The sequence below is a fragment of the Ammospiza caudacuta genome, chromosome 2 (assembly GCF_027887145.1).
Source record: "Ammospiza caudacuta isolate bAmmCau1 chromosome 2, bAmmCau1.pri, whole genome shotgun sequence".
Classification (NCBI taxonomy): domain Eukaryota; kingdom Metazoa; phylum Chordata; class Aves; order Passeriformes; family Passerellidae; genus Ammospiza; species Ammospiza caudacuta.
Genome location: NC_080594.1, coordinates 2258709 through 2330797, shown reverse-complemented (window position 1 = coordinate 2330797; position 72089 = coordinate 2258709). Strand labels below are relative to the sequence as shown.

Here is a 72089-nt window from a genome sequence, read left to right as displayed (position 1 = left end):
GCCTGTGATAATGCTGCCTTTCTTCACTGAACTGTTTTGGCATGTGGAGGATTTATTCAAACTCTGAGTTGATCTGTTTGGTTCTCATCAATTTAATCATTACATATTACAAGTTGTTATATCCTGGTGTCTTTTACAGAAAACAGTGAAGCCCCACAGAATTATTTTGTTAGTCCAGTGAGCTCACTTAGCTTTCTTCTCCTTGATCACTAATTCCTGTTAGTTTTGACAATGTTAATGCACTGATTTTTAAATTAAAGTGTTGAAAGATGAAACCCCTGGACCAACATGCTACTAAGAACACCAGTTATTTGGAAAAAGGGAGGACACATTTTGTATTTCCCAGCTCTTTAACCAGGGCCTCCATTATGCATGCAAATCTCCCACACAAGCAGTGAATGACCCAGAAGAATGAGGTCAAAACACAGCATTGCTTTAATCAAAACTGTTTTCTAAATAAGGATCAAAACATACCAAAAATACTTTCTATTTTAAGAGGAAAAAAGCACCAACAAGCAAACAACAAGCAAACCACTGGAAGTTTTGTAACAGAAAAAAAAATCTTTTCCTACTTTTCTTCTAGTTTATTTTCAAGTGATACCTTCACCTTCAGCACTTTCATGTTTTGGCAGCTACAGCTCAAAGGGAATCTCCTTCCAAAGCATTCCCATTTTAGGACTGAACATAAAACATGGATTTTTAGGAGGAAGACAATGGTGACCTAGTTAATGTAGATCCCTTGGAACAGATTAGAGTTAAACAACCCTGAATGGTTGGATGGTTGGTTTTTATAAATATCTATCTATCTATCTATCTATCTATCTATCTATCTATCTATCTATCTATCTATCTTTATATCTATCTCAATATTTCAGTCTCTGACAACTTCACCTCTCTCCTTTTTGGAGTCTCACAATATGTAGAGAAATTGAAACTAATTTATTTTATAAGGGAATTGGATTTTTTTGTTGTTGTTTGTTCCTTGTTTGTTTGTTTTTATCAGAAAATAATTCAGATCAGTAAAGGTGCTTCTATTGGTTTGTATCCAGGTTATCTAAACTTCAGATCATGTCCATGGGCATAAAACATAGGCATAGTGTTACTGTTTACATTGTGTTTTTTTATTCAGTTAAAAAAATACTTCTATGAAAAACTTAACATAAAAAGAACTGTTTTCCTGTACACCAGGAGAATAACTGGCAAGGAGAAAATTATTGCAGGCTGACATTTCAAGAATTTGTGTGAGTTCATAAAAAAAAAAAAACAAAACTGATTTTTATGAAGATGCCAAATTGTCAAAAAAAGAAGTAGTTACACTCAACTACTGTTATGTCAGCATTTCCATTTTGTCTTTCTGGTTTTGTAGGTCATATATAAAGGCTTACTCACCACTAAACTGAGTTTAGGCTCTTTATCACACATAATGAAAAGGAAGTGTCTTTGCTTCAGAGAGTTTTAAGGCATCCTACCCTAAATATTACTTCAAGTTCAAATGAATCCCAAGGGAAATCTGTTCTGTGGATTTGCAAAACAAGAGTTTACTGATTTTTAATGTTTTAGGAGAGATTAATCTCTTATCCTGTCAGTCCAGACCCAAATACATCCAGGACTGAACAGTTTCATTCACAGGCTTTTCCAAAGCATTTGACAGATTGAGTTTTGAATCTGCTTCTTCCCTTGGAATTAATTTTCTGATGTAGATTCTGAGGAGTTTTCCCTTGACCAGCGTTCCAACTGATTACTGGCAGCTAAGGGACTGACAGAGATGGGTCTTTTTTTTTGGACTTGTGAGCATTTCTGTTTTGAAAATCTGGCATGCTGCCAGAATGGATTTTACTCTCCCTTAGAACATTTGTTGAGTATAATCTGTCAAACAGGCAAATCTGGAAAATTCAAATCTTCCAGGAATGGAAACTTTTTTTTTGGTATGACACAAACCTAGAAGTTTGAACTTGGTGGCTTCCAGCTCTTCACCAGACTGTGACCTAAACATGAGAACCTAGAACTTCCAAAATTCCAGTAAAGGCAGGAGCCTTGCAGCTCCAGACTGGGATGCCCATCACCTGCAAACTTGGGAATGTTGGGAAATTACCAACCTCTGAGTAAGTTCCTCAGTGTTGGTCTTCAAACAACAAAGTCTTTTGAGCTCACAGGGAAATTCTCATTCTCCTCCCTGGGTGACTCAAATCCAAACTCTAGAGAAAGTGTGTTGTTCTTCTTTATTCTAAAAGTTCCCAAAATGTTTTCCAAGACTATCTCTCCTTTCTACAAAACAAGAGAAAAATTACCTATATTCAGTAGTACTGTATAAGGCTGCAAAATATGGAATTGAAGCTGATGGAAATATCTGTGTTGGCAATTCCAGTAAGTCTGAGCAGTATTATTAGGATAGTAGTATTACTTAATTTTTGGAAAAAGATAATTTTTAAAAGAAATACTTATGTTAAACAGTTTTTCCACCTTCAGCAAGGTTTAATATCCTAAGATAATGAAAGTTCATTTAAAATAATCTCTAAAGCAGATTGGTCACCTTATATATTAACCACATCATACAGCTCCTCTGACAGTGACACAGTAGCTTCAGTTTTGCACTCACGTAAACTGAAATCTGGATTAATATTATTATTATTATTTATTTTTTTTATATGCATTGAAAAAGTCTCTGATGGACAGCATTAGAGAAAAAGCACAAGGACTGAGCATTTTTGCTACTATACTTTTGGTATCTTTTGCAAGTTAAACAGGCACTTTTTCACAGTATATTTAGATATCACCTTTATCTCTAGTGTCTAAATTTTTATGGCCAGTAGATCTCAAATGTAAAAAAAAAAAAAATACTCTTTCCTTGTCTGTCAGGAAAAAGAAACCCCAGAAAAATAGCACATTCTTAGAATCACAGTTTTTGTCCCAAAGGCAGTAAATGCCTGCAACACCTCCTTCCAGTCCAGCTGCCAGCTGGGCCCTGGAGAGGCAGGGAAGATGGGATTGACAGAGCCCCAGCTATTTTCTGCACACAGCAGTTTGGTCCTTTAGAACTTTAGTTATGGACAGCAGTTCTTTCTCCTGGAAAATCTCTCAGGGAAAGGGAATGTGTTCCAAGAGCAACAGGGGTGTGAATTTATGTGGAGGATAACAGGACTGAGAAGGATTCCTTTAGGTTTTATTATCAGAAGTGTCCATGGAAAGGGAACCACCTCATCAGAATGCTCCTGAATCTTGGCATGGGAGTGAGGAAGTTCCATTCTTTACCCTCTTCTGGATGCCACGTTTCTGATGTGTCTCCCCTCTCCTGTCACTGCTCAGTTCACATTTAGCTCCTCCCAAACAGATCCAAAGCAATGGCTTAGTGTGAGTAATACCTTACTCTGTAGTAGTATCCTACTAAAATACTCCAGCTAGGGAGGAAAAAATACGTAGGGAGATTAATGCCAAGGTTTGTCCAAGAAAATGTCTAAACCACAGAGGAAGAATTAATGCAGCAGTATTTCCATTAATATGGAGGCCAATGTGTCAATTCCACTGTCTACTCAGCATTTGCTCTCATTCTCTCCTAGACTTTACTTGCCCCAACAAACTCTCCAAGAGTGCCAAACCAAGAAGGGTTGCTGGTAATTTTCTCATCTGCTCCTGTTCAGAGGCTGGAGGCCTTTCTGTGGAATTACCCCCTCGTTTTTTCTTCTTCCAGAGGTAGCTGAGTGTGATTTGCCTATGCAAATGTGAGATAAAGCCTGGGAGAGAAAAGCACAGTGCTCCAAATCCTGGTAGGACACATAAGGGAAAATTGGTTAAAAAGCAATTTGCTAGCTTCAGAATCATCAAAGAATTCTGATTGCAGTGGTGAGGAGAGCAACTAAGTCCATCTGGCTTTCAGAAGGGTGGAAAGTGTCCTTTCATGCCAAAGCTAGTCCATAAATGTCTGGCTCAGATCCCAACTTTGTTGGCTCATTATAAGCACTTTTATTTGACCTTTTTATTAATGTCAGTGTTGTTCCAAGCACACACATGTCTTAGATTCTCAAACAGCAAGAAAATTAAGAGAGATGGTTCCATAAAAATTAAATATACAGCAGGTATCACTGTCCTAAATTCCTTGTCAGAAACCAGTGAGAAGAGAGGTCACTTTGTCATCTGTGGACTTTTTGTACTTGGGTGCCAAACTGAAAATGAACAGATTAAAAAAGGGTTGTAGTCTGTTGAAAGTATTATAAGAAATCCCACCATATGATGTAAATATAAATTCATACTTTGGCATTATTTATGCTTGTATAATAGCTTGTTTAAACAGGAAGTTTTGTTGTTTCTGGTAGTGCTATATCTGTCTTATGGTCTGTTACTTGACACTAACAAACTTATTGTGTTTCTTGGAAATTATTGTACGTAAGGTTCTATGTCATAAAAATAGGAAAAAAAATTAGTTTTAAAAATGGGACCTTTTAGGAAGTTTTTTATGTTCATGAAGAGAAATTGAGCTATAAGTGTGAGTTTAGATGTATTTAGATGAGCAGATAAATCCAGTCTGAAATTTCTTGATACCTGTAGGAGCCAAAATGAAATCCATTATGTTGTCATGGCTTAATCCCGGCCAGCAGCCCAGCCCCCCACAGCCTGTCATTCATTCCCCCATCAGCAGGATCAAGGAGGGAATGGGAAGAATAAAAGCTGAAAACTCATGGGTCACTTCAATGAGGAAAGCAAAGGCTGCACACAAGCAGAGCAAAACAAGGAATTAATTCCCTTTTTCCCATGGGCAGGTGCTCAGCATCCCCAGGAGAGCAGGGATCCCCATCACACCTAACAGTGATTTGAGAACGCAAACCCCATCACTCCAAATGTCCCCTCTTCCTCCTTCTTCCCTACCCTTTATATCCTTAGCAGGATGTCACTGGGATGTCCCTTTGGTCAGCTGGGGTCACCTGTCCTGGCTGTGTCCCCTGCACCCCCAACCTCCTCCCAGGAGCACGAAAAGCAGGAAAGGCCTTGGCTCTGTGTGAGCCCTGCTCAGCAATAACAAATCCATTTCTGTGTGATCGGACCCAAAACACAGCCCCACTTCAGCCACTGGGGAAAAAACTAAGTCTACCCCAGCTGAAACCAGCACAAGTGTGCATGGCTTAAAAGAACATTGTGACACATAAAACATTCTATTTGTTTAATTTTTCATCTATATGTCCAAGTCTAAAATACATGGGTAAGCAAGAACTGGACCTCCAGCTTGGAAATTTTTTTTATTGCAGAACAGGGTGACTCAGGAATTTGGAGTGGATGGAGTTCAAGCCATGTATCCAAATCTGGATCAAGCTGGTCATGATTGCAGGGCAGTGGCGGCTGCTGTGTGTGTTTGAGGGGCTGGGGGGCACACAGGCCTATGTGACAGGCCTGGGCAGGGAGATGGGAACACCAAACCACATACACTTAATGTAAAGTAACCTCACACAACCCGGTCCTGGCAACCTCAGGCCAAAGGCCAAACATAGAATGGGCACTGAGACAGAGCTAAACTTTCCAGCCTGAGTAGTAGTGGCTTCAAACACTTTTCAGCAGGGCGGGTAGTGAGAACGCGCCTTTATTGCCGCCGGCCCTGCTGTACCGAGCCTGTGGAAAAACTGAAGAGTGGAGCTTCCAGCAGCGCCAGCCTGGTACTCCTTAGAAACCCTTTCCCATTCCACCATTGTGCTTGGCTTCTGCTGGAAATTTTGAGTCAGCCCTTTGGGCTTGCACCTCCACCATGGCTGACAGGGGTTCTCAGCTGAGCACAGCTTTGCAATCCATTTCCCAGAGTTAGAGCTAAATGCTGCTCAAGATGAGGTGGCACTGTTCAGAGGAGGGATTAAATTAACACTGTTTTATTCAGTGTCTTTTAAATTATCTGCTCAATGCCCAGATAAAGGGGGTTGTCATCGACTGAGGGCTGAAGAGAGGTCAGGCTGGAACAGGCCCAGGACAGCAACAAGAGCCGGTCACAGACCCCAGGTCTGGCCAGAAACAAGGACAGGGTCAGGTACAGAGACACTGCCGCATTAAGAGTACAGAAATTTGGTAGAAATAAGCCCCCTTGCTTTCCACCTCAGATATCAAAGGGCTGCGTGCATCTGGGCTGAATTTCTGATAACAACTCACTTGGTTATGGGTCACATGCAGTAAGGTCCCAGAAGCACCAACAGTGTGGGTTACACCCTAATTTAGTTCTCATCCCCAATCACAGTGTCGCCAACACTGTGTTTTACCAACCCAACCCTGTAAATCTGGTTTAATTCAGTAATTTTACCAGCAGATACACCAAGAGTGCAACAGGTTTCTATTTTTTTAGATTTATTTTACATTTCTTGAAGTTAAACTTTCCAATTAAACTTTTCCATTTCTTGAATCTAAACTTTGGGTTTAGATTCTGTCAGATTTCCACTTATAACTGGACTAGCTCTACAAAATCCTTGTGTAGCGCTGTGTACAAGTGTTCCTGGGTACTCCAGCAGGGTTGGAGGCACAAATCCTCACAAAGAGTTGTTCTGATTTGTGGATGAGAGAGGACCAAGCTTGTCAAGTTGTTTGCAAGATGGTCAGATTATCATTCTCTAACACTGAGGATTTCAAATGCCCGTTTGTGCTTTGGAGGGAAGTAGAAGAGAGACTGGAGTCAAATACTCTGCTGTTGATGTCATGGTGGTGGCAGCCATTTTGTATATAGTGAGGGATGCCAGAGGTACAAAGCGAGAGTTTGCAGAGCATCTAGTGATGTAACACAAACATGAGGCTTTAAAATGTCTCCCACTTCTACCTGGCTGAGGCAGCAATTAGAGTCATCCAGCTTCCCCTTTCTGACCTCTCACACTCAGATGTCACCATGCACGTGCATGTCATGGCACATCCCACAGAAATCCCTTTACCACATCCCACATTGTATCTCATGGCTTTAGGTCTCATTCCTACAGATGGTCGTCAACATCACCCAGACTCACAGGGAAAGGCTGCTTCCAAAGTGATTCTCAGCTCAGGAAACCAAAACCTGGAGGCAGTCAGGGTCCTGTCAGAGCTGTAAGACTCTCGGTGAAACAAACAACTTGGAGCACTCAAACAAGTTTTCTTCTGGCCTTTTGTGTTTTTCAGATGTTCCCAGAAGGGACCTCTGCTCCACAAACAACACTGCTATACATTTCAGTTGAGGATGCAGAATGCACAAAAGCAGTTGTAATTCCTCATTTTGGTTTGGTCCTGGCCAGCATAACCCATAGCATTTTGTGGTAAACAGCAACCTATGATTTACACCTTCGGTAACACAATTCTTGGGACATTTTAATGACGCAAATTTCCTTGGCCCAGAAGTACTGGGATATAGAATGCTCTGGTCAAAATCAGGATCCAAATGGGAAGAGCTTTGTTATGTAGTTCAGAACTCAGTGATCCAAATGGAGATAGTTAGGAAACAGCATTACTGGGAGTTTGGTCTGCATAATATATGCAGTTCAATGGCAACTTTTCAGGCAGATTGGCATAGATTTCCTTTTTTTTTTTTTTCCCCCTGTAATTTTAAGGGTCTCTGGCCCAACACAGAGGACACAGATTGGTCAATTATGCCTCCAGCAAAATTTCTGGTTTTCTATTGACCATGACTTGTAAATTCAAAATGCAGGTTTTTTGGGTTTTTTTTAACAGAAGTGTCTCCAAGGATGCCAAAGACCACTCCAAATTAAGGCTGAAGGCCAGCTGACCTTATCTTCAGACACCAGCACCATGCTCTTTCTTCTTGGCCCCCTTGAACTCCCCATCTGAAGATTTCCTTTCCTTCCATAGATGTCAGACAGAAGACTCTCATTTCCTGAACAAACCCTATGAGAATAAGAAACTTTTTCATTTAAAAGTGTTACTGTGTTAGTTATGTCTAACATACAGAGCTGCTTATTTGTTCTATCATTTTGCATTGGTTTTCATTAAAAAAATATGAAGGAGACATTACACGACAAACACGAAGTAATGAAAGAGTTACACAATATGGTAATGATAGTTAAGCCTCAAAGTACACAAAGTTTAATTTGGCTTGGATTAGCACCCCAAAGCTCTGGTCCCTATTAAAATCTCCATTTTAGACAAGAAATTGGACCTATCTTTCAATAACAGAGTGTCTGGTTAGAATTACAGCCTGTCCTGGTTCTTGTCACACTGAAAATGTCGCAGGATTAGTTTTCCACGTTTCCACACGGAGAATTCCTCCTTCCAGCCCCCGTGTGATCTGTGTAGGATAATAGGATGCTGACTGAGGTTACATAGCAGTGGCTGTGTGTGTACGAGTCAGGCAAGTGTACAGCCCGTGAGTAAATGGGTCTGGACAACTGAAAAGTAAATAAAATGCCATAAATTTGTATCATTGCACACCCTGAGACCAGAGTTCATCTCATCATTTCAGGGCAAAGGTGAAGCAGTTGTCCAAGAGAGGGATAACTGATGAAATCTCAAGTTTAGGGTTCCATAAAAATGTCTTGAGAGACAGTGTAAGATTTAAACATCATATGTGTCACACACATCACCCTGTAATCAGAACAGCTTTTTGAGACCTAACGTAGCAAGTTTGAAACCTACTCCTCATGAGGCACCACAGAGAACACCAAGCTGCTCAGATTTAGAGTCACAGAATATCTGAAGTGGAAGGAGTCCATAAGGAGTCCAATTCCTGCCTCTGCACAGGACAGCACCAAAAGTACATTCTCTTTGCCCTCTGATGAAAATACCTGTCTCTGAGCACCCCAGACCTCATGGCCATACCATTTCATGCCTCTTTCCACATTTTCCTATATTCTTGTCCTGTCTGGGATAAACATTGGAAAGAAAGGTATCTTTCTCCTTTCACTCATCCCTGGAAAGGATTCATAGGGAAGATGTGGTGTTGGTAATGAAGACTGACAGATTTATGACTTGGCTGAACAAACTTTAGGGGCTAGAAAAGGACTTGCCTCCTTCTCCTGCACCATTGTCCTGCCCATTCCCTACTGCCTCAGTGGCTACTGGAGAGGAAAAGAGGCAGGTGATTCCTGCCAAAAACTCCCAATGTCTCTCCCTTGCCACTGTCCTGGCTGCTGAAACAGGATATGCCAAACTAATCTCCAGGTCTGAGGCTGGAAGAGGAAAAGTGGTTCTTATCAGTTGCCTAGGGCTGTAGGCCATGCCCCTCCCTGAGCCGTAACCCCACTTCAGCACAGCAAATATCCTCCTCACCATCAGGGAAAATATGGGAAAGAGACCCTCTGCATTTCCAGACAGCTGCATCACCTGGGACAGCTCACCCCTATTTCAAGTGAGACCAATAATCCTGAGTTTCATGTCTTTTTGGGCCACAGCCACCTACTTCAACAGCTGGAGCTGGAATTTCCCTGGCAGGATAAACTCAAGTGCCAGAAGTCCCTGGCAGGACACTGAGAGGATGAGCCAAGGCAAGTGGAAGCACGTCTGAGCCATCCAAAAAGCTGGTATGAGCCTGTTGTGGTGGTGTGGTGGTGGTGCATGAGGGATTAGGATGAACCTCACTCCTGCCAGGGAAGGATCCTTGACATAACCAGTGACCCTCTTTGACTTCTTTTCCAATTAAAGGTTTCCTTCATGTGCCTGAGTGCAATTTACAATCTCAAATCGTATTTTTAACACAACAGAATTTATGCTGCAGCAGACATGAGTTTATCTTAACCATAATCCACTTCTTCAATTAAAACTCTAAAATTATTGTGAGGCTTCTAGACTTTTCAATACTTTTTAGTGGTTTCTTTCCTCACACATATAGTTTTGCTCAAGATTTGATCCCTGAGGATCTTTGCTCATCTCAGGTATCACAGTGATAGTTACAAAGAGCTGTCAAACATTTCCTGGTTTTGTTGCAATAATTTAGACTCAAACCCTACATAATTTTCTAGAATGTATGGAAACCTGCAAGCATAACACGACTCTCAAATTACATGAGACTCTTATGGAGTTTCCATTTTATTTCTAATAATTGCATCATGTTAATTTGTGTTGCTAAGTGAATTCTTTAACAGGGTAAATTTTTCTACTCTCAGCTCATGGAAATGGCATGAGATTTTAACACAGGACTCTCCAAATCTAAACAAGGTTATAGTTTATGTTATTTGTGTGTTAATTTAGACCAGCAGGTATCAAGCTGTACAGACTATTGGTGCACAAAAACTGAAATTTTCTTCAATTACTTGTTGCATGCAAAGGCTTTGAAAAGAGGCCAAATTTTTCATTCTTTAATAAACAGTGAGAAATGGAAGATTCTGATGTATTAAAGGAGGAAAAAAATGTGACACATATATGTAAAATTTAAGAGAAGGAAAAGGAGTAGGCAAAACTCAGATGAAACTCTTGTGGGGCTTTTTTTTTCTTGGTTTGGAGTTTTTTCTTTATATAGTTTTTTTAAAATTAATTGTATGTCATATTATCAAGGTTATCCCTGAAAAGTGAGTCATGCAATAACATCTGATTTGTCTTGGGAAGGTGCGGCCTTCCTGTTGGAGCTGTGAACTTCCCATTGCTCAAACAAAAGGGAGTGGAGCATCCTGAGCCAAAAAAGTGAGACAGGAAGGGTCTGCTGAGATAGGATGAAACCTTAAATGGAAGATAACCTAGACCCTGAAAGAAGAGGGGACATTATTATGCAGGCTTTTACAAAGAAATTAGTGAAAATTTTAGTAAACTTTAGATCTATTAAAATGATTTCTCTATAAACATGCACTCTTAAAATGTTTGATGTACTTTATTGTAGTTGTAAATGATAACCAGTGCCATATTTCTTTTTCTTAAATGTACATCAGACCAAAATATATCTCCCACAGTTGAAATTCAGCTGTGAATTTCTCCAAGGAGATATAAATCCATTAGTTCACTCATTTAATGAGTACTTCATGCATGATTTAAGGGTTGGGTGAAGTAACCAAAACTAATTTGTTTTACACAAAGTCAACAGTCCTTTTTTTAAAGTCTGCCTTTGTTTCTAGAGCTCTTCATAACCTGTTTTTCAAGCCTTTCTATTTTATAGCAGAGAAAGGAAACTATTCTACACTCTTTTGTTGAAGAAGGTTTCACTGCTGTAAAGCAAACAAAAAGTAACTCCAAACCATGACATAATTTTTTGTTGTATCTAAGAGTAATCAGTAAGTAGTGTTCAGCCAATATTTGAAATAACACAGTCTGGCTGTCCTGTAGTAAAAATTGCAAATTTCGTAACACATGAAAGTGCTCATTTCCCACCTTATCTGTGGACACACATTTCAGTCCAAGAGCTCCTTCCTTGCCAGGTAAACTTCAAACATGTCATTGCTTAGGGCCCTTTCTCCTTCCAGAAGAATGTGGATTGGGAAATGCTGAGAGAGAAAGATTAGTCAAGCAGAAAGTTCTGGGTTGATTAAATGAATCCTCTTTCCCAGAACATATTAAGAATATGGAATAGATAAGTCTCCCTTTCCATATTTTCAGTGATAACAGACGTGTTCTTACATAACCTTGGAACCACGTGCACTGATCCATGCCCTTACACATTTACAGAGGACCAACTTAGGAAGGTGTATCCTGAACCATAACAAAAAGAGAAGTGTTTAAGAATGAATTTGTCCTTTTTGACAGTAAAATCCAGGGCTGTCCAGCTTGTAGTCCATAAGCTGGACCTAACCACTGATATCCAGTGCATCACAAGCCCCTGTGGCTTGAGGACTGGGGAAGATGGAGCCCTGGGGCTGTGTGTAGACCTGAACTGGGGAGGTGAATTTGGCAGTGCCCAGAGCAAACACTGCTGCTGGGTAAAAGCTGGACAGTAAAAAGATTGTCTCCCAGCAGGACACAAATGTGTGCTTTGGGTTTGAGTGCCCCTCAGAGCTGGCTGGAGGCTGCTGAGGTAAGGGTAAGGTCAGTAAGGGAGGATAACTCTCAGTAAACCTGGGAGGAAGGATAAAACAGTGCTGTGGAAAGGAAAGTGCTTCAAGATAGGTGGGTTTTGCCCCTAACTCCTTTTCCTTGGTAATTACTGCCACAGGACTTTCCTGCTAATTTCCTTTTACCTCATCTGTGGGTAATGAAGCTGTCTGGCCAACACATCTTTGGGAGAGAAGGAAACAAGAAATTGTGATGTTATCTTTATGGGCTGGTTGGATCCCAAAAGATCTCTTTTTCTGTCCCCTGCTTCCTTTATTTTCACAATGGGCTTTGTGAGTAAAAAGCAGGAGCCTTTGGTGGCCCAAACTCCTCTCCCCTGGCCACAGGGGCTGTGCCAGTCAGAGAAGGGAATCCATTAAACTACACTAAGTGTCCCAAGTCCTATTTCTGATCTGTTATGAAATATTTAACTGTTAAACCCTAAATAATTGTGTTATTACCTGTTTGTCCAGCACAGGTTTTGTTTGCTATATTGTGGAGTGAGAGGTGTATTGTATCATAGGGGCAATTAGAAATCCAGCTCTCCAAATCAACAGGAGTTGAGTTTGCCTAATTGTGCTTCAGGCCACTGAACAAATCCCTCTAAATATTTGTTAATTACTAAATTGTTCTGCTCTTTGAGACAGTAGAACCAGGGACACAACAAAAGCTCTTTTGTTGCAGTACAGAAACTTTCTATGGTTCCTACAGCACCTCCCTTCAAACTGATGGGGAAGGAAGGAAAATGTTTACTAAGAAGCTGTACAATCCATTCTGTGCAAATCCTTCTGAAGTGTCAGATATGCTAGCACAGAAATAACATTTTTATTCTAAAGAATGGAGGTCTGCAGGTGAGGAAGTTATTTTGGAAGATATAGATGAACATTTTGATTGTTTTTCCTTGGTTGTCAATGCTCAGCCTGGCACAGGAACTTTACAGACAGTTGGAAGCTGTTCCTGTTATTATCCTGAGCTGTGAAGTGAGAGATGGCTGAAGAGCAAGTTTTTATCTCCCTTTGCTCCAGGATGACAGTGACCTCTGGTAGAAATGTTAGAGAGATGCATTAATCACTTAATCAAGAAGTGCCAAAGTTCATTTGCTTGTGCCTGAGGGCCCATCTTCAGTTTGGGTATCATCTGTCACATAATTTACAAACACAGAAAACCAGACAGCCTCTGTCTTGAATAGATTATTAATAGATGAGACAAAAAGCAAGGAGAAGAAATATTACATGTGGGCACAACAATAGCAATTTTATTTTGGTCTTTCCTGGGGTGAGGAGGAATGAATAAATTGAGGGATGTGTGGGAGGGGTTAGAGCAAGTAATCAACCAGCATGAGGGAGATAACATCCAACAAAACCTGTACAAAATGCTGATGAAAACATTCTCCACATGTCTCTGCTTTGGCTGCTCCAACTTGAAAACCTGTCTGGCTCCACTACAAAATTACTGAACCCGCTTCTTTGAAGAGTATGAAGGAAAATCTGAATTTCAAAATAAGATAAGTCTTCTGCAAACTCTGTTTCAAAACTTGGAGGGCAGCCAGGGCCCAACAAATCTCAGCAGTTCCTGATGTAAAGGCCCTAAAAATGGTGATCACAGCTGACTTCTCTGACATCAGCTCTGTTACATCTCAGGAGGGGGAAACACAACATGTAGAGGCACTTCTCAAACTGGTCTTTTGTGTTCACTTGGCTTTTTAAGGTGCAAATCTTTTCCTTAAGGTATTGAGCTAAACCTTTACTTCAAGCAGTGCAGCTCTCAGACTGCATATTTAAAGCTGATTAAGTCAGCTTGTGAGCATATAGATAGGAAAAAAGTAGTTTTATGAAGTCAGTGAAAAAATAATAATGATTTCACATGCAGAGTTTGCAAGACTGGAGTGTGAGGAGGCAGAAATCATTGGCAGACACTTAATGATCAGGTGGTTTGCTGCTACAATATCATCATATTTCCAGTTATGTCAGCAAATCGTGAGGGAGAATCACTGCAACACTACAACAACTCAGTGCCTATTAGGAGTGTGAAAATAGAGACAAAGAATTCTGAAATGCCTAGCTCTCCATAAACACAGCTCCTGTGTAATTTTTTAGTTAAAAACCTACCAGTTAAACTGGAATTTTCTTTATAAAAACGTTGAGCTGCTACATTACTTGTGACTCCAGTTGTGAACTTCGTTGTCACAAAAATCCAACTTGTGTAAATAAAGGTTGTAATTTTTATATAGTGGCAGTACCTAATAACAGTCATTCTGTTTAGACATCTTGCTGTATCTGCATGTCTTCAGTAAGTTCATTTCTCTGGATTGACTACCCCAGCTTTTCCTGCTGCCTTTCCTGTAGGTAAAGCACAGTTGGTGTTTATCATTAGCAGATTGTTAATGAAGGATGGCCTGGAGGCCATGGTGAAGGATGGTGTTACCTGGGTGTTACAGGTGGACACCAGAGCCCACTCACCCTTGAGAGTACCTGTACTAAATCTCTGAAGCCCTGGAGATGGAAATGTAGGATTGTAATGCTGTGGAGTCCTTTCAAAGGTTTGGTTCTAAAAAAGCTGTGGCAAAGAATTTCGAAAAGCAGCTAAATAGCAGCTCCAAGAATCTAATGTGCTTGCATTGCCTGTGTTTTCTACCCTACAAATAAGAGGGCTGTAGAGGAGCACTGGAAATGAGCAGGTTTCCTTTCTTCTCCCCCTGCTTCTGAGCTGCAGCATCAGGCTTTCCCTCCCCACAAAAGCACCATGTGGTAAAGAGCTTGTGGAGAGACACTGCCCTTTTCTTCTTGTGGAAAAAAGGAGCTCCTGTTTTATGGTGGCCTGGAGGCTGCAGAGCTGCTTGCTGCCAGGGCTGCTCCTCCAATGTTTTCAGCAATCAGCCTGGCTCCAGGGAGAAGCTAAGCCCTGCTTCTCCTCTGTTTAACTCTGCAGCTCCTCTCCCCCTCTCCTCACAAACCTGAGCACAGCACCAGCACAAAAATCTCTGGAAAGAGCCACCTGCCTGGGCACAGCTTCTGTCTTTAAGAATGGGACTTTGCTTCACTTTTCATCTCAGCTCTGGGAAAATGTCAAGAGTGGATGAGTCACATGGCCGATCAGATCTGAGTAAGAGCTTTTTTCACTTGGTGTATGAACAAGTTTAGTGCTAACCCCAGTGCCTAATCAAAAAGAGTTTTAATAATTCCACAGATTTTGGAGCATTGTCAACAGTTGCTGACATAAAAATTATCATCACAGAATATCACAGAAAATATTAGTAAAACCCTTTATAAAAAATTTATTTTCCACCAACACCAAACAAAATTAAAACTGCCACAGGAAAGACTGGTATTCCTGGCTATTTCAGTTCTTAGTTTAGTTCTTTTACCCTTTTTTTTGTGCAATCAGGCACTAATGTACTTAAAAAGATATTTGACAAGCTGAGACTTGCAGGCCATTTCAGGAAGTTTCAGGTAGGCCTTGAGGAGTTGCTGATTAGCTTTTATCAGCAACTGTTACTCATGCCTCAGCCACATCTCCTTGCACCAAGCTGCTGCTCAGTCTGTCACGTTCACTTTTATACCAGATCCTGCTGAAAGATGATTCTATGTGAGGGCCAAATGTTCAAACACAAGGGATCAACACTGATGCCCTGACTGTGGTTTGCTCCTCTCTAATCAGCAACTGATACTTGCCTCACATCAGAAATTTCTGGTTTAGATATTTATATTTTATCCCTTTGCAAGCCAGGTAAAATTGTGCAAAGTCCTGGCTGATGCATTAAAGGATCATAGCCTCTGCACCTGAAATGAGAATTTAACAGTAATAATGGGATATTAATATGTAATAAACATAAAGGTGGCATTTGCAAAAAGATTGTAAAACTCTCTTTCCATTACTATCCAGAAATTCCTGCTTAATAGTGACATGAACAGATCTTGAAATCTTCTCTAGCTATCTAAACCCAAAAATCAAACCAGGCAGCTGTTTCTGAAATGCATAGAACATTATGTCTTGACAGTTTTCTGTGAGTGGACTGAGAGCTCTTCTGTGTCTGTCACTTATTGAGCTGGGAAGTGCCATGCTGGCAGACCTGAACTGCTCCACTGTGAGGAGTGAGAAAGGCTTGAAAGTAGCTGCATGTGTTATTTTTCATATACACTGAAGGCCTTTTCATTTTCCAGGCCTCCCCAGAATTAAATCCCATTCAATTCTCTATTCAAGCTTCCATGCAGTACTTGAAGACTGATTATTCAGCAGGCTCCATTTATTCAGGTTGGGTTTTTAGCACAATATTTTGGCTAGTTACAAAAATGTAATAATTCTTCTCCATTCTTTTTTATCTTCTTTTTCTAATGCGGAACACCAGTGCAGCCTAAATCCCCAAGGACAGAGTCAGTTCTGCAAGTTATTACTTGGGTGTACTAAATTCTGATGGCCATACAAACATGTCCCTGATTCACTGATAGAGCTGTGATCAAAAACTCAATCTCTCATTTTTACTTCCCATAGTATCATTTTTATCGTCATCTCTTCCTCTCTCCTTAATGCCAATATGAAAAAAGGTGAGGCAAACATCAGACTTCATACAGAGCAAGTGCCTTTCAAAAGCTGTAAACCTGGAGATGCTTTTCTCATGAATATTAAGAAGTTAAAGGGTTCATATTTTGAACTGAACTTTCTTCCTGAAAATGTCCTAAAACAAATTAGCTTGTTTTCAACTATTATGTTTTTGGTCTATTCAATAAAGACAGACAGCAGAAATAATTTTTATTCTCCTCTTCTCCCCTCTAAAAGGGAGGGTTAATTTATCAGGTTTCTTTACAAATAAGAGTACTTTTCTTCTGCAGTGTTTCTCATTTGAGCACTTATAATTCAGATATGATTGTGTTTATTTCCCTGCTTTCTTCTTTACCAGATTCTGACACCTGTCCTGAGTTTCTGTCCTGATGCCTCTGTACATTCATGCCTGTGCCTCTGTTATGTGATGAAGTCTGGACACTGACTTGTGTAACACCATGTCAGCCTGGAGGAACTGACTGGAATTTATGGCCTTGGGTTAATCCCTCTGCTTTTCACCTTCCTTTTGGATAACATTCATTGCATCATGTTGAATACATGCCTGATCCCTTGGTGGTTAGGTTAACAACGGTGGGATCCTGCTTGGAGACAGGGCTGGGGCTGTAATGTCCTTGCAGCCTCAGCTGTTTTGCTCTGGTAATTGTGCATACACTTTCTGCCTGCTGTTTTGATCCTGCTGTTGCTATTGTTTGTTGGAGACCCACGCTGCCTCTGTGCCCAGCCTAAATTCCATTGTACCCACCCCACGGGTCTTTTGTGCAATGACAAGCCAGCAAAAATCCTGGCATGCAGCTCCTTTGTTGCCCGAGGGAGGTATGTGGGAAAGGCAGCTCAGCACTCACTGGGGACAGGGACTTGGCACACGCTGCCCAGCAGTTTCCACTACACGTCCCTTGGGCTGACACAGTTTTGCTTCAGGTGCTCCTACATTCATTTTCTGTGTTTGCCATCGAGTTCTGTTTGCCAGAACAGCAGAGGAATGCAGCTGCTGGGATTTTATACCCTGGTTTTCACACTTCCAGCAGCATGTCCTACTAATGTGTTATTTGTATTACAGGAGTCCCCACGGGCCTTGCTCCACATCTGAATCCCATTGTTCTGGCGGTGTAAAAACAGAGGAAGAAACAGTCCCCAGCACAGAAAAACTTACAGAATTTTACTGTGACTAAAGGAGAATTTAGGACTAAAGGAGGATTTAGGAGGACCTCAGCATCCAAGTCTCTGAGAATTTCTAAGACCTTTCAATTTTGAAGCAGCGCTATAGTCCTGAAAAAGGACAGGCACCAGGCAGAGGTCATAAAGGGTTATCTAAAATAAACAGAAACCACCCTGTGCTCAACCTCGTGCTCCTCCACAGGCACAGAAATACCCTGAATGAACGAGCAGGAGAAAGCCAGACTAGTCCCGTAGGATGAGAGGAGAGACAGGGTCTTTTTTTGCTGGAACAAGTTGGGGGAAGCCCCCAAAAGAAGCAGAGACGGCAGATCAAAAGGGGCAGCAGCTCCTGGCACACACAGGGACAGTAAATTTCAGATGTCTGCACTGGGAATGTTTTGTGTTACTCTGCTGTTGACTATTAATATCAATGACATTTTTTTGTGTGATGGTTTTTCTTCGTGACTCACACAAAAGAAGACAGGCCACAGACGATGTCTTCAGTTGGGGATTTGGCTGTTTGTAGCTTTCTTTCCCTTTCTTCTGTTTTCTCTCCCAGGTTTTATCATTGACTTTAGCAGGCCATTAAAGGCTGATGATTTTTTCCTAGAGAACAGGTATTAAATAACCAAAGGCTTCCGAAGTGCAGGACCAGGCCCTTTGGATGATAGCTGCTGCTGTTGGTAGTCTTGGTCCCTGCTTTTCCTGACCCATGCCTCTTTTAGCAAATCTCTGCGGGGCTCCAGGACTTTCCATTTCACACTTAGAATGTTGTCATGGTGTTGTCAAACAGAGAAAGAAAACCTCCACTTTGATTTAGGGAGATTAATAATGGGGCACAGCCCTATTCAGAGTTCATTTTCTTTCCTATCCGTGGATTTTAAGAGCCTTGCTCTGGACAGTGTGAAGCCAAGACAGTCACATAGCTGGAAGGCAAAGATGTGCTCCCTCGACTTCGAAAAAATACTCTTGTTTTGCTTTTCTGCAATGTTATTTTTTGTATAAGTCTCTCTCTAGTCAATATTTATTGCTGGGCTATGTTGTCCATTAAATCCTGATGGTGGGAGGGCTGAAGCCTGGAGCCTGCTGACAACATCCTCATCTCAGGAACATTTTGCTGGCACCGGGGACGCTCCAGCGCTGCCAGAACGAAACGCAAAGCGACTCTATCGCAGATAGGTCACACAGTGTGTTTTGGACTCCATTCCCTCCATCTGTTTGCCATAACTATCCCCTTCTGCTCCAGGAAAAAGCTTTTTCTGGAGCGTGTCATCCTGCTGTACTCTCGCAGCCGAGTGCTCCTCGGCGGCAGCAGCGGTCGCTAAGGCTCAGTGATGAGCTCACCCCTGCGGGAAGGGGAGGGACAGCTTCCAAAACAAAGCACGGCCCTGGAGACGTGTAAAATGGTCACATGCAGCTTGAGGCTGGTGCATAGGGAGCTTGGAGGTGTTCTTTTTTCTTCTTTTTGTTTTTAGGGTGTTCTAGAGCTGAAAGGTCTTAATGTTACGAAAAGCAATAGTGCAGAATATCTTAATCCTTTGGTTTCAGGGGCCTATTTGAGCCCCATTCTGTTGGATATTTTGTTTGTTTCTTTTTCTCTCCCCAAGCAAGAGACATTATTTAACCTTTTGGCCTTCCATGTGAAATTACTGATATAACCAGGTTTTTTCAGGTACCCTCACGTACTTGCAAGACCAGCAAAAAGATAAAATTACTGATAGTGCAGAGACCGATGTCTCTGTCAAACTTACACACCACAATAAAGATGTGGCTGGAGTAGAAGCAAAGGCATTTGGTTACACAAAGTATTTAAGAGAAGTTTGCAATTAGAGCCTTGTCTGCAATGAAGGCTCAGCTAGATAAAAGGTGAGTTTGTTTACTAGGGTTTTTTTATCCGTTTCACTATTATATAAATTGATTCACCTCAATAAAAATCAAACCGTTCAGTACAATCCATCATGAAAAATTCTATGGAAGCTTGGTTTTTTGCTACAAGATGCACTTGAGGACAGATGACACTGGAATGATAGTAGTGAGGAAGAAGTCCAGAAAAAATATTGGAAATTACATGGGTTGATCCTGATCTCCTCTGTAGAATTTTATCCTGATATCAGATGTGAGTCCCCTCTGAGAAATTAAAGACTGATTGTGATCTAGGTCCCATATCCTACCTGAAGATTTAAAATGCTCTGCAGGGCACTGACTGCTCCTTAAACTTTATAGAAACCTGCTCCCTGGCAGAATCCAGGGCAACAGTCAAAAGGACTGTTTATTTTTGTTTTATTCTAAGGCATAGTAATTGTTTGGCTTCCTGTTGCAAGACACCTGCATACATTGTGCTGCCCTACTGATCCAAGGCTGGGCTCTAAAGAGGCTGTTCCTGCCTGCCTATGTTTCCAGTTCCGTGGGCATGTGTCTATGTTATTATATCTTTCTCCATATGGATTGTTTTTCCACTAATTTCTCTGCTTTTGTTTTTCCAGAGCTGACTCACCAAAGTTTACATAGTCTAGAAAAATAGATTTCTAAGTCAGACCTTCCTTCCTAATACTTTGCTGTCTCTTGTTTCTTTTTTCTTTTTTCTTCTCTCCCCACATTTGGCAATGCCTCAAAGTCCATGTGCCAAGCATTGTATAAATAGGAGTAGTCATGGTGGTGCCCTGAGCAACTCACAGCTTAATTAAAGACAGGAAAACAAGAACTAAATGTAAAACAATAGGAAAAAGACTGAGGGCAACAGTAAATATGTCACGGATTTAAAATAGGCTCGATGTGCACAGTTGGTGCAGAGCTCCAAATCAGAAACCCAATGTCTTTGGCACCAGCTTCCCATGGAACCAAGTGACCCCTCAGCATTTCCTCTGCCTTCCCTTCTTCCCTTGGTCACTCATGGAGAAGCTGCTCTGCTGTTGGCCTTAATGGTGCTCTGCAGGTTGGAGGACATAAATGAATTAGAGCAGCTGCAGTCAGGAGGGCATTCCCTGAGCTATTGGCTCTGCTTTAAGCTTGATTTATTTTTGTTTCAGGAAAGAGTATTTTCAGCTCTTGTATCCTCTGTTATGCAGCTCAAGCGCACCTACTGTGAGTGCTTGGTGTGCAACAATCATAACCAAAATCTGCTGGGTTCCTTTTTTTTTTTTTTTTGGCAGATGGGCAGAAGCTGGAGATGTCCTGGCATGGCCTCTCTCCTCCTCTCACAGCCCCACTGCAATGGCTCAGCAGTCTTCTGACAAGGGTGAAGCTGCTGTCCTTGCAGGGCCTACAGAGAGATAGCAGCATTTCCCAGCACAGCTCATCTGCTGATGTCCTATTACGCGTCCTATTGCAGGCAGACCAAGGCACAAACACCAGGGTTCACTGTTTCCCCAAGGGATCGGTGTCTACCTGGGGAGTACAGGGGCTTGGAGGGAGAAAAGGAAGGAAGGCAAGACAGAGGAAATACTGGTGCCCCAGAGTCTCCTTTTCTGCAGGCTGAGACACCCCCAGCTCCCTCAGCCTCTCCTGGTTCTCCAGCCCTTCCCCAACTCTGTTCCCTTCCCTGAACACACTCCAGTTTCCTTCTCATCATGAGGAAGCAGAAACTGACCCCAGGATTAAAGGTGTGGCCTCACCAGTGCCCAGCACGGGACAATCACAGCCCTGGTCCTGCTGCCACACCATTGCTGCCACAGCCCAGGTGCCCTTGGCTTTCTTGCCCACCTGGGCACACCTGCACTCATGTTCAGACACTATTGCCAATATTGGGGAAAATAAATTTTAAAAAATCACTTATTCTAGTCTCTTCTGAATGGATTTTTCAAGCCTCAGTCTTATTTTTGACATCTGACAGATCTGCTTCCTCAACATCAGTATTCTAAAGAAAGCAAAGGTAAAAATCTTCTACTCAAAATTACAAAATATTGCATGATCTCCTTTTTCACATAAATGAAAATGCACATCACTTAGACACATTAAAAGTTTCCATGTTAAAAAGATGACATTAATTACTGCAGTGCCTTCTCAGATCCTGAGTCCTAGTTTCAGCTGAATATGAGTTCATTTTCTTCTTGATAGCTGACACAGTGCTGTGTTTTGGACTTGATATGAGAATAATGCTGATAACACACTGTTGGTTTTAGTTATTGCTAAATAGTTCTCACCCTAAGCACTAAAGTCACTGATTCAGATAGAAATTCTGCTGTGCTTATCTGGGACATGGAGAACAAATGATGACACAATCTAAAATACACAAGAAACTTGCAGTAAACTAAGTCCAAAGCCAGCTAAAGTCTGTTCTCTGTGAAGCAGCTGCTCTGCTGTGGGCAGTTGATTTTCCATTAGAGTACATTTGGGATATCTGCAAAATTATAGCTAGAATTAGAATTAATTAGAATTCTGCTTTGCATTGGATACTATCACAGAATAATAAATGCTTTGAGTTGGAAGGGAGATTTTATAGCACTGTTCCCCAGGTGTTAAACTACTGGAAAATGGAACCATTTAAAAATTTGAAGCGAAGCTAAAAAATAAAATAACCTATTGCCCCTGAGACATTTCTGCACATTATTACACTTGAGGGTTTTTACTGTAGTTATCTTAGCCAAAGATCTGATTTGTTTTTGAAACCTATACTGAAATTGCTATTTATGTTTGCATTCATAAATCCATTTCCTTGAAGTAGTAATGCATGGTATTTGATGATGTTTTGAGCACTGAAGAGCTAAATTATTCTGGTTTTTTTATCAGGGAGGACAAAAAAGCACCATCTCTGTATGACAAATGAACTGCAAAATCTGTGCTTGTCTCAACTAGATTTTAGGCTATTTATATTTTATTCCATCCTTTTTTTTTTAATTCTTTTCTTTCCATCTGCAGAAACACTGGTGTACATAGCTGACATCTGGATTAAAAAAAAAAGCTTTGAAGGCCAACATATTGACTCTTAAGTCTTTGCTTTCACTCTTAATAAGAATAATATTTTCATTTTGTAAAGCTAAAGAAATGAGGCTCACTCACAGAACAGGTTACATTTCCTGAAAGGATGTAGAGATATCAAAAAGTGGAAAAATAAAAATAATGGGTGTATACTGAGAGGATTTTAAAGAATAGATGTGAATGAAATGTTTACTTTAAATAAACTGCAATCTGGGTCAATAATTACTTAAATTTTTTTGGTGATGAAAAGATGGATGAAGAGAGAGGACAGTCCAAGTGACAAAATTAATTAAAAGAAGTCAAGATGTAAATCAGTTTTTCAGTGTTGTAAACAAACTGAGCTGTGCTCATCCTTTCTGTTTGATTTGGATTTTTCTGGCTGGAGATTGGAAAAAAGGCAAATTTCTGAATTAGAACAGGAGTTTTCTTATAGTATTATTTCACAGCTTTTTCAGAAGTAAAAAAAGACAATATAATAAATCATTTCTTTTCATGTCTGAAAGGTTTTGAAATAGGAACCAGTTCACTTCATAATACACTTGTTCAACTCAGAGCAAATGGTAATTATATAGATATGTAAATCAAAATTGAGAATTAGAATTATAAATTCACAAATGCTTGTCTCAGATTTCACTAATTGTTTAGAATTAATAGATTACATTTGAAATGATAAAATTAGTAACAACCTTGATAAAATTTCAGGATTTAATGAAATCTGTTACATCAAAATTAAAGTGTTTGGTTTTGTTATGATTTTTTTTAATAATAATGCCTACTTATACAAGTATATGTAATATATAGAACCACTTGTATATAATTTTTTTTCTACTATCTAGAAATAAAAGATTTGATGTCTGATATAAACTGCCCTAAAACCAAGCAAGTCTTTCTGATTAACACCTGATTAGCTTTTGGATTGAAATCTCAGAAATCTAGGGGAGAAAACAAAGCATTAAAATAAATTACAGAATCCTAGAAGGTTGGAAGGGATCTCAAGGATCATCTGGTCCAGCCTTTCCTGACAACAGCCCAGCATCCTGTCCGGCTGAATCTTAAATTTGCCCAGTGGTGCAGAATCCAGTATTTCCCTGGGGAGATTACTCCAGGGGCTGATTGTTGCTGTGCAAAATTATCCCCTGGTGACAAACTGGAACTTCCCAGCAGTAGCTTGTGCACATGATCGCCCATCTTTTGCAAGTGACTCCCTGCCAAAAGGAAGGCTCCACCCTCTTTGCAGCCCCCCTTTAAATACTGGAATGGGAGGATACAGCTCTTCCAGCTTAGCCAGGTCTCCCTGCAGTTTGGTTTTTCCCTCTGGAGTATTCCCTTCCCCACTCACTTTGGTAATTTCACTGCAGAAAAAACAAACAACTGTGAGGAAAAATCTCTTCATCAAGGTACAGAATGGGCTGACCATGTTTATAAAGATAAATAATAAAATTTAAAACTGTTTATAATCTTGTTTATTTGTTTTCCAGAGCAGAGAAGAGTTGGAAGTCAATAAAACACACGCCAACAGGCCTTAAAAACATCTCAGTTGGAGAAATTACTTTCTCTGTTCTCTCGGCTTTCTCCCTCTGAATGTAACCACCTGGCCTCTAAACAGCTTTTTCCTTGTCTGCTCTTACTACTAAGGTTTATTACAGAGATAAAGCAGAAGTCCAGACACCAAAAATCTGACTTTTGTTCCCAGATCAACCACAGCCTTTCATGTGACCTTGGACCACTCAATTATCTCAACTTCAAAGGCAAGAAGGAGGATAAAATTAATCACTGTGATGCCCTCAGATACTGTAATGGAAGGGTCACTCTCTGCTACCAACTAAATTTTTTAAGGGAAAAACCAGACTAGGAGTATGCTGACATAAATTAAAAATTTAATATCTTCTCCTTTGTCCTGCCCCTGCCATCTGTAGGGTAGCCACCCAAAACACAGGAAAAAAATTATATCCTTTTCCACTGAAGACGTTTCTAGGTTTTAGTGACCTAGAAGGATGACCTCTTCCTGGAAATCCTAATGGCAGAGGCTCTTAGATATTGTAGAAAACTAAAATTTTCCATAAAACTGTGCCTGTGTTCCATCTGTTTGTTCTGTGTTTGTTTTCACCTGGCTGTGTCCCTGTGCAAGCTGCAGCTCACAGGATGGGAAAGGAGTCTCAGAATCTCACCTCGATTTTTCACTGGCAGCTTTTCCTCAAACACAAAAAAAGTGTCCTTTCATTTCAACCGTTTTTACAAAAGCAAGACATTCTTATGCAAGGCATTTGTGTAGCTCCTTCTCTTTAATAGAGCTTTTGAGTTGAAAAATAATGACATAGAGGTGTTTTCAATGTGAAGACAATCTTGAATTAAACCCAGATCTGTTCCAAAAATAGTAAATTCCACGGTGATTTTTGCCTATGCTGCATAATGATGATAACAGAATTTCTTTCAAGCAACTTTTTTAGCTGAGAAGAAAATGAGTACTTTTCTTTTTTTCTTATTGTGTACCATCTTGACTTACCTAAATACCTCTTAAGGGAGACACAGTTCAATGCTCTCAGCATTAAAAACTGCTGAGTTTCTGTGGTCTGCATTTTGCAAGAAGGTCTTGCTAAATCAAGGACCCCATGACCTCAAAATCACTGAAGCTGTGTTGCAGCCTTATGAAATCTGAAGCCTTTTATGGTTTATTCTGAACAGAATGGGAGGCAGAAATGTGTTTTGTGGTGTGCCACAAGTGAAGTGTCATGGAGAGAGAGAAAAGCAGAACTGAGCCTGTAATTACTGATCTCTGGGATTTGTTGTGAGATATATGAAAGGAGCCCTTTGAAGGCTCTTAACTGAATTCATATAATCATCACCACAGAATCATCACAGACTGGTTTCAGTTGGAAGGGACAATAAAGATTAGGTGGTTCCAACCCCCTGCCATGGGCAGGGACACCTTCCACTATCCCAGGGTGCTCCAAGCCCCATCCAGCCTGGCCTTGAGCACTGCCAGGGATCTGGGGCAGCCACAGCTGCTCTGGAAACCTGTGCCAGGGCCTCACCACCCTCAGAGACAACAATTCCTTCCCAATATCCAAACCTCCTGTCTGTCAGTTTGAAGCCCTTTCCCCTTGTCCTGCCACTCCATGCTCCTGTAAATTGTCTCTCTCCATCTTTCCTGTAGGCTCCTCATTCTTTATTAAAAATCCTTTTGTCCATTAGCACATTAGGGATGTTTGTCCACTGACTTTGATTATTAAGATGGCTTTTGTGAGTGTGCAAACCAACCACCGATCTCTGTGCTGTACCCAGCTGAGAACTGTCCCTTCACAGAGGCGACACCCAGTTTTCCTGTCCTTTCCTGAATCCCTGGAATGAAAGGAAGCAGTAAGGAGGGAGCTGTCACTGAGTACAAATCCAAGTGTGACTACATTGTGACTACACTGTCCATTGGCACAGGAGAAGTTACTTGCAGACAGAAAATGACACTTTGCTGCTCAGTGTGAGAGGAATTTTGAAGCTCAGAGAGCAGAGGTCTCCGTGCCATGGCTAACCAGGGCTATTTCATGCTCCCATTTCCTCTACACTGATTTTGCTGACTCAAAAACTGCTGAAATTTTACATTGAAAAGGGATGACTGATTTTTTAATACTCTGATGAAATTATGTAAAAGTACACCAAGGCTGCTTGATTGATTAGATGGCTTCGTTCCTAAAACTTTATGCTTAGGTGGAGATCTCAGTCCATGTCCAAAGAGAGATCAGTTGTTGCCTGACCCTTACTGCTCATTTCTTTCACCTGTCATTGTGTCTGCCAGCACAAAACCTTTTGCTTTTACCTTATTGCGATTTTTCCCCCTAAATCAGATATTTCATGCATTTTCTGTGAACATAATTACAGTGCTCTTTGGTGTACAACAATGGCACTAGCAAGCTCATAAAATTCAGATATTATGGCAGGATTCACAATGCCACCTCTTGCTGGTAATTTTGTTGGTCATTCCTAAATTTTTGATGCACAAAAAGACTTGCTGTGAACATTTTTTCTTGGATTCAAGGGTGTAAAATTTTTTGATAAATAATGACTGGACTTGTATCTGCACTGATCAGAGGTGTAAATGCTGCCCTAATTGTTGTTGGATCTTCTGCACACTAAATATGAGGGGGGACAAAGCTGTTAAACACCATATTTAAATGTGTAAACAAAGTTATAAATATTCAGCAGAGTTCCATCATGCCAATGTTAAGTACTTTGTAACATCTGAAAATTACGTATAAAAGAATTAAGAATCTTAATTAAGGAGTGAGAGACACTCATAGGAAGTGCACTAATGAAAGTGCCTATGAAAGCCCCTTTTCACTTGAGAGATGACCTTCAAGGGAGCTGATATAGTGTTTGGTTAGGTTTAGCTCCTAGAATTTAAAATAAAAAGAAATTACAGAAGTTGGTTTTCTGAAGAGATGTCAGCATTTGCCAGACACCAATGTGACACCATCTTGATTAAATTGCAGCTACACAGCTCTTTGATTCACTGTTTTCTCTAAACTTTTTTTCCACATTACTTAAAACTCCTGTCTCTGATATGCATCTAATGCTTGCACGCATGAAGAGTCTGAAATATTTATTTTAATCCCTTACAGGACACCACATTTCTAAGTCTATTTATGCAGCTCCTTCAATACTCTGTGGGGCCATCACCCTGACTTTTCAAGCCATGAAAATGCTCCATCCAAAATAAGATTTAAAGCAATGCAGTTGTTTTTTAATAGCCTATCAGGAATGTGTTAAGTCCAGACTGTGCAGCAGACCCAGCAACCCCATGCTCTGTGTGTTTATAGGCATCAGCTTTAATGGCCCATTGTGATAGATGAGAGATATTAAAATCTTACAGTCACTGCCCGGTCATTTACAGTCAACAGAGGGCTACAAGTGAAAGGTCAGGCCTAGAAGAGTTGGAAAATCTGCTAAGCAAACTCTGGAGCAGGGAATGGGCTGCTCCAGGGGCTGGAGGCCACAGCTGATTTTTCTGCTCTTGCTGTTGTTCCTGGCCCAGGGTAAGTTTATGCACAGCCCAAAGCATTTAGGATGAAATATTCCCCTTAATGTCAAAATAAATGTGCACATGATCCACTAGAGGGTTTCTTTAGTTGAATACATTTACCTGGTATGTTTACTAGAGAAAGAGACTTGTTTTGTTTGATCAGCCCTTTCCAGGCAGGCTGTTCAGTGTGAGAGAATGATTTCCAAACTGGTTACTTCCCAATGTGCTGAAGATCCTGTCACTCCAAAAGACATTTTAGCCTCTGGGTCCTACCACTGCCAAGCATTTATTGCTGCCCCTGGGGATCAGCTCAGGTGCTGGCTCTGGAAACTGGAGCATATCAAAAACAAGGATCCAAAAAGAGCACAGTCAGCAGGGCCAGCAGCAGAGTCACTGATGAGCAAATATTTATGCTGCACAGAAGTGTCCATTTTATTATTTAGTTCCCTGAATAAGACTGTGTCTCTAAACCAAATCTGTTTATTTAATCAATGAGAGTCCAGGAGCAGCCTGAAGCATGAAGATGACCCCAGCTTCCCTTTCCCAGCACCCTGATGTAAAGATTAAAATGATGGAGGCAAACTCAGGTTGCTTCAAGCCACTTTTCCCTGCTTTGTCCTGGGATCTGGCTCGGTGTCAACCAACTCCCAGTGTGTCACATAACTGATGCTTTCTGTATCTCTCTGCCTGTCATTCTCACTGGACTTTGGTGGCTGAAAATGTGGGAACAGCATAGCATACTCCGGTTCCACAGCTGATAGTGATTCCTGTGAGAGCTGGGTAGCACTGCTGAGACATCCCTTTCCATGAGTTATATCTCTTGCAGAGAGGCCAGGGAGCTGATTACACCCTTTTAAGGTCTCTTTGCTCTGGTGGGATGGCATGTAGAAACCCTGGAATAACTGGGAATAGAGCAGGATGCCACAGGAATAACTACAGACAACTTTATCTTGTGCCTTCAAAAATATTGTTTTAGTCTATCCTTTGTGTCTGAGGGAAAGAAATGTTCTTTAATTGAATTGGAATATTTAGATTAGTACACAGCTGTGGTGCTGGGGATATGTGTGCCCTTCTACATTCATGCACAGGCTGGCTCCTGCTTTTTTTGTGGAACAGAAAAGCATTTTTTGTGCTGGGCTTTGTGTTGGTGTTGAAACTCGAAGTGCAGCGGCCCCAGCCACTGCCTTACATAAACCCTGTGCCTGTGCAGTGGACTGCTGCCACTGTCCTGTTTGGAGCAACAAGATTTCCTTTCTGACCTACTTTTCTGGTCACTGCTTTGAGCCAGGCCATCAGGAGCATTATTAGAACATTTTATATCCTTCCCGTGCCACAAAGCTGCCCTGGCACCACCCTGAGCAGCCAAGCAATGATCCCATCAGCCCAGAGGGATCCACAAGCAACTAAACAACTCCTTTGTCTTCTTTTCCTGCTGCAGCCAGCCCAGCAGATGGATTTAGTGTGCCCTAGGAGCAGGCAGGAACTGCTCAGGTGCTCAGGAAGGACCTGGAATGGTGCTCAAGGATTTGCTGGAGCATATCCTGCCTGTAATTGCCTGGGATAAATGGATATCAAGGGGAGTGATACCAGTGGAGCCAGCTTGGGCAGACAGGGTTTTGAATTGTTTAGGTTGGAAAAGACCTTCAAGATCACTGAATCCAATCTGTGAGTGATCCCCTCCTTGTCACCAGCCTGGAGCATTGAGTGCCACGTCCAGACCTTTCCACGCCACCTTCAGGAATAGGGACTCCAAACCTCCCTGGGCAGCCCCTATCATCCTGTCCCTCTTCACCTGGGAGCAGAGGCCACCCCCACCTTGCTTTAGCCTCTTTTCATGAAGAAATTGAAGGAATATTGAAGGAGTAACCTAGAGATAATGAAACAAAATAGAATTTCTTCAACCTTCCAGTAATTGTAGAATATGAAACATGCAGCCTTTGATTACACAAAACTTTCTATAAAGAGCTGTTATAAACAAATAAAAGATTTTCATGGAGTAAAAACAGTAAGGATAGGACAGGCCCTGTTGTATGTCTGTATCTCAATTTAGGTAGGTATTGAGGATGGCAAAAGGCTGAGACCAATCCTTCCCCCTCTGAGAGCTGTGAAGTCAGTGCCTGTTTCTGTCTCCCTCTCAGAGCTGTTCCAGAGAGGACAGGTACCCAAATCTGAGTCATTGTAATGATATTTAATAGAAAACATCAATTGCCTACCCATAGCTTGTACTCTATAATGTTATTTTTTTACAGCCATCTGGTTAAATTACCCTCATATTTACTGGAGACTAAATTTCATGCTCCGTTCTGCTCAATTCCTTGCACTATGGCTGACACTGGGAGGGAAAAGCAGTTTCAGCAGGCTCCTCTGCACAGGAGGAGGGAGCAGAGGATGGGAACTCTCCCAACAGAGAATCACAGGGACGTGGTTTCCTTGCTCAGGGAGTCCTGTTAGGCTGAGAGGAAGAAAACAACAGCAGGGGAGAGGCTCTCAGCCAAAGGCAGGCTTGAGGGCAGCTGATCTTGAGCACATCCTGCAGTGACGAAAGAAGTGTGGCAAGGAAAGCGTGCCAGTGATCCATCATGTTTTGCCTACAGCTCCTTCACGAGTTCCATTCAGCTCAAAGAGTGCCTGGGTTAAGAAAACCTCCTGTAACACTCACCATATGTGCTTATGCATGTCCTGAGCTGCTGAGGATTGTCCAAAAAGCCGGAATTTGGCAAAAAGAGGCAGTCTCCTCGGGTGGCTGAGCAGGGTTTCACGGCCCACAGTGATCTGTTATCCCTTTCCTGACAAATGCCCTCAAGAGTCCGTGCCTCAGGGATCAAAGAATAGACAATTTTGCAATACAGGTTTTAAGGGGTCACAGCCCCACTGTGGTATGACCTAAACCTGAGGCCCCACAGCTCGCCAGGCTGTTACCCTGGCCATGGAAGCAACATGGCCTGCCTGTTTTTATCCTGGGAAATCTGTGCGACTTTAAATCTGATTAAGGTGTTATGATCAGACAGACTTAATGAAGAAATAAAAGTTAAGGAGTTAAAATCAGACATGCAAGGCTCTGGTGAAAAAAGTTAACAAGTTTCATGCACTTGGAAGCTTGAAAAATTTGGTATTTCTGACAAAATATTGTCTTTCTTTCTGGGACTTTGTAGCTGCTCAGAACTCCAAGGGACATTTTATTTTGCCTGTGTAACATATTTGAATGGTCTATATCTCAGAACATCACAACTTCCTCATACAAGGCTGCTGTCATAATTCCTGTTCATTATTTTGACATTGCTAATTTTAAAAGCCGGATAGATTCTGCTGTTGTCATCTTAAGTGTCCAAAATATTTCTGTAACAGCTTCCTGTGCCTTACTAAGCGCCCTGTTGAAGGTAATCCCAAAGATTACCCAAATCCCTGGGCCCATAAGCAGGTGCATGGCACTCCTAGAAATGTTCCTATATCCTGGAAAAAACAAAAAAGGAATGTGATTTCCTAGCTGCCTGGTTGCTTGTCATCCTGCAGCACAGTTTACCACCCACACATTTCTTTGTGAGGGTGCAGCACAAACAAATTCAGTGGAATAATCAGCACTGGAAAAAAGAAAGCACTCACTCCCTGTTTTCAAATTATTTTTTATTCTGAACTAGGTGTGTGTGCATGTGTGGGCTTTTTCCTTCCCCTCAGAGTTGGATTATTTCATCAATCTGGGTTACAGGATGAGTTGGGATGTTAGGAGGGGCTGTTAAAGTTCAGGAGGGCAGGAATGAGCAGATGTTGGAGGGAAGGGGGTAGGAAATATCACAAACTGCTTTTGTCATGAGAGTAACTAATGTGACAGCTTTTCCATGATTTCTCTGAAATGCCTGCTCACAGAGGGTGCCTTGTTCAGGAGGCAGAAGACAACCATGACTGCTGATGACCATCAGCTTCTAAACATTGAAATATCTTTTCCCTCCAGCATCTGGTTGTGCCTCTGGTACTTGATGGTGCCAGGAATCAACCTCACCTTGTGCTGTTAGTCAGGGAAGCTGCTGCCACTGTTCAAAGCAGCACAGGAGGGCATTGTGAGGGAGGACAAGCTCTGTGTCCCTGCTTGGGGCTGGGTGATCATTACACTGATGCTTAATTGCCTCAACACAAAGGGCTTTGAGAGCTATTCAAGGGCAGCAAGTACTCTCTGTTTCCTAATCTCTTCTGAGCTGTCAACACTGCCCATCCACTTCTAACCTGGAAGTTTGCTCAGTCTCTAACTGTATTCACAGGAAAGGGAGTAAAGTTGACAGGATTTGTCCCTAAATACTGGTGGTTTTGGCAGCTGAATGGAGTTCACATGGCTGGTTGTGTTGCCAAAGAATGTGTATGAACTTGAATCTTGGAGACTGAATGCAAAGTGATATTTTTATATAAAACTATCTTCAGTCACTGTTACCTATTTAGCCGTATGGTGCCAGTCTAATACCAAGTGTAAGGGAGACAGCTTAAATACTGCCTAGGACAAGATTAAATAATCTGAAAAAAGTTTCATAATTCTTCATCTTTCTCCTCTTATCCCAAGGTAAACCCTCTGGTTATTTCCTACACCATTTCACTTATTTCCCTGTTGCTCTGATTGGGAGCTGCTGTGGTCTGTCACTGACCTAGTGCCAGGCACCCAGGAGAGTCACTCGCTCACCCTGCCCCGCTACAGCTGAGGACAGAAACAAAAAAATCAACAAATGCTTCGCCATTGTGTTCAGCAGGGCCTGCAGAGGAACCTCTGCTCCAGCACCTTGAGCACCTCCCCCCCCTCCTCCAGGGACCTGGTGTTTCCATGTTTTCCCTTAGGTGTTCTCACCTCTTCCTCTTATCTGATTAGAGACAAAACTGTGTGACTTTGGGTTTTTAGTCTTTACTATGTCATCACAGAGCTGTTGCCAGGCTCTCTCATTGGCCCAGTTTTGGTAGCAGCATGTCCATCTTCAGAGCCACCAGCCAGTGGCTCTGCTGGGCAGGGAGGAATCTTCCAGCAGCTTTGCACAGGTGACATCTTCATGGCTCCCCTGCTGCCAAAAACCAAGCCCTGCAAAACCCCGATCCCATCCTGTCCAGATTTCATGAGCTCGTGGAACACTTCAGAAGGACCAGGATCAATGAATCAAGGCAGGGGGTGAGCCCAGGGATTGCTTAGATTGCTTCCTAATCACTCTTTATAGTGACAGATTAGGAGCGGCACTCACATGGCCATGGGGAAGAGCTTTCCACTAACGAAGAAATTTTCTTCTTTCTCTGTGTCTTACTTCTAAGCTTATTTATTAATCTGTTCCTGGGAAAACTGCAGTGTAAGTAAAAGTGGTGGGAACTCCCCAGTTCAGTTTGCAAAGCAGTGGCATTGTACTCTATTAATTAATTGTGAGAAACAACTGCCCACCTTGAAAATTTTAAAAGGTTTATTAAACCTTTACAAGAATACAAAAAAAGGACTAAATGAGGAACTCCTGGAACTGCCCACATGGCTGGTTCGTTTTCAAGATGGATGCTGAATCTTTTACAGCCCTGGGGTTGCATCCGCCAGCCCTGGCCCCTCCTAAAGTCTGTCAGTCAGCTCTTTGTCATTTATCAGTGGAGACTGCTTTCATGTCACTGGTGGCAGGTCAGGGGTTGCCATGCTGAACCCTCTAAGCACCAAGCTTTTCCATTCCCAGCTGCCCCATGCAAGGGGCACATGTGCAGCCTTCTTTTTATCTGTCCTGGACAACTCCAGCTGTCTGATGGACACAATACAGGGGGGAAGGGAACTCTAGGGAGAACATAATCATAGAGGACATTTGAAGTACAATAACATAACTATACATTACAAAAGCTTCTCTTAATATTCACACAATATTCATCCCTTAACTGTGAGAGCAAATAATCTCATTACCCATCTATAACATTAATGTACAATTTTTCACCTGCTTGGAGTTTTGCAAGATCACCCCCAACATCCCTTGCTGCTAAATTGGAAAGATAGGGGTTTGATGGGTGGAGTGTGACATGGATAAGGAATTGTCTGGATGAATGATTTCAACAGTCAGCAGCTCAACATCCAAGTGGAAACCAGTAATAAGTTATGCCCCCCTTTGGGTTCATACTGGGATCAGCATTTGTAGGGGGACACAGTATGGGTAAATGAAGGTGGTGTAGAATGTAATCTTACCCCCTAAAGAGTTGCAGCTGAACCAATTACTAAAGATTAGGAGCAGGCCTGATGTTAACAGGCCACACCTGTAGCCAATAAGAAGAGTGTTATAAAAGAGTGGATTGGGGGGGAACTGGAGTCAGTTGGCTGCTGCAAGGACGAGTCGGTGCCTGGAGGGGTTGCCTGCCAGAAACATCAAGGAGGTAAGAAACTGTAGCAGTATGGAACCATTGCAATGTAATGCTACTAGAACTATTGTAATATCTATGACAACAAGCATTATTTAATAACTCCAGCAATTTTTTTGTACACAGAAAGAGAGACATTTTTACTAGAGCCTGGAATGACTGAACAAGAGATGACTTGTTTTTATCAAAAAAGGACAAGTTTAATTTGTTTTTTAGTAGTAAGGCAACTGAGAAGCAAATCCTGAGTTAGCCCTTTTTGCACATCTGCTTCTTTTGGAAACTTGAGAGCAAGAAGTTATGCTCTAATTCAAGGTTCTAAGTACTTTTATTATTCACCAGATAAGCAAAGATAAATAATAGAAGAGCAACAACTTCTTCTGAAATAGAGTTGTGGAGGGATAGAATGTAAGAGAATAGTGCAGAAGGTAATCTCACACCTGAGGAGTTGCAGCTGTACTAATCACTAAAGATTAGAAACAGGCCTGCTCTTAATAGGCCACAGCTGTGTCCAATAAGAAGATGAGTGCTACAAAAGAGTGGGTTAGCTGGGTGTGGAGAGAGTTGGAGTTTGGTTGTGTTGTGAAGATAGTTAGGGGTTGTTGTTTGTAGTGAGAAGGAGTCAATGCTGTGAGGAGTTGTCCATGAGAAATCACGAAGAAGGTATGGAAGCCTTTGAAATAAGGTGACAACATAGAATGATGAGAAAAATATTTCAATGAATCAGACAGGGATCATATTTCCATCAGTATATAATAGTTTGAGCTTGATGTTTAGCTGAGAAGCCTTTATTTCTCTCAAAATTGCTACCCCTTTCAGATTCAAAAAGGAATACAAAATGATGTAATTTCTGGTCAAAACTTTTTAAAAAACTATTTGAAATCTTTTGTTCTTTAAGCAGAACAAAGTGATACTTTCACCACACAAATTAGCACTGCAGGGCAGTGGTTTTTAAATGGGGAATGTCTATAATGAGAGCTACTATCCCATGCCCTTGGCTAGAATGAAAAGTCTGTAGAATGAAAAGTCTGTAGAAATATAACTTCTTTTTCATCTGTATAAAAAGTTGTTGAAATTGGGTAGAACTCTAATGGGGTCTTATGAAAAAAAAACCCAGATAAGATAAATAAATTTCTGGCTGCACTAGTATGGAAAAACAAAAAGGAGCAAACAGAAGCAGGGGTTTTGGGGCTTCAGAGCTCTTCACCTTTGCTTGTTGAGTTGCTTTTTAGTGTTTTGGAGAGGTTTTTTGAGCGTTGCATCTGAGCCTCTGTGAAATAATTACACTGATGGTTTTGGTTTCTAATGTAGAGCACAGAAATCTGCAAAAGCCATTGGGCAAATTTTGCTGAATCTTTCACCTCAGATCAGCAGCTCTCAGGTCATTAATCATGCTTTATAAGCTTTAATAGACTAAGTGTTTTAAAGACATCTGCTGAGTCTCAAAGAATAGAGTTGCAGACTTTGCTGTTCTGAGATTTCTGTATTAAAACAGCAATGTTGTTAGGAGAGAAAAAATGACCCAACAAAAAAAGCTTGGCCTCTCCCTTTGGTTCCTGCCATGCTGCCGGAGAGGATGATCATACAAGTCATTTATAACTGGAGACTGAGGACATTAAGCTCAGCAGGCATTAAATATTTCCTTAGATAAAAGCATTGTTACTACCATCACTTGCTCAGGCAGTGAGCATGTAAAGAAAGAATTTAAATAAAGAAGTGCTTTGCATTAATTGATATAGGAATAAATCACAGTTTTGTCCTGCACAACACTTTGTGCATGCCTGAAAATCACTGCAGGTGACTAGCCTTTTCCTTGTATACTCTTTATTTTGTTCTGATTCAGCCTCTCAAACACATCTTTTGGTGAAGGCTGCTTGAGCGAAAAGACATGAATTTAGTTTGTTTTGTCTCACATTTGAAGTGATGCTATGCCAGGCTTGGAAAATAAGTCTAAGTTTGGTTAGTGAGTCAGAAATATCGTTCTGTAAATACACCATTGCACTTGTTACCTTTTTATTTGTAGGGTTTTTTTCCCATGTATTTTACTGTGGAGAGTAGCAGCTTTTCTGTACCACAAAAGACTTCCACAATGGAAAGGAAGGACAGAGGTGCAAAAGAGCAAGCTCTTGGTTATGGTGAAAGTTTGTTCCCAAACAAACAATGGGACAGGCAACAGTCTGGCATGGTTTTGAGCTTATTTGTGTTGGTCTCCTTTCATTCAGTGTTGTGTTATTTTGATTTTTGTGAAGGGAATTTTTGTTTTGGTTTAGGTTGGTTGGTTTTGTAAGTCAAGGTTGTGTGCAGAATTTGGATTTTAATGATAATTCTGAAATGAAGCATCAGTGCTTGAGCTAAATGCTTGTTCTGTACTCCAGTGTTTAGTCTCCAGCACTGAAGGTGCACTCAGGAAATCCAGTACCTGCTGTTTGAAAGTGCTTTACCTCAAATGTGCGAAATGAGAGTTCATTTGTCCTTCTCCCACGCTTTCCTGGGAAGCAACCCCATTCCCAGGCTGACTGCAATCAGAGCTGTCTTTCCATTTTCCAACCCCAGCAAAGCAGAGCCTGAAAGAGAGATGTTCTCACCATGAAGTTGAGGAACCACTTTGCTTCAGTCCAATTGATATTTAAGGTCATCAAACCCCCTTCCAGGTTGTGTTAATGGAGCAAAATGGCCAACTTTGAGGTGGCACACCCAGCTGTAACTTTGGTCCTTCAGTGGGAGAATTCTGCTCCGGGGGTGTAGAAGAAAACATCAGCTGCAGGGCTTGCTCCTCATTTCCAATATTTTTCTTACAGTACTTGAAGAAAGTGTCTTATGCTGAGTCAGATTTTCTTTGTCTGAGATGATTTTTCTTCCTGGCGTTTTCTACTGGTTAGGGAAAAAAAATAAATAATATGAGAAATTTGCACATAATCCAAAGTAACTTCCCCTTTCTCTTCCCTGTGTTTCTCAGTTTGGTAGTGTAGACATTGATTTCTCTTCCAGCCCTTTGAGGCCCAGAATAAAGCCAAGAAACTGAATGAGAAGGTAAACAGAGGCAAAGAAAAATAGGTATATGATCAGAGACACCAAGCAGGTTCCTGGCAGAATGTGGAACTGAGCCCTTTTGCTTTCTGCAGAATCCAAGCTTCCCTTAAAAGGATAACTGAAGGAAATAGGTCAACTCAAATAACATTAAATCATGCTGGTTGAAAATGTATCCCACTCCTCTCTGAGCTGCAGGATGGCACAGAGTGTTAAAACTCCATTTGCTGATGAGCGTCTGGGGTGTACAAGGGAACTCTCTAGGATCTGAGCAGTGTCCCCTGCTTTGTGTGACAGGTTTCCTAACAACTTTCTCACTCTATCTGCTCTCAGCTGTTCTGTTTCTTTTCTTTTTTTAAGGGAAACTTGAGTCATTGCCACTTTTAATCCTCTCCTTGCTGCCTTAATGGGATCTTCCTTTGCTTCCTGCTTTTTTTTTTCTCTTTCCATATTATGAGAATTTTATTGTTCTCTTCATATAATTTCAACACTTTTCACTTTTTCTCTCACTGTAAAAAAATGGAAGCCTTATGCTATAGCATTTTGAAATAAAACTCCAGCATAGCACTTCTGTTTCAGCTGCTCCTGGAGAAAGAGGAAGGCAGCTTTATTTCATTTAATTTTTTTCATAAGTTTTTTATGATCCTGCTCTTGAGTTCAGAGTTTTGACATCATGCAGGGTCGTCTCCAAAAATACTAGTTTCAAATTCATTGCTGAATGTTTAATGAATTGCAGAAACGTTTCCTAATGGACTTCGTGCAATAACATCTTCTACAGGATGAGTCCTGGGAAAGGTGGCAGAGTTGAGGATGAATGACACAAAGGAGAGAGGGAATTATATTTGTCTTTAGAAAAATTGTCCAGAAAGGGAGCTGGAAAATGGAATTGAATGCTGCCTATTTGCTGCTTGAAACTAGTCTGTAGATAGATATGTCGTAGCCTTCCAAAAAACCTGATTTTCAGGGCAGACAGATGAAAAGTCAATTTTTAAAATTTCTTTTGGCTGCTTTGTCCATTTATTAATGTGATATGTCCACATTAATGAGCTGAATTGGGTCGGAGTATTATTAACAGTGGAATAGAAAACAGCACTGAATATCCTAGAAATCAGAAATTGAAAATGCGTGTTTAGAGCTAATCCTTAGGCCTACTGTAGTGTGATACTGCTTGTTGCTAATTATCTTCCTGTTTATCTCCCAGCATTGGCTTAATTTGCATTTACTATTTAAGCCACACCTGCTAAAGATAAACAACCTTGCTCTAAAGTTTTCCAGAGCTGATAAATCCCAGCCTTATTTGACTTTCCTCAAATGCCAGGATCTGAGCAGGTGCTTGAACAGAATATGAATTTTAATTTCTCCAAGGTTTAGCACAAGGGATTGAGTCTATATTCCCTGTCCATTGTGTTTCCTGGAAGCAGATTGTGGCTTTTATTATTTCTTGCATGTTCCCAGAGTGCTCAGATTCCTTAGCCTTCATCTCCCCCTCCTTCTGCCTGGGATGAGCATCCCAGAGAGACAGTGCCCTCAGAGGGTGGACAGGGACACTGTGACAGTGCCAGTGGCCAAAACCATAACCCGGTGTTAAATCCATCAGTCAAACTTTGATGTGGCCCTGTAAATCTGATAATCATCTAAGCCAGGCAGTAAACAGAAGTAGTAGCAGTATTAATGGATTTTTTTTTCTGCCTGTGAAAAATATTGTCCCAGATTGTGGAGCTTTTTCCAGGTAAGCTTAGAGATAATATGGTTTGGATATCAGGAGTGAGAAGCCCTGCAGTTCTTTCAGGCTTAATTGAGTTTTATTGTCTTATTCTGAGAGCACTTTTGTGTTTTCGTGCTGAGGCTCTCCTTGCATGAGGAGCTGTTTGACGTCGGTGCTATAAAAGCTGCAGTTCATGGTTCACAGGTTATGTTTCTGTGTCAGCAGTGAGGTAGAGTGGCCTGGGGCTAAAGATTCCTCAAATTTGAAGCATATTGATCCTTTTTCTTGTAAGATGGGAATTCTGAATAAATTTTATCCCCTGGCATTGATTTGCAGAGAACTTTGCAGTGAATGTTCTGTGTGGTTGCATTTATTCAAAATAAATTCCAGTTCTGTAACGTGCTCAGGGAGGGCGCTGGAATGAAAGGATCCAGCGCTGGAGATGGGCAGCAGGTGGCACCCACATACCGTGGAAATTCCTGCCTTGCTGCGTCCAGCCAGGTGAGAATGGCTTTTAAAACCTGCTGGGACCCAGTTTAACACACGTTTACCTTTCCTGGGTTACACATTTGGTGTTTGAAACAAAACAAGTGGGATTTGTTCTGTCTAGCAGCATTTGCAATGTAAAATATGCCCACAAAACTTGTCTGTTGCCTTAATGTTTGTGTTACACGCTTTGTTCTTAGGTATGGTGTATAGATTAACAAGTCAAACAATAGAATGGAAAAACAGTTATGGGAGAAGTGTGTTTCAGAGTTCTCCAGCTTGCCTGACCTGCCCCTTATCCTTGGGAAAAAAACGTTGCTCCTAACTCCCAAGCTGAGGAGGAATGCTATAACTCTGGCTGATTTTAAGAAATATATAAATACGTTCTGGAAATGAGAAGATAAGAGGGACAGCTTTTTGCCCAACTGCAACATAAGCCTTTATTGTTCACAGTCTTTCTTAATCCAGCTCACATCACCTCCTCACCTTGTTTGTTTATTGTTTGTGTTGTTTGGTTGTGGGTTTGCTTTTATCCTGCACTGGAAATAAATTGTTATTTACACACAGATAATTTTATGTTCTGTTTTGGTGATGTTTGTAAAGATTTTAAAAGATTAGTCCCCAATGGATGTTCTGCTATTTTAGAATTTTCTAAGCTTTCTCGCAGTTTGTTGGTGGCCTAAAAAATAGATCTTTATAAAAAAATAGAATTCAGTGTACACCAGTGTGCACTTTTAAATGTGTAAAAAGGAACATTATCAACGTTTTGTGCAAATATGCTCAATGACTGGTTTATAGTAGCTTATATTTTCAGATGATTTCACTGTAACAGGGCCATTCTTAATACAAATTCATAACTTGAATTATGGAATGGTTTGGGTTGGAAGGAATCCTTAATAATATCTGGTTCCAACCCCCTGCGATGCCCCTTTCACCAGACCAAGGTGCTTCACCAACCTTGCTTTAAGCACTCACCGAGTTGGGGTAACCACAGCTTCTCTCAGGTAATTTTCCCTCTTTCTCTTCATTTTGCCTTCTTTCTTAAAGGTTTTGAGAGGGCAGCATAAAAATATCACTTGGGTCTTCATCTTCACTCTTGAATTCTTTCTCACAACATATTTGCATTCTTGGCCCATGCTCCTGATGTCAAACCTGAGCAGTCATAAAGATCTCGTTCAACAGGTGTGGTGTGAACTGGAGATTTTCTTTATTAATTTATTCTTTCTGTTCCATGGAAAATGTTACATGCAGTGATTTCTTGGTGTTGTTGCAATAGTTAATAGAAGGAAGAGGTTTTATTCCTGGATATTTCATAACATGATTTGCATAAGGGATGACATTTTTTTGTCATGGCATTAGATCTCCAGACTGCTAATTTAAGTCTGACAGCTGTTGGGATTAATATGGGAACTACTTGCTTCTATTCTCCAAGGCTAGGCTATCTTTTGGGATTTCTTTTTTCAAACAAATTTGTTGTGTTTTGTTGAGTTTACATGAAGTAATGGTAATTAAACATTTGTGTGTCTGGCAAAGCAGTTTGTTGCTGGCAAAAACCTAATTTACTGGCAGGAAGGATACAGAGATTTATCTGGTTTCATGGTTGAATTATTATAATCTCGGAATGCATCTGAGGATATGAATCTTAAATTTGGACCAGGGATTGAAACACCCTAAGTTTCATCATGTTTTTAGGAATAGAACATCCTCTAGCATTACATCCTGGCATGGTGGTGAGAGAATGTGGATTCCTCTGACTAATTTCGGGAAATAATGGGATTTCATTTTCAAGGAAACTGGAAAGAGGATATTCTGCTTGTATAACCCAAAGGTTTTCCCAGCAGAATACTTCTGAATCAGGACATGGTTTGTCAAACACAGACAGCATCATGAATGGTGTAACATAAAACCTGGGGTTTGCTCTGTTAATGTCTTCACAACCGTTCAATTTAGGATGGCAAAATGTTTAGCAAGGGGGACTGTGAGGCTTCCCCAGTGTTGTGGAAACACGGCTGGAGTGGGAGGCTCACTCTGCCTCCATCCAGTGGGTGCTGATGCACCTCAAGCTGAAAACATTTGGCATCATCCACACATTTATCTGTGTGGGCTGGAGGTGCCTTTGGAGGGAGAGATCTTTTCAGGCTACATCTGACATCATGGGTTAGGTGTCATGCCACCCAGGAGCAGACATTCTGAGGAACTGGTTTCCTACTATTTGTTCCAAATTTAGAGAATTACAAATGAAAAACAAAAAATCCTGTTCGTTGTAAAAATGTAAACATGGGCCTTCAAATGTTCATGATAAAATTCTGTGTCTGAGTAATTTTCTCCTCTCAACATATCAAACTAACCCGAACTCCATTTCTTCATGCCTTTTTTCCTCTCTTTGCTTCATCCCCTCACTCCTTTCCATAATCATTACTTTGAATTGCTCCTTCTAACTGAGCCATCATCGTTCCTATTTAGGATTTCTTCTTGTGTTTTTTATTCCTTTTGTTTTCCTGTGCTCCAATTCCAGTCCTCCTTGTTTTTTTCCTGCTTTCCTTTTGCCAACCTTGCTTGCATTAAAGGCTTGCTGAGAAATTGTGAATTTACTGTCTTGAGTGTGCCTTTCTTTTTTGTTCATTGAGCTCTGCATTGATAGTTTCTATTGATTATTAATATCTGTGCAAAGTAAGTATTAACCAAGAGCATGGAGCAGGAAAAAAAGTGGGGGTGGTGAGCCCTGGCACAGGCTGCCCAGAGGAGCTGTGGCTGCCCCTGGATCCCTGGAAGTGTTCCTGGAGAACAAAACTCAGGATGTTCTATGATTCTACAACTCAGCAAAACTTGCTTTAAGCTAATTATTGGTGGCAGTGTCAGGGATAAAAAGTTCAATCAAGATGCCAAGCAATTAATTTTAATTTAGATATTATTATAGAACAAGGGGAGACCATGAGGTTTCCAAATGTAACAGGGCCAAGGATTGAGAAATATATGCCTTGACACATTTTTGGGTTGTCAGGAAAAGAAGCTGCTTTTCTTTTTACTTACATTGAGGTACAACTCTACAGAGATGATAATTCAGGGTTGTTTTTTTTTTAAAGGGACCTACCATATGGAGCTTTAATTACAATTGGCTTTAGGGAAGTCGAATCTTTTGTAAATAAAGCTGGAGGAAATGGTGCTTGCTTCTGAAATGGTTCTAGATGCTTTCCTTCTGCAAAGATGACAAATAGGAATGTTGTTTGTGGAAACACTCAGCTGTTTCCAGGAGTGTTACCCATGTGCAGGAACAAAACAGGGCTTGCTAGAATTCTTTGGAGTATGCACAGGACCTTGTTTAGGCAAATTCTGGCTAGCCAATCATGCCTTGAGTGTGGAATGTATGAGCAAAAGTGTGCATCCCTTACCTGATGTAAGGAGAAAGTCAGACAGGATTTATTCAGTTCCACCTTCTCCCTTCAATCAGTCCATAACTATATTTTTCCACGGTGAGATATGCATGTCTTTTCAATGACTCACTAGAGGATTCACCTTTTTGAAAGAAAGTGTAGCTGTACATAAGCTTAAAGACTTTTATTGTAGTTTCAGACTGAATTTCAAAACTATTTAAGGCAGTACCAGATGTGTAGTAAAAAGTTTGATTTTTCATAGAGGTACACAAACCAATGCCATTATGGTCACTATTATCATCAGGGAATCAGCATATATTTAGAATTTATCTGTTCTACTGGCCTTCTAGGTTCTAATTAGAAATAAGTGTGCTATGGAATACAACTGAGCCATGGTCAATGTGTTAAAAAAAACCCCAACACAAGCAATGATGAGATATGGCAACATTTTAAGGCTTTGAACATTCCCTCTTTCAGATGGAGTATTCATACTGCTGTGTTTAAATTAAGGAAGCAAAAGATTTTACAGGGCAAATTGATGGCAGCCTGGTATGACTTGGCACTGGTCACAGGTAGTCATCTGCTGTTTGAAGTCAGGCAGGCAGGTTTCTGTGTCCCCCTCAGGCTGACAAAAATCTGGTTGGTGATCAAGTTTTTGCATGAGCATAAAGAGTTGATTCATGAAGCCAATGAAAAGTCTGATTTAAGAGTTGATGAGTCTCTGACACAGCCCCTACAAAAGCTTAATCTGAAAGTGGAGGAAAAAGTCCTTTTGGAAAAGCTGAAGTGTTTGTTCTTGAGGCAGCAGGATCATCACTTCCGTCTTGCCATGACCTTGTCCCTGTTCCTGGATCTGCAACCTTTGGGTAATGAATCCCAGTGAACAGCTCTGTCAAGTGATATCAAAGGTTTCAAACTTGAAGATTTGATGGATTAAAACTGGTCAAACACATCAATTAAAAGTTCAGGTTCCAATTAATCTTATGTACTTATATTCTGGAACAGATTTAGCAGAAAATGCCCTGAAAATGCCCCAAACATGCAAGCTTGAAATACCATTTTGATAGCAGCTTTTTTGTTGCAGGAAAGCAAGAAAGTAAACTTTGAAGTTCACTTTCCTTCTAGAAACATTTAACTGAAGTAGTTATTTCTGTAAGAACAGGAGTAAGTCTTTCTGTAGGTTTATTGCCCAATCTGATTGTGATAAGGAGGTGGTGTTTGTTTTATTTCTCCTTTCACACTCATGCACTGATGGACAAGGAATTTTGCAATTTATGTGAAAATTCTAAATTTTTTTATTGTTTCAAAGCCACTTTATGTTCTTTTAACAATGGAGGACCATTTTTTTTTTTCCGTTGCTGACAAAATTTTCTTAGAATTAACCAGGATGTGAATTGGGATCCAGAACCTTGTGGTTTTTGCAAAAACAGTTTCTATGCCAGGGGATCTGCAGATAAACCCAGATACCATTTGTGTGTGTCTTTGTACTTACAGGTCCACTAATTGATGCCCTATATCAGGATATTAATGGTAATGAATGAAAATATCAGGAAATTAATGGATACTGTTTTACTTTTTCTGTTTAAAAAACAAAAGAGACTCAGAGAGGTTTTAATAACCAGAGTTGATAGTATAAATTATTAATTCCCATTTGTAGGGAACTACCAACTACAACTACCAAAAACCCCAAAATGTCCATTTTCATCCTCCATAAAACCTAAATGGGAATTCCCAACCAGTTCCTTAAGAGAAAGCCAATCCCTTCCTGAATGGGGTCACCCGAGAATTTCTTGAGGCAAATTTGTTTTCAGATTTGTTCTCTCCCAGGGAGTGAAATTGGTTTAAACACTGGAAAGACTCCTTGGAAGTTTCCAAGTCTCTCCCAGCACCATGAGTCAGATATCTCCAGGTTGTGTTGTGCCAGATTTGACGTCAAATGATCATCCAGTGGGGTTTTCCCCTAGACTTCCTAATGGAGATTCAATGAGATTTTACTGCGTAAAATAACGGGATTTTGTCTGAATCACCCAAGCCAATATTAAAAATCTTGTTCTGTTAACAGGCTTGTTGAAACACATTTTTAAAGACTTAAAATGTTTAGGAAAAAAAGTAAAATTTTAATTTCTATGAAGTGATAAAAAATTTTAATATTAATTAATTAGCATACTAATGCAGCACTAAGTCCCTGGGTAGTCTTGGTGGCAACAGCAAGCTCTGATTACTCCTCATTTTCAAATTATCTCTGCTCTCCAAGACCAGGGTGTGCTTTCACAAGAACAGTTGTTGCTGCTCACTGGAAATTTTCTGAGGAAGAAAGGAAGTGTTGCCTCATGGCTGGGTTTGGCAGGTCCTCCCTGAAATTTGGGAGCTGTTGGTCATGGATGGCCTGGTGACATGTGCCCTCGGACCAGCGTCACTGGGAACCTCTGTGGCTTAATGCAACTTATCTTTTTTTAATTTTACTGAATTGGTAATAGATCCAACAAGTTTCCAGCATTTGAGGATTTGGGGGTTTGTTGTGTTTATTTTTTTTATGTTTTTTGTTCTGTTTGGGCTGAAACCAATTCCAAGAAGTCTTTATTTTCCCACAGACAGGCAATCCAGCTTCTTTGGCGAGCTGCAGTTGTTCTGTAGCTCCCACACTGCTGAGCATTCTTGAGCAGAGCCGTTGTCTTCATCTCAAAGTGAAAAAATTAAAGTGTAGATTTGTGAATTTGGCTTTGGCACATTCTGCCCTTTCTTAAGTAAATAATAATTTCAAACACCTGGAACTCAGTTTAGGAAGAATACATTAAGTCCATGTTTAAATGGAAGCCCTGCACCTGTTTTCTAAAGATCTTTTAAGAGTAGGCTCAGAAAATTGTCCAGAGAAGAATAAACATGAGAACCCCAAATGGCAGATTAATAGATGACAAGTGCTACTTCTATCCCAGTCCTGTGGAAAACAGCCAAGTAAAGGGAATATGGATTTTTTGAAGCCATGGTTAATAGAATGTCACCTGTACAACATGGAGCTTGATTTTGCATGAGGGGAGTAGGTTGCTGCTCAGTTGGGAGCCACAGAAAATTCATAGGTACTGTCTTTGTCATAGAGTTTTTAAAAATTATCTCAGTTTCTATTAAATGCTGCTGTGTATTTTGCAAGTACAAATCTGCAGTAGATGTCAGTGACTTCTGCCCATCTCTGGCACCCTCAATGCCCAGACAGGAAAAGGAGTATTGCTTATTTTGCTGTCAGCTTATTTTTTCCAGATAAGGAGATCACCCGATAGTTTCCCACATTCTTGGGAGATGGTAGACAATTGTTCATAAAAGAAAGTTAAAATGGTCCAGGGGATTACTGGGTGGAGAAATTTCCAATGTCTGCCTCTGCCTTAGCAACTCATAGTCTGCCTCCTTTTATTTATTTAGTTTTTTAAAATAAGTACCTTAATTATAACCAATATAAATAGATCTATTGTCTTGTAGCACCTACAGTTGCAAGACAAACACAGAGGAGTTTGTCCTCACCAGCAGTGAGGTGAAGTCAGTGAGACTGTTGATGCCAAACCCTTGTTGGGTTTGGCTGGCTCCCAAATGCACGTATTAGCAGAGAATCTTTCACCTGATGAGGATTAATCATGCTGGAATGTGTGGCAGCAGGAGGAGATGTATAGGAGCAGCTTGCTGTAAACAAAGTTTATTTTTGTGTGGTTATGGTTTTTGTGCGAGTCAGAGTGGCAGTGATCTGGTGAGGTAATCTGCTGGGGAATGGGATGTGACATTCCTCTCTCCCTCTGTGCCCCCCCTGAGCAATGATTGGATTAAAGATGGGCACAGTGTGAATTGATGGGGCTGCCTGTGGAGTTGTGTTCTTAGAAAGGAGCAGCATGGGTACAGACCCAGCTTATCAACTGGCCCACAGCAATATTAGATGCAGACATTGATAAGAGCTATATTTAGGAAAATGAGGACAGTTGCACTCATGCAGGTGCTCACCAAGCTGCTGTGTTTAGTCTGTGCCTGTGTGTCTGCCTCTCCTTGTCCCACTGTTGGAGTGTGGATAGACAGCAGCTTTCACATGGCTGAGGGGACCAAGACATCTTAAATCACCCAGAACAGGAGCTGTGTCTGTTGCAGCTTCCCAGGGTCACTGGAAAAGGGAAAATGGCTCCAAACTGGGAGAAAAAATGGGTTTAGATAAGCTATCACGAATTCTTCACAGTGAGCTTGATGAGACACTGGTTTGGAGAGCCACAGAGAAGCTGTGGCTGTCCCATCCCTGGAGGTGTCCAAGGCCAGGCTGGGTGGGACTATGAGCAGCCAGGGACAGTGGGAAGTGTCCCTGCCCATGGCAGGGAGTGGAACTGGATGATCTTTATGACCCCTTCCAACCCAAACCATCCTGTGATTCCTTGATAATACCTAAGCTAAAAGGTAGTGACCGCAGAAACATCTATGATTACTGACTCTTCTGCCGTGTTTTTGCTCGTGTTTTAATTGCGTACTATTATGCCCCTCTAGCAGGCACAAAAGAAGCTTTAGGAAATAGAAAACCTATGCATTGCCTTTCTTTTATCTTATTTTCACAACTTCAGTGCTGTTCTTATAGAGAAATGAAAGTTCTAGCCAGATTGTTGGGATTCTATAAATGGTTTGTATGGACTTAGCTTTACTTTTTTATGGAATGAGAGGGGAAATGGGCACCCAGTGTGGCCGCATGAGTCACAAACATCTGTCTTTGTGGGTGTCCTATTTGATTAATTAAAGTTTACAACCATTTCAGCTTTCTTCACACCAGGCCCCCAAACTGCATGTGAGTCATTTTGTACTGTAGGGATTGCCTGGAGGTGACAAATTTTCCCAACTTTTTCTGTGTTCACATTGTGGGGGTTTTATTTTTGGCTTAGAGAGGTCATTAATGTCTGCCCCTTGCTGATGGTAAATAGGATCTTAAAAAACTGAGGATAAAAGAAATGAGAGCTAGGGAGGGCAGCTCTGTCTTGAGCTTGACACATTTTCCACATGGTTTAGTTGTAATTTCTGAAAACTAATTGCAGCTTTTTTCTGTTGGGATGACCGAAAATCAGTAGCAGATGCCTTTAATTCTCCCACATTCCAGGTAATAGCACTTTTCCAGGAATGGCTTTGCTTGGTTCAGAGACTGTTCCTGATGTGCCAGACTGTAAATGTCAGGCTTGGGCAGGGTGGTGGTTGCTCTGCTGTGTCCTCCTGAGCTGTCATCAGTGTGAAATGAATAAGGATGTTTTGGCTCTTGCTGTAGTTCTGATTAGCTGAGCAGTTTTATGGGCTTATTCTGCATTTTTAAACTATTTCCATCCAGCATAGTACAGACAGGTTCAGTTTTCCTGCTGAAATCTCCTCCAGCTTTTTATTCCCTGAATGTGCCTCTCTTTTTCCCCAGTGCTCTGTGGCCAGCTGTCATGATTTGGGAATGGTGCTCCTCATTTTAGGGCTGCTACAGAGATGCTCCAAACCTTAATGATTTCTCTGGATGTGTGAAAATCTGTCTTGTCTTGCAGTCTGGTACCTTGTGAGTTGTTTTCCCTGTTTTAATATGGGGAAAAAACCAACCTTACAGCCTATCCACAAATCAGAGTTCAGAATTTTTACATCAGTGATATATATTAAATATCAAAAAGCTTGCTTTCCTGAATGTTTCCAGAATGGATAACTTATCACCACCAGATACTTGTGTTCTCCTTCACTTGGAAGTAGGGCAACTGAAATACAAAGTCAAGTTTATTTGTACAGAAAACCTGTTAATGACTGTCACCATTAGTCACCACTTGATGTAGGGGGAATTGGTGTGGAAAGAGAAAGCAAATACAATGGGGAATGAGATATTTCCAGTCATTTACACAGGTGGCTTAAGCCTTGAGTACTTCTATGTGCCTGTTTCACTGCACTTTGTTTGAACTTTGGCTCAGATTTTGCTTTTTGTTTCCCACACGTTATTACAACATTGCCAAGGAAACATTTGCTATAATGCACCTCTGTATAATTCTCTAGATCCTGACTAGAGGTAATTATGGAATCTGCTTTTGTACCCAGCTCTAATGATTGGTGCCATGTACAGCTTTGTCTACCTGATTTCTGCTCAGGTACCCAGATATCCTCTACTTATCCCCCCCAAATAAACAATAAATCAGAGCAGCAATCATTTCCAGTTGTGCTCTCAGGAAAAGAACTGAAAACAATTTTGTTAACAGGCTTCTGAAAAAATGTTGGGAAGCATCATTTCATTTGCCAAAGTGTAAACTGCTTTTCCAGCAGTGCTCTGTCAATTAACTGGCAGAGGCCTCATCCATCAAATATCCTCAGTGACCAGCTGGAATTTGCTGAGAAATAAACATTTTGACTCTTATGTAGGAGTAAAGGTTTGGCCACTGGTCCAACATGTGATTAGGGTTATAACCAAACACATACTCCCAGCAAAAACTGATTTTTTTTTAGGGAACACAACCCAATGTTTGCTTGAGTGGGAGCCTCTAATTTTTCCAGGCATTAAAGCCAAAAAGTAAGGGCTGTTACTTTGGACCAACTTTCCTTGGTTTTGCTGCAGATTTTAAGAGGAATTCACTGAGCTCCTGTAGACCCATGGTAGACATGCAGTCTGTTACCACTGCTGATATCCCAAAGGGGAATTGAGCCATAATGGCTTGCCAGAAAATAGTTTCTGTAAATCACTTAAAGATGAAGGCAATTTCACCCTCTGCTCTCATGAAATATCAGTATTTATTTACTAACTTTTCATTTCTTTCAATTTCTCCTGATTGCTTTGATTTACTACAGAACCTACCCAAACATGGTCCTAAAACAACTGAGTTTTCACAGTGAGAAAAAAATACAGTAGAAAAAGGATTGAAAATAATACTTAAATTCTTTAATATTTTTACAATAATGGCAGCTGTGTCAAAACTATTTAATAATTGGTGTGCATTTATGAAAGAGTGTGTTTTTGGCAGGGTGAGACATAAGATGTGTTTTTATGCTACTTTTCTCCCCAAATTTGTATTTGGTAGTCTTGCATCAAGTGCATGTATGGTCTTCACTGTATCCATGTTGTTTTCTATTTAGAGAGGCTGCTAAAGATCAGATGTTTTGACTCTGCTAGCTATCCAAATAACCCTACTGAAGGTGTTGTAGGTCAGTGGGTTTAGAGCAATATTGTTTAAAGCATAAAAACTGCAAAGCCTGAAAATGGTGTGTTGCAGCTTTTTCCTTCCGTTTTTCCTTCTTTTTTTCCCCCCTTCCTTTTTCTCTTCCTGTTCTTCCCTGCCTTGTCTAATCCAGCACAGGCTTTGAGAGACAGCTCTGCAGGCTGGACACATGTCCAGGATCTTTGGTAGCTCATGGGCTTGGCTTGGTGTGTGCAGAGCTTTGTTGTTCCTCACTCTGCTGCCAGGACACACACAGGAACTCATGTGTTCTCTGCCTGCTCACCTTCCTTTCTCCCAGTCAGGTCCTCCTCAGCATTCCTGCCTCAAACCTGCTCCTCTCTTTCCCTTTTTGCTGGCCAGATGAGCCTGTGACAGGCAGGTGCTTGCCCTTTTCCCTGAGAAGAGCTTTAGGTCCTTGCTGAGCCCCTTCCTCACCTCTTTGGCACCCCAAACATCCTCTGAGAGATTTTCATCTTCATTTATTGCCGTGGGCAGGCCAGGCTCCAGGTGATCTTTGCATTGAGAGCATGTTTATTGTGGGCCCATATTAATATGTTCTGCAGCTAGAAATTGTTGCAGCCATACAGATCTCTGAGGGATGATGTCTTGGCTGCAGGATCAGTGAGGGCACCACTTGCTTAAACACTTCCTCAAGTCTACATGTCCTCTGTTATTTCCCTGATGCATAAAATAAAACACAAGGATGTTGAAGGGAATGCAGGGTTTTAAGAGAGTTCCTGGCTGTTATTGCCTGAATTCTAATTCTTTGGGTGTATTTTGCTTCTTTAGGCATCAGCTGCGCTGCTGGGCACAAGAGGTTTTCCTCATGACCTTGCACTACAAATGGAGAAAACAAAATGAGTCCTTAAATTGAAGATTTTAATCACATTTCTGACATCTCCTAGGCCAAGATTCAGTGGATCTGGATCCATGCTTGCTTGTTAAAATCATGCTGAGATAACAGAAAAATCAGAAAAGGTTATTTGAAATTTTATACAAACGTTAAGCCTGTAAGTTTTTAGCTTTGTTGTGGGTTGTTAAGATTCAAATTGGATCATTTATTTTCCATTCTGTGTTGCTTTCTTATAATTTGGGCATCAAATGCCATGAAAAATCTGCATTTTTCCAGGGTGTTAGAGGAAAGCAGGTGGTACCTGATTATGTTCTGTGAAAAGCTGACATATCCAATAGACTGCAAACTCACCATTTTTAAGGTTTCCAATGGTCTGGCTGGAAGGGTAGGTGGGTAAAAAAATAGGACAGTGTAAAGGAATCTAATTTTTCCCTTGTCTGGCCAATATTCCTGCAGCAGTTCTCATTTCAGAGATGCAATCTCACATGTACAACTTTCACTTTAGAGGTGCGTTATTTGATGGTCTAGACAGACTATATCCTGTGTCTGTAAGTAGAATCAAAGCCACATTTTTGCTGTTGTATATTTGGCCACCTCAGGCATGCAGGTTAATGACACTGAATGCACAATTTATTTAAAATATTGCATTAATTTCTTTTGTGAATGCATTGGCTTATCTATGATCATGGAAATGAAGAGGAGAAAAAAATCTTAAGGAACATTACCTTTTGTGTGGTAACAGAAACATAACTCTCATTTGGTGAACCATTACATTATTACCAGTTTCTCATTTCTTTTTCAGTGGAAATATTGGCTCTGACATTTGGTACACTTTTATATGTGCATTATTCCTTACCCTCTTTATATGTCCAGGCAGGCTGTCAGAGAGACGTCTTAATCTCTGGCAGATAAAACCAGATAAAACCACCCTCAAGTGTTTTAGATCATGCGGGCTACTTGTACCAACCAACATCTGCTTGCCTGGGGTTTTAAAAATTTCCCTGGAGAAGAAACTCTCCAGTCTGCCGCAATTTTATGTGACAAAGAAATAATAAGAAAATCTGGAAGTGATGGCAACAAAGGGTCACTCTTTAGGTGAGCAGTGGGGAACAATTTTGGCAGTTCTGAATTGAAGTATTTCTATCTGAATCAAAAGTATGCCCAGTTTTTAATTCCTTGGGCATAGGTTTTCAAGTGGTATATAATCAATTATTTTTCAGAAAATCACTTCCCAGTTGAAAAATACTGATATTTCGAGAAATGGATGACACAAATGATTGGTTTGGGGATCTGTGCAGAAGCAGCCAAATGAAATTAAATCGCCTTTCTGCTTCCATGGCTGAGGTTTTACAAACAGCTCTGAGCCTCTGTATGTGCTAAAAGCCCTTTTCACCTTGTTCTGGATAAAGCTATTGTACCTTTCTCTCTGTAAGTGTTAATAACTCCTTGAGAAAGAATGATCTTTGCCTTAACGAAACTTGACCAAGGTTAATGATCAAAGAGCCAAAACTCTGGTTGTTTGCCTCTTTGAAATACTGACAATTCTATTACTTGGAATTAGTTTTGTGAAATACTCCTTTTACTTCTTTATGTAATCTATTTGAAAAAAATAGTCCCTGTTTTTGTTTTTATTCACTTAGTTTTCCTACGTCTTTTTTCTGACTGCAACCACACATTAGAGCTTTGGAAAAACCCCTATGCATGGCTTTCCTTCTGGCTGGAGTTTTAGAGAACTTCAAGAAGAAGCTTGGTAGCTGGAAGATGACACTTGTGTCAGGTTAAAAGTAGCCTTAGAACTGAAATTCTGTAACTCTGAAGTTTCTTTATCTTATCTAAGGTGAGCATTTATAGCTTTTGCATAATTCCTGGGAGAATTAAATGTCATCACTGAACTCCATTGAACAGCTGGGGCTAAAAGCACTCCTGTCTCCCAGCAAAAAGGTGAGGAGAATCAGGCAGCAACAGGAACAAGACAGAGCTTCATTGGGTTGTTTTCCAGCTGTTTCCTGCAACATTTAACCAGTATAAACCAGTTGTGTTTTGAGACTGCTCTAATTTGCACTTGACAGGAGGGTGGCTGCTGGCTGGGAAGCCTCATGCCATGAGCACGGCAGAGCTGAGGCACAGATCTCTGCTCCCTGCAGGGTTTTGGAGCAGCAGCTCTGAGCTTTTCCTTGGAAGGGTCGGTCCAAAGCCGCAGACGGGAGCAGGGAGGAGCTCCCCTCCCTCTGGAAAAGGCACTTGACAAGGAAAGCCAGGCCAAAGCAGACACGAATGTTTCCAGAGAGTTGTAACCTCATGGTGGTTTCACTGCTTCTGCATTTTCACTTTCTTCCAAGATATCACTGACAGAATTCGCTGTTCTCACTGTTGTAATTTTTTTTTCTCTTTTTCTGACGTTTGTTTTCCTTAGTCTTTTCCCAGAATACAGCTGTTGGTTTCTCTTTTACCACTGTATTTTCTATTATCTCTTGATCCAGTCCAAGGCTGACTACTGGCAGTATGAATAACCTTTTCCCTTAACTCCTTTCCATTATTCTCTGTCCACACCACACACGTGGTAGTTAAGAATCAGGTCTGGGGCCTTCAGGTGCTTTTTATATCGCAAACCATGAGTGAAATTCCATAAAAATTGTGCTGACTAAAATTTTTCCATCACAAATATCCTCAAGTGTTTTAAGTCTTCTGAGTAAGTTAATTTTTTTTCCCGTTTAGTTTTTTTGCGTTTTGGTGCATTAAAAACTCTGTTGCTAATGGCAGTAGTTATTTTCCTGAACTGCTCTTTAAAAAGAGAGAGGAGTTAGGCAGAGTTTTCTTACTCTGAAAAAGGGAGCTCCCACAGCTTTTGGAAGTTAAATCAATGATCACCTTTCCCCAGAACTTGCTGCTCCTTTTTCTCTCAGGTCCTTTTGGTCTTCTTGGGAATGGTAGTCCAAGCAAAGCACAATCTTTCTGCTACCTGGCCCTTACCCAAGCCCTAAAATGAAATAAAGTGGAATTAGAAATGCCGGTACTTCTTTCTTTTTTACAATTCTCTTTGAAATGTTGCAGAATTTGCAATCAAGTGAGGAGTACTAAGTCACTTCATGAAGCAGAATTAATATTTTCTTGCCGTTTCTACAAATTAGGACAGAATGTAGCTGCTCTAGAATTGAGCAGTTTTCAGTTAAATGGGGTTCAGGGGGTTTTTGGACTTCTTGTTGTGAAAATAATTTCTTTTAAAGGGTAACTAATTCTTAGGATGTTTCTAAGTGCTTACGGTGCTTTATATATTTAATAGTTTAGATTTTATTGTGCATTGATTAGAATAACTTGCTCTTGGGCATTGTCCTGCCACTTCCCCACCTCATGCAGTCTGCCACTAGAATCTATAAAATGAAAGGAAGAGCCTTAAGTTATCCATGAGTTTTGAAATTAATCATGGGTAACTTAAGGCTCTTCCTGAGATTTCAGAAAATCAAGAATCAGAGCAGTTTGCTGTGGGTATTTGCAGGTGGCTGACTGGCTCTCTCTGAATTTTTCAAGCTTGGATGTGAATCCAAGTGCTGTGGATGCAAATTTATTTCATTTCAGGATAAAAACGTACAACCTATTGTTTTTTCCTTTTCTCAATTGTTGTATTTTAAAAAGATTCTAAACCAAGTTGAGGGGTGGATCACATGGGAATCCAAATAATGAAGACCTGTATTTTCCATGTAGACTTTCATGTGTAGAACAGCCACGGGTTGTTATTGAAGCAGGAGAGAATTTGGAGCATTTATGAACTGTAATGGCCTTGTGAGAGAGTTTGAACATATTTTATAAATCATGAATACAGTTCCTTTCTCTTTATGTCAAACAAATAAAGCTATTTGGACTGTATCTGCTTTTTTTATTACCTTGAATCAAGTAATTCAAGACTTCTTTGCAAGATCCAGTGAATGGAAATTCCCACCAACAGTGTGGCTTAGCTCAGTGGAAGGTGACTGAGAAAAAAGATGGAAAACTCAAGCAAAATCTCATTTTATCTTGGATTACTTTTTCTTCTAAGACATTGAAGTTGTGTTTTAGAAAATACCTGGGAAGGTGATGTTACAAATAATCCTTGGGTGTTTTATAAGCTTTTCTTTGTCAGTGGCAATTAAAGCACACCATGGACTATGTGTTCCTAAAAGCAATTCTTTTCATCTTTAAAAAACCATTAAAATGTAGTAAAATAAATTACCTATATTTGGAATTAAAACCATCTCAAGAGAAATACTAGGGTTAATATTCATGAAAGAATTAGTGAAAAATTAAGGCTTAATTTCATTGGTATGGTTTTTTCCTTTTTTTTTTACATCTTGTCTCAATTTTTATTTCTTTTAAGGTTGATGTGCTTTATAGATATTAAAATATTTCTGGGCTGCAGTGAGTTGAGACTAGAAAAGGTATATCTGAAAGCATTTTACTGACATGATTTATGGTTAAAAAAAAAATCCTAAACAAAACATTGTATTCACAGCAGCCACTAGAACTGAAATTTCCACCTGCAAAGAAACAGGTAAGGGATATATGGAGTTTAAAACGTTTGTCCTGTTCCATTCCTGCTCTGAAATCTTTTAGATTTAAATAGCAAGAAGTGTAGGTAGCAAGGAATTGCAGGGATCTCCAGTGTCAGCCTGAGTGTCTAATCAGCCCTGCCAGGCGTGGTGCTCCCTGGTGGAATCTGGGAAAACCAGCCCAGGAAGGCTGAAAATAACAAATAGTATTCCCTTTCATCAGAACCTGGCTCTTCCATCATCCTCTCCTCACTTCAAACCCACAGTTTTGGGTTTGCAGCTAAAGCCAGGCCTAACAAGGCCTTTGCTCCACAGTGGAAGGAAAAAATCCATGTTTGGGGCAAAAGGATTCCATCCCTCCATAGGAAGTTTAGGCTGTAGCTGCTCTGGGGTAACAAACTGGGAGATGAGGAGTGTCCAGAAAAATCCTTTGGGTAAATTGATGGGAAAAGTAAAGCAGCTCTAGCCTCAGGTGTGGGGCAGTTGGACTTGAGTGGAGCCAAAAAAGGAGAAGCATTTTCTTCATTCCATGCACTGTGCTGAAAAGCTAAACCAAATACATGATTCCAGCTTACAGATTTCTGAGTTTATTTTGGCATGTGATTAATCATTTAGGACCTAGTCTTATTTGAGAAAGCCTCTAAGTACCCACTTAAAACAAAGCAGATATTTAAGGGCCTCATAGAATAAGTGTTTAGAATTAGGAGGTGCACATCTTCGTAGTGTAAGAAAAATCCAACAAAGAGACCCAAACCAAACCTTAATTAAAATTGAAACAAGCCTTTCTTCATTAGTACTAAGTGATAATAAGTTCTCCAGCCCAAGAGCTGTTCTGAACTTTTTAAGTATTTAATTAAAAAAAGATATTGGACCAGTATCTGTGTAATCATGTTTGCAGTGGGTGTGAGAGCATGCAAGACCTACCTGAATGCTGCTGTTGCTCTGACTTTTTTTTTTTTTTCTTTGGAAACCTTTCAAAAAGTTTCCACAGTTTTTGACTCATCTTGTGGAGTTCTTCTCCTAGAGAGGCTAAGATATTGAAACAAATCCTTACATAATGTCGTTTATTTGGCAGAAAATAACAGCAGAAAGTTGTGGAGATTATCTGATGGCCAGAGATTTTTCTTGTTTTGCTCCTGCATTAATATTTTGGGGAGATATTTGTCTCCTGAACTTTTTACTGAGAGGGAAAAGAAACAGGTATCAGGTGAGATAGGAAACAGCAGTTTTAATTCTGCTTTTAGAATACAGGTTCTGTGAAGGAGCTGTGTCTAGGTGAGGATTTCAAAAGGGCGCTGTCAAAACCAGCCCTACTCTTCTGCAGAGTTCTTAGTGGAAAACTTTTTTTAAACACGATGGAAATATGGAGGTGTTTTCTCTGTGGAAAACAAATTAATTTAACAAGTATATATTAAGAAACACAAGCACCTAAGTGAGCCGTGAATTCTGGAAAGGCAGGACTTAAACTTCATAATTAAAATGCTTTCTGTATAGACTGAGTATATCAGAAACCGTGCAGACAGAGGAGAGGAGCTCTGATTCACCAGTATTTTATTTTAGTCATGTGAAAACTCCTAATGAGAAAGGGGGAATTTTTGAGGTGTATGAATAGGGTGCCCATAATCTCAGAACTGAGTAAAGCAGTAGAATAATTTTTGAAACAACTGTTGTCCATCATTAATAAGTCAAGTGAAAGCAGTTGAGTTCTTTTTAGATCTAAATCATCAAAAGCAAGGACATTATTTAAAAACAGTTATTAAGGGAAAACAATAAATATTCATCACTGTAGCCAAGACTGATCATCAGTGAATTACTCAGCTTCTCCAGACTACACCCTATTTTTCTATAGATAAAAGCATATTTTGCCTACACTTGCAAGTTGGGAATTGAACATTGGGATCTTGATGCAGAATAAGAATGTCAAGCTACTAAATTAAGATTCTTCAGGTTTTTTCCCCTTTGAGCAACAGTGATCCAGTCAGGACTGTTGGTTGCACTGGAATACAAAGAATTAAAATAACCTTATCAGGACCAGGAGCTGCTGCCAACAGAATTATTGTTCCAGGGAAAAGAGTTACCTGGAGTCAGGTGTTCACTTCTGGTCCTCCCAGTACGTGTTGGCTTAGAGGAATGAACCTAGGAAAGAGCACAAAAATTATATTCTGTATGGGGGTTAACGTGGGAATGAGACCTCAGCCCTGCCAGAGACAGGGATAAATGAGGCAACTGATGCAAATTAAAGCCCAGAAATTCCCTCTGAACCCAGCCAAGCACCATTTTACTGTAAGAGCGGACAAACAGTCCAAGAGTTTCCCCAGAGAGCTACTGGAGTTTGCGTTTTGTGGAGGTATTGAAAGGCAAATGGGGAACAGGCCATTTCTGCTGGGAGTAAATCTCTAGAGGTTCCTTTCAGCCTTCTCCAGTCTGAGATGCTGTGAAGGAAAGGAGGAAAATCTGCAAAGCCTTCAAAAGAGTCCAATATGTTCACTAATAGTTCAAAAGGCAAAGAATCAGAGGCATAAACAAAAGCTGAATTTTCCAAGGGAAATCCAGGTCAAGTTGTTTTTTATAACATGTTCCTGGATTAGTGCTCTGAGGTTTCAGAAAGGCTGTGCTGTTTGGATTTCTGTAAGAGTTATGTACATCTAATGTGAATATAAATATGAATACCTCTTAATATGAATCCAAAGCTCTGAGTGAAACCATAAGGTTCTGATTTGATCATCTGCCCATTTGAAGACACCATGAATCACTTCAAAAATTCTGTTGGTGTCCAAATGTCCAATTCAATTGCTCTTCAATCTTCAAATTTTGTCTTTTGGGGTTTATGGTTTTTTGGTTTGTCCCTTGAGGGGGATCAATTGGGAAATCAGTTTATCCATCAAAATAACAGACTGGAAATAATAACAAGTATCTGTAGGGGTGACTTTGACCTGTGTGGAAGTTTGAAAGAATAGGGATAATATAGAATTAATATTTAGTGTAATTTCTGTGTATTAAAGGTACAAAGTAACAGGTGTATTATATCCATACAGTTATTAAAAGATCAAAAATTGTATGGATTATAAGACAGAATCTTTAAGAGAATAATACTAACCCAGCATTTTCTTTAAAAACCCAGTCAGCTCCTAGGTCTGTGCCTGGCCCTCAGGAAGTCTGTTCAGCCATACCAGCAATATCAAAAAGTGCCACCTCTTCATCTTCCATCCCTTCCTGGCATGCAGCCAGGAGTAATAAGTCACAGCTACAGCAAAAAACCAACATAATAGTCCAAGAAACGCTGAATATTACAGGAGTGATTGAACCATGAGAGCATCTAAAATCAAAAAGTGGGAGAGGACCAAAATAGAGCAGTGCAACTCTGGAGCTCTTGACTGTAAACTGGGGAGACACAATTCTTAACTATGGCAATAAAAAGATTATTGGCTTATGAATTAGGTTCCTTCATCCATCTGGTTTGAGATAGAATTTTTGGCTGTAAGAGGTGCATTGTGCTCTCCAGTTTTCACCTTATAAATCAGTTTGTCCGTAGAGTACTCGGAAGATGTTCCTGGATTCATCTAATATTGTTTAAATAGCCGTTTAATATAAATCGTTATTTTTAAATTCATGTGAGATGAGTAACAAGTGTTCTGTCCATGTTTACAAGATATCTAATGGCAAGAGTTTAAGTAAATATTGGTTAGAATAAATAATGCTATATGAGAGACACTGGGAGTGATGAAAAATGCTATTTTAAAAGAGCCATTAAAATTAACTAGTTCAATGCTGCAGACTTGGTTAAAGGATCATAAAAATGACCAAGGATTATTTCAATATTAAGTTAGAGGAATCTCTCTGCCCAACAAAACGCTGCCCAGAAACAGCAAAATCAATAATCCACCAGGAGACACACAGGCTGTTGAGAATTGTGAAATGAGGCAGCAGAGCACCAGAAGTGTAAGGGGAATTCAGCTTTGAATGAGTAAAATTCCATAAATATCTTGTAGTGATATGACTACATTTTAAGCAGTGCAGAAACTTGGATAACAAAGGCTTGGACACTGGACTGCAATGTACTCTGATAGAAAATAAGAAATTGAGAAGTTTAGGTGGTTAATCAAGTAGTAAGCTATAAAATCTGGGTGTATTTGTGGGACTCAAGTAGTAAAACAAGTTAGCATGATCAAGATGTGATAGCCATGCTGCTACTCACCAGCTGTTAACTTAAATAGGAATAACCCTCTTGATTTCAGAGAGATTTCATTCTCAGTTTAATTTTATTTTTGCCTTGAGGGGGTGCAGAGGGACTTTCAGAGCACATATCTGCCAAGATTGCAAAGGGTGGCACTGGTAAAAATCAGGGTGCAGAAAGCAAGAGGGGAAATTCAGCAAGCTATCTCCCTTCTCTATCATCCCTCTTTCTAGAATCCACTTTGCCTTGTTACGAAGGCTGAGATTTGCATGTTTTCTGGGAGTGTTGAACTTTCTGGTACCAATTCCTTTTGATCAAACAATGTTGGTACTTCACTTCTTCATGGATTTGCATTTTTCAGCCCTTCAGAAAGGCCTTAAAATTCTTGAAGCTGTCTTTGCTGTTCAGAAATAAACCCCACGTGCCTGGTAATTTTGGCAGGTCTATCTATTATTTTATTAAAGCCCAAAACGTCTGCTGTATATCTGTTCTTGTGGACAATTTTCAAGTGTATTTCTCCCCTCTGTTGTACTGAATTACAATTTGCACTTATTAAAATCCAAAAGTAAATGTGTAGGAAATACAGATGAAATACAGGATTAAAGCATTTCATTGGGATAGTCCTATCATTGCTCCTCAGCACTTTCAATAGCAATTTACCAGGACATTTTAGTACATACTGGAAATTTTCTAGATTTTTTTTCTTGATATATGTGAAATTAGGATTGCAAACACTGGATCCTGATGTGTACATGCTCTAAACATTCTTGTTCAAAGGATATCTTTTCCTTAACATCCCTGAATTGCCAAAGAAACTGGCAAACTTAAAATATTGTGTTGATTCAAAGCTGAGTGAGGCTCAGTTTGCTGTTCTGGCAGTCCCCTCCTCATAGATGCTGCATGGTAATGTGATTTTGTGCAGCTCCCTGGATAACTGCACTTGATAGCAAATTCACATTTTCCCTATTGTTCCTTCGAATATTCCCTGTGGAGAGATATCCAGATCCTCCAAATCAGCAGATTGGTGTTTCATTAAGAATAAAACTTACTGTGCTCTCTAGTTCTTTCTCACTATAAATTGTCATTATCTGAAATTTTGGGAATGCAGAATAGTGTGATGCTGGTTTTACCTATCATTAACCTTTGTATTTTGTGGACTTGAGATTATCTGAGAAATATGACGGTATGTTAAACCAGCGTTTTTATTTTCTATTATATGAAAGGCAGGACACCTGGTGTGTGAGATCAGCAGGGGCACAAGGTATTTCTTCAATTATTATTATTGTTTGCCCTAGCTGCACTAATCAAATATCTTTACTGTCACTCCTGTGAAGGGTTTAAATAACCTACATTCTGATTCCCATTATAATTAGCATAGTCAAGCAGAAGAGCAAATGTTTTTCAGAAGCACACATCTTGATTTTCAATTCTTACTAGATTTGTCTCTTTTCATTTGTTTGCGTAGTCTTTGCATAGTTTAAAGTTTTTGCATAGCATCAATGTAGTGGCACTGAAGGGAAGGGAGGACAATCTGTTGATCATAGTGACAATCAGGCACTCAGGACATCTTTGTCCAATAACCTGCTTCATCACTTTCCTTCCTGTTCAGCCTTGGCCAGCCTGTTTGATTTACAGGGCTATTTCAGGGTGACATGTTCCCTGATAATCTGTCTTTTAGATTATCAATTTCCCACCTGTCATGTAAAGATAATAACACAGGATTTACAAGTGTGGGCATATTTGACCTACACATGAAATTGCACACGGCAATGAAGTTCTAAGGTGGCTGTTCAGACCTCAGCTTCATGCAGTTTTTCCACCATGACTTTTCTGAAATGGAAAAAGCTGATTTCATTGAGCTTTTGAGCTTTTCAATGTGCCCTGCTTAAACCAGGAGTCCTTTGGGAGAGTGAAGGCCAAAAAGTCACTGACTGGTCCTGCTGTTTAATTCCATGAACACATCACCAGTGCCCAGGAATAGGCCTGGGCATGATTTAATTTCCTACTCTAGGTGTAGTCTTTCCCCACTCTGGGCTTTTTTATGAGGGCAGGATGTCGGATGTAGGTACAGCACATTGAGGGTGGAAAGGATATTCCCTTTCCTGAGACAGAACAAAAGATCCCTGGGAAAATCTGCATGACTTTCACCAGTTTTTAGAGGCTCAGATTTCATAAGGATGTATTGTGAATTCAGCATGTTCCAATGAAGTGTATTTGAGCACACCCCAAATACAAATCCACAGTTCAAAGGCTGCTCAACCATTTTTTGAGGAGCTGAACAAAAATCTTTGGTGTTTCCCCCAGTTTTCTCTTCCCTAGATGGTTTGAACTCCACTTCTCCCTCTTTTTCTGGCAGAATCATGCACAAAGGATGTCATAGCACTTCTCAGGATGAGGTGACCCTTCACCGAGGGGTCCCTCTTTACTCACTTTTGTCTTGAGGAGTGTGAATGAGGCTCATCCCCCAGAAAGGCAGCAGATTTCCGTGTGAATGGGATTGGGAAGCACTTGCACAGCTGTAATCACTATTGTGGCTATTTCCATTCTTAGCTCCATGGTGTCACTGCCTGCAAAACCTTGTAGGAAAAAGATGCTCAGTCAAGGGCTTTGAAAAAGGGGCAGTCCTATTTTTGAAATTTGTGTCACCATCCTGTGTTTGAAAGTCATTATCCTGTTTCTGAAAACCACTTTTTTTATTACTTTATGGGGCTTGCAACACAGCCAGGTGGTGAGTACACTGTGCGGTGCAATGTTTCAACAAGGAGTACAAACACAATGGGGACAGGTGGTGAAGGAAGGTAGAGCATCTTCTTTCCTTGTTTGTGAGTTTACCCTCCATAAAATCCAGTCTGTGCCAGACTAGGGGATAATCTGCTTCCTTTTCTGCAGGAAGCTGCAGAGATAGCTGGTTGGGATCCTAAATGACTCCACAAACCGTGCAGGAATGGGTTGCCTTATTTTCCCAGTTAAGCTCTGACTCTTGTATAAGTCACCGGCAGATGCAGCACAGTTGTTTCCTTCTCTCTCACAGGTACAGGAATCGCTGGAGGCAGGGCAGTAAAAGAATCACAAAGCTGGCAACCTTGTAGAAACGTCTGCGTAGGGGAATTATTCAACAGCAGTGATTCATGCTCCCCAGTTGTGCAGAGGAGATGGTAACAGAGCTTTTTTCCACTGGGAGGAGGGAGACAAGGGGCAGACAGGCTTGACTCCACACTCAAGAAAAATGACTGAATTTTCTCATCTTTCCCTCAATATTTTCTCAGCTCCTGGATGTGTGGGAGGAAAAGGAAGTTATTCAGGATCTATTATGACTTTCCACTACGTTGCTGCACTTTGGATTAGTGTTTGTCTTACGTCTGCAGCCCATTGTCTCTTGAATGAGCTGATTCCTACCTCCCCATTCTGTTATCTCTCCATCGAGGCAGCTGAAATTGCCTGTGAAGAGACTACTTGGATTTGCTTATCAGACCTGGGTGAATGTACATTTAAATTCCTTTTAAATGTACAGAAAGACTTCAGTGATTAAAGCATGCCTATGCTATCAAAACCGTATTAGGGTAATTTTGGGTTTGAAGCTCTGATATCAATTCAGGAGCCTTAAGATAGGAAGATTTAGAGCCAGCCTTCTTCAGAACATTTAGGAAAAAGCAAATGAGAGCTGAGACCTTACTTGGGAAGAGGAAGAATACCCACAGAATATTTAAAACCCCAGTCTGAATTTAGTGTAGCTTCTCAGGGAACCTGTAGAAACAATGTCTTGATGTTTCCTCATGTTTTAAAATCTTTTTAGCCTCCTATCGTTATTTATACAGAGGGAAATGGCATCCCCTTAAACTCTGTGCATAACTAGAGAGATGTGTCTTGTTCATGAAGTTATATTGTTAAAAGTAGTTCCTATTCTACATAATTGGATATAAAGTCTTTACTTGAAGTAGGAGGATCTTTTTTTCCACAAAATGGAAACTAAATGCTTATTAATGTTTTCCAGGTGTGTAAAAGCAAATAACAAGGCCAAACTCTAATCTATATTCAACATTTTAAACAGAATCTTAGTGCACATAAATGTATGTTGTGATTCTGACCATTCATTTACCCATTTTCATGGTGTGTGGCCCTATTAAGTTGGGAAATTCATCTGCTGTTCACACGTACATGCCTCTGTTTCTGGTAGCAGGGGTATTTTGGTATGTACCAAACACCAAACCCTGACATCATTTTTTGGCAGGCATGTGGATATTTTGGGTTATAATTGCTGGCTTACATGTCAGTGCACTCTTGCTGTCTGTTAACCAGAACCATCTCCTTGTGCTTCTGGGGTTTTTTGCCAATCCTTTCTCTGAGCTCAGCAAATTAATAATTTTTCATCAGCTAAATGGGTTTAATTTCTGTGTACAGTTTGCTTTTGTGCAATGCAGAGATGCCCAACTCCATGTGCTTCAGCTGGAAAATCATGTCCTAAAGTTCTATGAGGATTCCCTTGAACCCTTTATTTTTACTTGCTTGTTTAAGTGCTTGCAGTGAACATTCCCAGTGCAGTGTTTTCCAGTTTAGGGTCTTCTGGGGGTCATAAACAGGGCCCCAAATACCCCCTACAGCCTCTGCAGCTAAACTGGAAGGGGTGGTGGTGGTGGTGGGGAAATATTTTGCTGTAAATTAAGGCCATAAACATGGAAAAATGTTGACAGTCATTAACACAAAATGGGTAAAAATTTGGTGGGCAAAATTTTTGGTAGCAGTATGAAACCATTTTGATTTCAATATTTAGAAAACAGTCAGATGAAGTGAAGATTTATTTTTGCTCATGAATAGAAATCTCATCCTTATCCTAGAGTTTCCTTTTTGATAGAAGGAACTGCAAAAGTACTCTGTAAAGATGGTGAGAAATGTTTGTGTTTTACACATTAGTGAGATAGATAAATATATGGCTTAGAGGCACTCTAACTGGAAAAAGCTAAATCTATTCAGTGATCAGAACCAAACTAATTTACTGAAGAGAAAAACTTCTTCAAATCACTCTGATTTCTTCAGCTTTGATGTAGACATGCAAATCACTATGTGAAAATATCAGTGATGGATACTTTAATTGTTGTCTAGAATTCCCTCAAACCAGCTGGTAAGTTGATATTAGTATTTCTTCTCTGGTTTATATGTCAGCACTGAAGAGTTTACTGGAACTTGCCCAGTTGTGCAAACCAAAATACAAATAATAAGGAATATCACATACAAAATATGGTATTATAATATCACATACAAAAAATGGTATTTCTGGACTTACAGTGGTTTTAGGAAATACTTTCCACTTTCTCAAAAAGGAGTAGTTTGATATTCAGCCCAAAATAAGTACTAAACATGTTTGAGGATTTGACATATTTGGTATCTTCAGCAAAAGTGTAATGAGGTGGTTTATAAAGTTAATATCACTGGTACAGAGCAAGGTTTAGTTATCAAAGAGGGAAGGACCAGGTTGGAGAACACCGATCTGCTCAATTGAGTTTGACTGAGCCTTATACTCTTCCTTTTAGAAATTGCAGGCACATCTCCAATCCTATGTTTGTGGAGAATAGTGAAGGTATTTAAAAAGAGAAAGGAGTCCAGCAGCTGATGGGCGATGTTCCTCATAAAAGTGCAAACACACTGGGTGCCATAAAGAGCTCAAAATGCCACTTGAAAATGCAGGCAATGTCCTGGAGAAGAAAATCTAATTTTTAATTAGAACTTAATACTGCATTCATGCAGGGAAAGGAATAATCAAGTGTTTCCTCAGAAAGATTCTGGAAACTGTAGAAAATCTTTAGGATGTGATGTTACAGAGATGTGGACACAAAGAGGTTTATGTGGGATCCAATACAGGAGAGTCCTGAGGGATGGGATGCAAAAACTGTTCCTTTGGACTGAGACAGCTTTATCCAGGCAATTCCTGGCACAGCTGGAAGTATTTAAATTCAGGTGAAACAAATTAAGGTTGTTCCAAAACTGCTGCCCCAGGTAATTTAAATCTTGTGCCTTGTTTTTTCTAGTCTCTGCCTCTTTAGAAAATATAGGCCCATTTCTACCCTTTGACCCCTGAAGGGCAGATTCTGTCGCTCTGACACTGGCACAGTACCCTCAAACCAATCTGTGCTTTCCAACCTGAACATTTCAGGGCTAAGCAGAGGGAAATCCTGGGGAGGGACCTGAGCACTTCTAATTCTGGGCTGAAATCTGAGGGAAAAGGAGTGAGGAGCTCTTAGTTTTGGGAAAAGACCTGTAAAATTCCATATAATATGATAAAAGTAACTTCAAAATGCTGAATGTGCTGATTTTTTTTTTCTTCCCCAAACCATTGATTCTTTCTCAATGTAGGTCCTAGGGGCAGAGTCCCATATTTCTTAAAAGAATGACTTACCACATCCATTACTTTTGTTTTGTTTTCTTCAAAGTTCACTTAAAACACAGGCTGGAAAAAATTCCCCAGCTGTTGTCTAGAGGGAGCTCTTGCCTTTGATTGGAAACTAGTTCATCATAAAAAGTGTATGAATGTGTTTGAAAACTGCATTATTCCTGGGTTTAAATGTTTAAATGGACTTGTCATTTAGAGGAAGACTATAAATTATTAGGTGTAATCAGATCTGATGTTTCATGCATATATATGGATTATTTACATGTATCCATAATATATATCTATATATATATAAAACAGCTGAAGTTATATTGGAGTGTTTAAGGATTCTACATGTCTTGCAGTGAGCTCTGTTTTATGAAATCATAAAATTCTTCCCTAAAGCAACTTCTGAGACATTTTATCTAGCTTATCCTGAGTTGAAATCAGTATTATACATAAATATATACTTATATATATGTGTAAATGTTCTCAATTTTTGAAGGAAGTAGATGAACTGACAGATTTTTTTGTTATAGTTTAGCTAGAGATGTTCTCAACTGCCAAACTGAAATCTGCTCCTCAGGCTGGTATGAATAAGAATATGTTCTTCAGAGTCTAACAATGGCAATTACCAATTACTGTTTGAAAACGTTCAGCTTAGAGGTGGATTTGAAGGAACACTTTGTTTTTTTGGCAAGGGGAGGTCCTCTGCTGCCTCTTCAGCCCTAAATTTTCAAATTAATGAGAATTTGCTATTTAGTTTTCATTATTTTTCCATCTTTTGTTCACTTGTGTAGACCAGACAAGTTGATCTTATCAACATGAATTTAAGGAGGGTTTTCTTTAGTTTTCTTTCTTTCCAAAAAATGAAAAGCACTTAGAGCTACAATGTCATCCTTATTGCAGTCTCAGCCGTACTGTTTTCACCCTCATGTTGTAAACATCAGGGTTTTTCCCCATTCCAGTAAAAACTTAGTAACATTAAAGAAGAGCACAGCTCAGGCTGTACTGACAGCTGCTTGTGATGGATGTGAAAGTGTGGGGTAACGTGATGCTTGGCTTATAAACCAAAGCTATCTTAGAGCACCCGAGAATTTGGGGCTGCTTTGATAGGAAATATTTATGGTATTTTAGAGAAGCACACCATGAGGGACAACAGCTTCTGGTTTTGTGTGGGGATTAACTACTGGGAGGTGTGATGAAGTGGAGAAAATCAGAGTATAGGAGATGCAGGCTCAGAGAGGAAACGTGTGATAACTGGGAGACCTTTCCCTTCAGAGCTCTGGATGGGATCAGGGTGTACAGGCCCAGGTGGAATTGGGAGGGAAGAACCTGGCTGGACATTTCTTTACTGCTTTAATTTACTACTTTCACAGCAGGCCTGGGCTGTGGAAGTCCCTGGAGAAGAATGGGATCCTGTCCATTCCCTAAATTCACTTTATGATGGTCACTGTGAAGCTGATGCTCTTTTGTGAGGATGTTTTTCCTCAGCTTGGTCAGCTCAAATGAGGTCCTCTCCCTCTCTTTGCTTGCTGTAGAATTATAGAATCATCCTAGGGATCATCCATGGCTCTAAAAAAATACATCCATGGAAAAGCAGCTTGAAAAAGAAAGAACTGGTCTCTAGCAGTGCAATTCTGTACAACACAAGCCCACAACTCTGGGCATACAGTGAGATTGTGAAGCCCGACAAAGAACTGTTACTGTCTCAACCCTTCTTTCCTCATTCATGGATTTGATATTCAATGTTCTGTAAGAAAGATTAGTGCAGGATGCGTTGGTAAGAAAGTCTATGGGTCCAGTTTGTATTTTCTGCTCTGTGTGTGATTGATTCCCTAAATAGTTCTGTCATTCTCATTCTGTGTTACATCCTGTGGCTTAATATTAATAATAATTTCTGACAGGTTGGTTTCTAAGTTGCACCTTCAAACATTGATCATAGCAACAAAGTTTTGCAGATAGTTGCATCCAGATATCAAAGTCTAGATCTGTTTTGGTGACTAAATCCTGAATTTTCACTTCTTTCCCAAGTAAAACACGTTTATTTGAGGAATGTGTCATAAGATTCAGTTCCATAGAGGAGAGAAAATGTGGTAACAGTCATAAAACCTTGTTAAGTGCATAGCACTGACAGGCTTTTCCTAACTACACTTTTCCAGATCCCTACTCCTGCTATTTTTTTTTCATGATAGAGCAAACATGTGCCAAGTTTATTAGACCCATATCTCCCAGATGCATTCATTAGCCAAGATCCTTCCTGTCTGGAAGGGTGTTCCCAGCAAGTGTAGTTTGGCTTCCAGTTGCTGTGACCTGATTCAGAACAGGAAACTTCCAGACATCATTCCCTTCTCTGACAGCAGTTGAACTGTTGTGGAACAGAGATTGCAATGAAGAAATCATTAATGACCTTTCATTCTTTGCTTGTATGTTTTAGGGTGGTTTTTTGTTACTGTGGTTTCTGAGTCCAATTTTTATTAAGAATTTGAATAATTGTTGCAAGAGTCCATATGAGCTTCTTATATTAAATGCTGAAAGAAAGCATGTTTAGCTGTGAGTTAATGGCAATAGACATCCCTCACATGATTCATAACATCAATACATGGGGCAAGGATGAGACCAACTTGCAATCACCACACTTTCATTTAGCAGTCAGAAATGTCTCTTAAAAAAATTAAAAGTTAAAACTTCAAAACTGCTAGAAAATACTGCACAGAAAGAATTGAGAAAAGGAACCTCTAACAGCAAACTTGCAAATCTGACTGTGATCAGTTGCAGGAGAGAAATATAATCTTGTGATTATTAACTCTGATAACATCAGTGGCTCAGGACTAGGGCCTGTCATTCCAGCTGCACGAGTGGACAGAACCAACCTCCAGATTGCCAAACTTGCAGCACACACTGGAACACAACAGGAATTGTTTTGTAACACTATATGAAGAACTTTAGAATCTGAAAATAAACAAAAAAAAAACAACAACAGAAAACGGAACAAAAACCAAACATAAAAACTAAGAAACCGGAAGTAGGCCAAATGAAGTTCTCTTCATGATCTTTAGTCTTGCTGATAGATCCTGCAGTGCACAGGAGAATAGCACCTGACTGACAGCTCTCACATAAGAGCCCCAAAACTCCACATCTTCCTTGTGAGAGGAAGAGGAGGGGCAGGCACTGATCTCTGCTCTATGGGACAGGGACAGCACCCAGGGAACAGCTGGAGCTGTGCCAGGGTAGAGTCAGGCTGGATTTAGGGAAAGGTTCATCCCCAGAGGTGCTGGCACTGCTCAGGCTCCCCAGGGAATGGGCACAGAGCTCAGGAGCTCCCAGGGATGCCCAGGGTGGGATTATTGGGGTGTGTCTGCAGGGACAGGGGTTCGATTGAATCTGTGAGCCCCTTCCAGCTCAGGATATTCTGTGTTTTTGTGATCCCACTCGTCCTAGAAACCTGGATGGTTTTACTGCAGGGAGCAGGGACCAGTTGTCACCTGAGCTGTGTTAGCTGCTGATCTCATCTCAGCACCAGCTGTGAGGAGTTTTACATTCTTGTTAAGGTTATTAAAGCCCATTTGTCAAGTGAGCAGAGTTCTGCACATGGCCATGCAGCAGTGCTGCTCATAATGCTGGGCCATTTTGGTGGTAATGTGTCCAAAGAAGAGTAATTCATCTTGATAAGTTTTCAACATCACTTACCAAAACATTGCAGCAGCATGACACAACCCAAAGGCCTCTGTGTGCTCAAATGGACACAGGTGCTAAAACTGGAATAACCCAGGCAGCAATTCAGACCCTGCAAATCCTGAAAAATGTTCCAAGGTCAGGGATTTTCAATTAAAATTAAGGATTTTAAGCAGATCATTAAGTTTGGTTTCCAGGCCAGCACAGGATCTGAACTATTATGGGCCATGTATCAAAAATAAAAACAACTAATTCACTCTTTTAAGGGCTAATTGAAAAGTCAACATTGCAGCAAGATATGTTAGAGCTCAGTCAGCAGATATGTTTTATTTTGGGTTTTTTTGCTATGCAGGAATATTTAGAGGTAATTAACACCATATTTGTTTTGCTGATTGCCATGAAGGAAAATAAATACATCCCATTTCCTACTATAACTCACTTAATTTGCTGCTTTCCTCATCTACAAGAAACAAAAATATAATAAACCTAGCAACAGGAGTCCCTCTCTAGTTGTGGAGGCTGTGATGGGACATGCCAAGTGGGTTTACAGAGCTGACCTCAGAGGAGCGGTTCTGTGAACAGAAAAAGCTCTTCTTGACAAGCAGAAGAGCTGTGAGATGGATTCCCAGCACCATGGTCATGTTTGTAGTAGAGGAAAGACAGGATTAAGGTTTGGTCTTTAGCTCTGCTCTTGTATCTAATCATCTTCTATGATGTTAAAACATATATAAAAATACAAACCTTCACTGCATTTTACACACAGTCTCATATGCAACAAATTTATTTATTATATATGCTTGTATGCAGAGTAATCAATACAGAATTTAAAGACACAAACCACATAATTTCATTCTGCATTGGCCCTGTGTCCTTGTGTTTATTCTTTTGTTGCCTGGTGACGGCCAAGGCTGAGCTAAATCTCCTTCCTCTCCCTCCAGTGCTCACTTGAGGAGGTGGCCAGCAGGAATACTGATTTTGCTATTTATGTCTCCAACTCAGAAGTTGTCCCAGTAAAAATAAAGTTTCTTGGCATGGGACAAGAAAACACTGCACTCACAGAACTGGACAGTGCCACCCCTTTCCTCATTCCCACCAGGGGTCAATGAAATTCAAATAAATATTGTGACTCACTCCTTGCCGTGAGCTCCTTCATTCAGTAAATCATGGATTGATTTAGTGAGTGGTGTGGCAGACAGTGAAATGCATGTGCAGGTGCACAATGGGGCTGAGTTGACCCAAAGCTGATTTACTAACATCTTACCACTTAATGGCTTCACATTTTTTCCCCAAAAGTGTGTGTTCTTATGTAAGCACATGTTTTTGACACTCGAAGGACTGTAGCCACTAAATTTTTATACATCCTCTGTGTATCCTTTTCACTTTAAAATCAGGATTTATGAGCTGAAAATGAATTGCATACTTCATCTGCACCATGCTTTTCATTTTAATTCATTCCCTACAACACCATTGCAAGGTCCTTTGCTTCATCTGGGTTTCTTGAGCTTCGTTTTCATCAAATAGGAGTAGAAGGAAGCTGTGTTTTGTGTTTCCATGAGTGTATTTCATTTCACTGGATAAGGAGATTTGAAAAGACAAAGGGTACATACACTTACATGCAGGAAACCCAGCAACCCAGGGCACAGCTCTGCAGGTTTTTCTGGTTTGTCTTCAGGCCCCTGCTCTGCTGATCCGCTTTGAACTGAGCAGAATACAACCTTATAAATATGCATGTCCTTTGACAAAATGCAGCTAAAACAAACACATTTAAAGCAAAGCTATTTTAGCAGAAAATGTTGGTTCTCCGGGGCTTCTGAAGATTTAGGGTTCAGGTCTATGAAAATCTGAGTACAGGACTCTTCCCTTAACACATGTGACTCTGGTAGCCAAGGAACATTTCCTTAATGGATGTCTCAGTGTTGATCTTTTTCACCTCACTGAGAAGTGGATTTAAGGATTGGGATGAGGACAGGATGATTGCTTTTTGGTTTATAACCATGTTATAAACTTCAATGACAATGAGCATGCAGTCAATCCACATTTGGGCTGGAAAGGCTGAAAAACCCCAAAGACAGAACAACCAAAGACTAACTAGGTGAAACCCTCTGTGAGCACTACCTGATGTTCTTCTAAAAGGAAATTTTGCTATTTTTCTCCATATTCTGCCCCCCTCCCACTGGAGTGCTGAGTTACCTGCTGGGTTAAACAACAGTATCACATTCTTGAGCCATTGAAAATCAAACTCTGTGTATCACCCTGGAGTTCTGAGGTGTGGGATGAAATGTGCACTGGCAAAACAGCAGGCAGCTTTTAATTGAACAAGTTAATCCCTCATGGGAAGGGGCAGGGATGTTTGGAGAACCATCCTATTTCCTCATGCCCTATTTCTTAATGAAGAGCGAGGTCCTGGCCTAGGCTGCACCTCTGAACTGCTGCAGTTGGGTGAGCACCAGCTGTTCAAACACAGCAGGAATGATGTCAGCTCTGGCACACAGCACAAAACACAGGAAAGAATTCTGGGTATGTAGGTACACTCTGAGGCCTGACATTTTTATAAGGAAAGCCAGTGCATGTGACATCCTAAAACCCTTCCTATTAAAAGGATCTTGGTAAGAAGTGAAGCACAGTGATAGAAATGTTTTACTGAGCTTTAAAATGAGGCTACCATAACACTTGATTAATGCTTCTTGAGTCATACTGCTATTACAGTGCATATACAAACTGTTTTTAGATTTATTGTGCAGTAAAAAAGTCTCATTAGAGAGATGTGTGGATATTCAGTGCCATGTAAGTCTCCTTTTAGCTCCAGGCCAGCTTTAAAATCCTTTTCTGTACTTTTTTTGGAAAGTTTCAAATCCAAACACTTGCATCTGACAGGATTTAAGACAATTAGACATTAATAGTCAA

General features: G+C 40.4%; 1 long non-coding RNA gene across 1 annotated transcript; it reads left to right on the top strand.

The window, feature by feature from the left end:
• Positions 1–33814: 33814 nt before the first annotated feature.
• Positions 33815–62674, top strand: LOC131554905 (uncharacterized). Its single transcript, XR_009274469.1, has 3 exons — positions 33815–33868; positions 62181–62304; positions 62416–62674. It is a non-coding gene; the product is annotated as an uncharacterized LOC131554905 (long non-coding RNA).
• Positions 62675–72089: the final 9415 nt, after the last annotated feature.